Source organism: Cnephaeus nilssonii (assembly GCF_951640355.1).
Source record: "Cnephaeus nilssonii genome assembly, chromosome: 11".
In the NCBI taxonomy this organism is placed as follows: Eukaryota; Metazoa; Chordata; class Mammalia; order Chiroptera; family Vespertilionidae; genus Cnephaeus; species Cnephaeus nilssonii.
Window position 1 is genome coordinate 43,058,317 of NC_137082.1, and position 72,089 is coordinate 43,130,405.

Consider the following 72,089-nt stretch of genomic DNA (forward strand, 5'->3'; position numbering starts at 1 on the left):
TAAACATCTGATGGGGTTGCAGCTTAAAAATGTCCGTTACAAATCTATCTAAAATGAAGAAATAGTTGCTGGGTATTGGTGCAGTACCCCACTCTTAGTTCTTGATAATGCTTTATAAAAGTGAGTAAGTTTACCTCCATCCTAATTTTATTTCTTTAAGGTATTGAAATATGGAAGAATGGTAGGTCATATAGTTTCCCCCTTTTACCTATTTAAGAATTTTATTTTTTGTCATTGAAAAAATGTTATTTACTGACATGGAAAAATATCCATGATCAAGTGTGAAGAAAGCAGGTTATAAACAGCACTCATATTTTCATCTATTTGTGTGTGTGTGTGTGTGTGTGTGTGTGTGTGTGTGTGTGTGAGCTAGAGTTGATGGTCTAAAATCCCTTAACCCCATTTTTAAAAATTGAGTTTATTGGGGTAACATTAGTTAATAAAATTATATAGGTTTCAGATGTACAATTCTATAATACATCATCTGTATATTGTGTGTTCACTACCCCAAATCAAGTTTCTTTCCATCACTATTTATCCCCCCTATATCCTCTTCTACCCCCTACCCCCTTTCCCTCCAGTAATCACCATAATGTTGTTGTTTTTTTCTTTTGCTTAATCCCCTCACCTTTTTTCACCCAACCCCCATCTCTCTCCCCTCTGGCAACTATCAGTCTGTTCTCTGTATCTATGAGTCTGTTTATATTTTGTTTGTTAGCTTATTTTGTTCATTAGATTCCACATAAAAGTAAAATCATATGGTACTCGTCTTTCTCTGGCTTGGTTATTTCACTTAGCATAATGCTCTCCAGGCCCATCCATGCTATTGCAAAATGGTAAGACTTCCTTCTTTTTTATGGCTCTGTAGTATTTCATTGTGTAAATGTAGCACAGCTTTTTCATCCACTCATCTACTGATGGGCACTTGGGCTGCTTCCAAATCTTGGCTGTTGTAAATAACACTGCAATGAACAAAGTTGTGCATATATTCTTTCAAATCAGTGTTTGGGGTTCCTTTGATATATTCCCAGAAGTGGAATCTCCGGGTCATAAGGCAGTTCCATTTTTAATTTTTTAAATTGTCTTACTCTCATGATATTTTATTTCAACGCTTATGTTCACAGCACTCTTCCACATAAAACAGTGCTTTCTGGATCCTCCCCACTTCATCATGCTTATTTCTCTCACGTATATAGACATTGTTTTTCATTTTGAACCCAACTGCTTCTTTGATTCCATAGCAAATTTCTCTTCTGAGCATGTGGCATAATTACCTCCATGGCAATGGGCTGAAATTAAAACAGGCCATTATGTGAGAGAGACTACAGCCTAAGTGGAGAGACCAGAAATGAGTTCCTTTTAAAACTGCTATCCTTAACAATTGCAGGATGGAGGTTGAAAATTACTGGCATTATAAATTACTTTTTTAATAAAGGTTTTGTCCCTATCTTTTATTTTTTTTCCTTTTTGTTGAATTTATTGGGGTGACACTGGTTAACAAAATTATACAGGTTTCAGGTGCACAATTCCATAACACATCATCTGTACACTGTATTGTGTGTTCACCACCCCAAGTCAGTCTCCTTCTGTCACCACTTATCCCCACTGTACCCTCACCCACTTTTCCCTCCCTTCTCCTTCCCCCCAGTAATCACTGTACTGTTGTCCATGTCCATGAGTTATCTCTCTCTCTCTCTCTCTCTCTCTCTCTCTCTCTCTCTCTCTGCTCAATCACACCTCACAAGGCAGTTCCATTTTTAATTTTTGGAGGTAAATCCATAATGCTTTTCACAGTGGCTGCACCCATCTGCATTCCCACGCTCTTCCTTTCTTGACAATGTATTCATTGATTATACCCTGTGAAGACTATTTTGTGTTTTAAATCATTTTAAGTTATCAGAAGAATTACTCTGTCAAATTTTCCTAGCATTAAGTACCAAGCTGCAGTAGATACTTACCATAAATGAAAATAGCCTGAATTATATTCAAATAACATTTTGTGTAAGCAATCAAGTGGTAAATATGGACTTAAAGAATATTATAAGTCCACTGCATTTAAATGATTATGTGAAAATGTGCATATTGAACATGACAAATGAAATATCAGTAGATGGGCATTTACAAGTGAAAAGGTAGATGTAGAGGCTTTTTAAAAACACAGAAAATTGAGCTATTTCTTTTAACTTTTTTTTGTATAAGTAATAGCTATAAATCTTTAGACTCTTACTGTGCATGTTGATTTAAGCTAATAGGTAGGTACATTTCTTTTGTACATGGAAGTATATGGGTTTCTTTTGTATATAAAAATGCCACGCAAATGGATAATGTGAAAGTATACAGAGTACACACTCTGGAGCTTGATTGCCAGGGCCCAAATTCCAATTTTGCAATTTACCAGCTGTGTGAGTCTGGGCAAATCTTCTGTGCCCTGCTCAATCTTTCTGTGCCCCACTTTGCTCTTATGTAATTGGGGATAATAATAGTACTTACTTGAGAGAAGTAACATGAGAATTCAAGGAGTCAAATTTGTAGATATAGGAAGAGGGGAGGTAGTCATCATTATCAAGTCACCTAATGCTCATCGAACACATTCAAGGTGCCAACACTGTGCACCATTGTTGTATGTAACATACCATTTAATCCTGAAATACCTCTTTAAAGTAGACTTTTTTTTAAAACCTTCATTTGACAGACGAGGAAACAAAGACTTTGCAGTTAAATTACTTGTCCCACTTCTAAAAATGGCCTGCTGGCCCTGGTTGGGTGGCTCAGTTGGTTGGAGTGTTGTCCCATACACTGGAAGGTGGAGGGTCCCATTCCATGTCCAGGTACATACTCAGGTTGTGGGTTTGATCTCTGGTTGGGGCATATATGGGAGGCAGTCGGTCAAGGTTTCTCTCTCATATCAAGGTTTCTCTCACTCTTTTTTCTCTCTCTCTCCCCCTCTCTCTAAAATCAATAAAACATATCCTTGGGTGAGTATATATATACTGCTGGAATCTGATCCACTGTCCTCCTCTAATAGGTCTCTGAGGAATCTAAGAAAATAATTCACTTCAACAGCTGAAATGTAAAGTTTTTTTTTTGTTTATTTTTTTAAATAATCCATGTTATCATAAAAATGACTTCTGGCAAAAGACATTATTTTTTATTTTAAAAAATCTTTATTGTTGAAAGTATTACATATGTCCCCCATTTTTCCCCATTGGCTCCCTCTAGCTGGTGAAAGACATTTTTAGAAATCCTGTTAAGATGGTAAGAGAAGATATTTATTTGTGCTCAAGTGTTTTCTTCCTTTGTCACCTCCCTTGATTTATGAAACCCTTTATGTGACAAAAATATACATGTAAAAAGATTTAATTACAAAGTGCCCTTTCAGTTGTAGTGAGCACAAACACAGTTTTCTGAGTCCAATAAAATGGGATAAAAGGGCTTATTGTGAAGCAATTACCACCAAAGTGACCTTTAATGATGCCACTGTACAATGAAATATGAATAATTACTCCTGAATTGAAGATAACAGAGAAACAGGGAAAGATAAATATAAAATTTAATCTCTTAGATAAGTATTGTACTAAATATATCTTTAACATTGGTTTCACATTTTTTATATTTTCATGAAAGAATACATCTCTAATTGGAACTAAATTTCACATGACAAGCACTTTGTAAGTTATGTGCATAGCATCAAGGATTTATGCTTTATTCATTATGTACACATCTCACCATACGTGAGGGCCTACTATGTGCAGGGCCCTGTGCTGTATGGGCAAAGGAGAGCATGGTGAAGGGGACAGACCACTTTGGTTCTTGTCAATACAGAACATAGAGTACAGTGAGGAAAAACATTAAATGAGTAAATAATACCTGCTCAGTGTAAATCATCAGCTTTTCAGTTCATAACATCTTCACGTTTCTCCCTAGGATGTGTAAATATTTAACTTCATTAACCTAGGAAGTCTACTTGAATTAGTTTTTCAAAATTCAGGAATACCTATCTTAAAGGTAAATATAAGTCTTTCTCTGAAAACAAAAAAAAAACAACCTGTTACACCACCAAGATGTAAGTTTACACCATCAAGATCTGAGGCTGTGCCAGGGCACCCAGTTCCATAGCGACACTGGCTTATTTTGTTCTCTAGTACCATTCTCTGATAGACATTGTATGCATTTGCAATTCCTCAGCAGCATTCCATTTCTTTTGAAGGACTTGGATTTTTTTATATTTTATATTCAGACGGTATCGCCCTTCTCATCAGTTTTGTCCTCCCTGAAGGCACTATTATGCTGTGCTGGGTGTTTTCCACCCGGCCAGCGCACTCTCTTCCCTGGTGTTTGCGCCCAGAGCATCCATCTCCAGCATGCTTTCTACTTAATCAGGAGGGGGAGCAGCATTAGAATTAGTTGAGTGGTGAGAGCAGGTGGAGAAGGAGAATGGAGGCAGCAGTGCAAAGTTTTGGGGAGAGTAGATCGAGTGTTTGCCAGCCGTTTCCCCAGTGACGACAGCGGAGGCCATGGAGCTGTGAGGATAGCTGAGTCCCATTTCCTGGACGTGAAGCAGATGCGGAAATGTCATGAAGCTTTTGCTTTCTTTACATTATTTATCAGATTACTTATGGTGCCTGCACGTGCTAGTTGTAACAAGCTCCCTGCATTCCTCTTCCTCCAAGCTGGAAGTATCACGGAGGGCCACATTTCTCCAAGATATTTGACCAGGGAGCACTCTGGAAGTAATAACGAATCAAGAGAACATCAATAGCAGCTGCTGAGCTATAATGCACTCTTGCAGAGAGGTTGAGTGCCAAGAAATATCAACTCTATATTGAAATGTGAAATGAAAAGCACATTTACCAATTGTAATTATATGAATGCCTTGCAAAATGAAGGATTCTTGTTTTAAAAATATTTTAAATTTAAATTTACTTACTTTTCAATTTTAGTTGACATTCAATATTGTTTTATATAAGTTTCAGGTGTATAGCATAGTGGTTAGACATTTATAGAATTTACAAAGTGACCCCCCCATAAGCTTAATGTCCATCTGACACCATGCTTAGTTATTACAATATTATTGACTATATTCCCTATACTGTACTTTATATCCCTGTGAGTATTTTGCTTGGTAGGTGTTGATGAGTCAATACTTAGTTCAAACATCTTGAGCTCAAGTAATTTTCAGGCACTTGGTTACATGCCATGCCACTTCCTGAAGGCAGACTGGCACATAACAAAAAGAACCATTGAATACACGTGTCTAGTAATTGGCCTACCCATGCATACATGTCCAGTATTTTCACATCACATATACTTATAAATATAAAATATATGTATCTAAATAATATTTATAAATATATTCTCAGCACTAATTTTTTCAAGAAATTTTGATTAGTCTCTCACAAAACACCCACGTTTAATGCAACACACCTTGAACTATGTTAATATAAAGAAATAGGCAATTATGTTTATGCTGTTTTCTTTAAGACATCAGCTTACCTTATAGTTGAATGGAAATTACATTTTTGGATGTAATTTTGGAAAATGACTTGGTTGAAGGTGGTTTGAATTCTAAGCACGGCTCTGTCAGAGGTCAGCAGTGATATGCTAAGGCTCATGTCAATAAACTTACCTGCCTTCCCCACTGTCCTTCCTGGTGTGAATTTCCCTAAAGTGTTCCCTGCTCAGAGAGGCAGTCCCAGGCTGTGCTTTACCACAAGACGGCTTCATGAGTGGACTTGACATAGTCCCCTGACCTGACAGTGGACCTTAATGGTCTGGTCTACCCTTTTTGTAGGGTCTCACATAGAAGAGAAGAGATGTTCATCAACCCATCAGCTCCCAATTTTGATAAAGCAAATTGGAATTACAGAAAGGTTTTTAGAAAACAGCCATCACACACAATGCAGCCAAATTTGTTATGCAATTTACTTGGGGTGAATTTTTACTGGCTTCCTTTTAGGAATATCATTTTTAATTCAATTTTTAAAACATAAGTTATATAGCTCCTATTTTTCTATTGCCTTTTGAATTATTTTTGTACTTTTTCTCAGCACCCACATGCTTGTCCGAGATTTTTTGTACATTGAGATTATTTTAAGGAAGGCAACTTGCACATTCAATATAATTATTGCATCAAAAAGCAACTGTAAAACTGGAAAGCCTTTCAGTTGTCTACCTCTTCTGTTAAAAAATGAGATCCGGTATTCTGTAACTGTGTACTGTTTTTGTTGTTGTTGTTGTTGTTGTTGTTTGTAGTTTTCTGATGTATTAGCTCAGACTGCCTGAAATAATACGACAGACTAGGTGGCTTAAGCAACACAAACTTATTTTCTCATAGTCTTGGTGTCTAGAAGTCTCAGATTAAGGAGTCATCAGAGTCAATTTCTGGTGAGGGCTTTCTTCATGGCTTGAAGATGTCTGCCTTCTCACTTTGTCTTCATATGGTGGAGAGAAGAAAAGGGTGGGGAGAGAAAAGGAGGGAGGAAGAGAGAGAGAGGGAGAAGGAGAGAGAGAGAGAGAGAGAGAGAGAGAGAGAGAGAGAGAGAGAGAGAGAGATCTTTCTCTTCTGATAAGGCTACAGTCTCAAAGGTCCAGGGGCCCCACCCTTATGACCTCATTTAACCTTGATTACATTCTAAAGACCCTACCTCCAGATACAGTCACATTGGGTGGAGGATTAGGGCTTCCACATACACATGTGTGGGAGGAGGACACAATTCAGTCCATGGCATCTACTAAATCCTTTGGATGCAAAAAACATTTCAAGAAGTTCTTTCTTAGGCCGATTTGTTTTTTTAAAGCAGTAATTGCCATTTAAAAGAAATGGAAAATAAACCACCCACCTCCTAGTGACCCTTAAAAGACTTCTGCCATTATGTAATTCCCTTGCGGCCGGTGGGGGGTGGGGTGGGGGAGGAAAAATGATAAAAGAAATCAGGCATGGATTTAAAAGAAAAGCTTCTTATTAGCTTCTTTTCCTTCTTCTTCTTATTCTTTTTTTTAAAGAAAAACCAGAATGATTGACTCACAGTTAGCCTGCTCTAATGCCATATTATTGAGTTTTCAACTGCCAAGTCATGTTTCAGCTGCCAATCTAAGTTTCAAACTTTTAGAGAAAGAAACTGTTCCATTTTGAGCCATTTTTTGCTTACTTAATAAACATGTAAAGAATGGACCTTACAGAATTCTGGGGAAGAGGGTATCTGAGTTTGAGGGCCCAGGCCCCTTTGGCTCAACTTCCTACCATGTTGTCCATTCAAATACCTGAATGGGAGGAAATAACCTCATAACAGCACCAAAAACTTGTATTTAAAATGGAGCAGATGTGGGGTTCAGATAGATTTTATGGACAACAATGTGAAAAACAGAGGATTAAGGGGCAGCATCAGCCCATTTCCTGAAGTTCCAGATCCAAATACAATAAAAATAATTTAGTTTTTTTTCTAATAACAAGAAGGATACATTTCTCCACAATAAAAAAAGGAAGCAGATGATGTGTTGTAGAATTGTGTTACAGAATTGAAACCTGTATAATTTTGTTAACCAGTGTCACCCCAATAAATTCAATAAAAAGGAAAAAATAGGAAGGAGAGTTTTGTGTAACACAATGATACAGCAGTTTGATGTTGTGGCAGATGGCCTGAGGAGGACTGATTTTGAACTATATGAATACTGTGCTTGTTGTATCCTCCACTGTCACGTCTCAGAGTGCCTCGCTTGGGCATTGGGGCCACATGGGAAATGCTGTGGTCGGTGAACACTTTCTTCCTCTTTTTTTTGTATGTTTTAATCCTCACCCGAGGATATTTTTTCATTGCTGTTTCAGAGAGAGTGGAAGGAAGGGAGGGAAGGGGACAAGGGAGAGACATCGATGTGAAAGAGAGACATCGATTGGTTGCCTCCTGCATGCACCTCAACTGAGCCAGGAGCAAACCTGCAAGCCAGGTAGGTGCCCTTGACCAGGACTCTTTGGTATGTGGGCTGATGCTCTCACCACTGAGAACACAACCAGGGCTGAACACTTTCTTCTGAAGCAGGTGTATGTTCCAGTCTCTGCTTGCATCTCTGACTTATTGGCAGGATACGAGGGAAACATCCATTTCCCTTGACCTCACTCCTGGGAAATCTAGACCTCGAGCCAGCCCCAAGCTGCCACCTTTCAGTTTTAAGCCCAAACCTCTGACTTGGTCCCTCTTAGCTTTTGTGAGATCCCAGAAGCACCAAGAGAAACAAGGATTTCCAAAATGGTGCAGTCACATAAATTATTCCAAGTAATCCCAAAGGAGAGAAAACAGGTTTACTTGCGTATGGCTACACCCTTCCACTCTGTCTCATTAAAGGGGGTGCATCCTTGCTACCCTGGTGGGGGAGGGAAGCCTTCAAAGAAAAGAGCCTGAGAGTCTTAGTGCTGGTGAATTCACTCATGCAGACCTGTAGTCTCATCTACTAGTGATGGTGGGGCAGGGCCGGGGCCCCAGCAGTCCTATCTCAACTGGATGAGCTGCTAGGTGATCAAGAAGTGAGTGTTGATCTTCCCAAGAACCATCTAGCATTGCCCCGACTGAACCCATGGTGACTGTGGATGATGGTTTAAACATTTGAAGGGTCAATAAGAGTGAAGACATGTGGCACATGGTATAGGCCTTCTGAGGTGCTCTGTGGGATGCACCTTCACTCCCTAACATTAGAGCCTCAATTTTCTCTTTCTCTACTCTGCCTCAGGAGTACCAATTCATTCCCATTTCTTGGAATACTCATCTACATGAGAAAAGTATTCTGGTTATCATCTTTCTTATTCCTTGAAAACTCTGTCATCTTTGGCTAGGAAAGGAGGCTATGGAAGGCTTTTTTTTTTTCCCCACCAGGACTCAGCTGGCTCTCAAAGCAGGGGGCTTGTGCATCGAGACTGGGGAGAAGATCCCAAAGGCACTGATTCCATTTAGATCCCTTTCCCAGTGATAGTGTTAGAAACATTCCCCTGGAGTAGGGCAAATATGACTTACCAATTATACTTCATCAAAATTAAAACTTCTGTGCATAAAAGGACATTATTACAAAAATTAAAAAAACCCCACAGAAATGGAGAAAATATTTTCAAATAATATATCTGATAAGGCTCTGCTATTCAGACTATATGAAGAACTACAAGTCAACAACAAAAAGAAAACCTAATTCAAAAATGGCCAAGCTCTTGAATAAACATTTCTCTAGAGAACATGTACGAATGACCAACAGCACGTGAAAAGACACTCAACATCATTAGTTATTAGGGAAATGCACATTAAAACCCAATAAGACACCTTTTCACACCACTAGGATAGTTATAACCGAAAAAGGGAAAATAAGGGTTAGGGAGGATGTGAAGAAATTGGAACTCTTGTATCTTAGTGGTGGGAATGTAAATGGTTCAGGCAGTGTGGAAAACAGTTTGGTGGTTCTTCAAAATGCTAAATAGAATTACCATAAAACCCAGCAATTCCACTTCTAGGTATATACCTCAAAGAATTCAAAACAGATGTTCAACCAAAAATTTGTACATGAATGTTTATTGCAGCACTAATTTACAAAAGCTACAAGGTGGAAACAACCCAACTGTACACCAAACAGTGAGTGGATGAACAAAATGTGGTATATACCTGCAATGGAATATTTTTTTAGCCATAAAAGGAATGAAATACTGATACATGTTACGGCATGGATGAACTTTGAAAATATTATGCTAAATGAAAGAACCCAGACACTAAAGGCCACATACCGTATAAATATGTTTATATGAGATATCCATAAAAGGTAAATCCATGATACAAAAAGCAGATTAGTAGTTGACCAGGGGTTGGGAGGAGGGGGGTATGTGTGCTGACTGCTAATGGATGTAGTAAGAATTTCTTTTCTTTTCTTTTCTTTTCTTTTCTTTTCTTTTCTTTTCTTTTCTTTTCTTTTCTTTTTCTTTCCTTTTTTCTTTTCTTTTCTTTTCTTTTCTTTTCTTTTCTTTTCTTTTCTTTTCTTTTCTTTTCTTTTCTTTTCTTCTTAAAATATGTTCTTATTGATTTTTAGAGACAGAGGAAGGAAGAAGGAGAGAGAGAGAAACATTCATGAGAGGAACATCATCAAGTGGCTGCCTCATGCATGGCCCCTACTGGGGATCAAGCTTGCAATCGAGGTACATGCCCTTGATCAGAATCAAACCTGGGACCCTTCAGTCCGCAGGCTGACTATCTACTGAGCTAAACTGGCTAGGGCTATAAGAGTTTCTTTCAAAGGTGAAGAAAAATGTTCTGGAATTAGTGGTGATGGTACAACATTGTGAATATACTACAAAGCTGAATTGTGTACTTTAAAATGGTATATGAAATATTGCGAGTAGGCAAATACATAGAGATGGAAAGCAGATTTGTGGTTGTCAGGAGCTGAGGGGGAAGAAGAAATGGGGAACAATTGTTTCATGAATTTCCTTTTTGGGGGAAAAATATCCTGGAAATAGATAGTGGTGATAGTTGCACAAGATTCTGACTGTACTGAATGGCACACAATTTGACCCTTTATGATGGTTAAAATAGTGAGTTTTTTTTTGTTATGTGAATAAAAAGAAAAGAAAAAAAAAGAAAAAAAAAAGGAAGAACTGTCCTAAAAATAAAGTGTATTAAAATTTTTTAATGGCCATGTTAAAAGTCTAAAATTTGAGTTTCAGCTTTAAAAATATCTCTGATTTCATTTTTGTGCAAAATCTGTGCATAAATCTCATTCATTCAAGTTCTGCTTATTTGATTTATTGGTAGTTCAGATGCTAAGCAAATAAAAACAGATTTGGGACCCATTGACCTGTATATGAAGAATTTATTAAATCTTCATTAATTGAACACAGGAGATTCAGATCTGATGTTCCACTTTGTAAAAATTGCCCCTTGCTGAACTACAATCAGGACTTGCACTGCATTTTCTTGTGAATTTCATGAGGAAAAAATATTTCAGAAGCTATGTGGTAGGAGGGAAATTTGTGTTTGTTTTAGGAGAATTTTCCTAGGTCTATGGAAGGAACCTGAAAGTTTGCCAAACCATTCGCAGGTTCAGGGCTGGGAAGAATGAGGCTATTTCCCATGTTTGAGTTATCATGATTACCATGTTGCCTTGAAAATAATTTTTAAAGTATTTTACTTCATTTAACCTTTGATTAATCAAAGGTTAAAAGGGCACATTGTAAAAATACAAATGTTACCGGAAGGTGTCTTACAAAAGGTATTCTCTGGCCTCACACTAGCTCTTGGTCATTCAATTCTTGTCATCACATCTTGGGTAACCCTCTGTAGATATCAGCGTACAGTTGAGCAAATACGTACGTGTCTCTTCCACAAATGGCATCTATTATATAACACTCTTCTGATATTTTCATAGGTTGGTGCACATCTGATTTTATAGGTCTGCTTCACAAGAAAAGTGGGGGGGGGGGGGAGGAGGAGCAGCATAGTACAAAAAAAGAAGGGTCAAAGGTAACTTTTGACCCTGATTTGTCAAGGATTATCATTGTGCTATGCCTGTAGTATTATCTGACATTTGGGGGACATTTTGTTCTTGAATTAAACATTTGAGTTTTGAATAATTTAGTATAAAATTATGACAGCTGTTTCTTCCAACTCATATTGAGATATTCTTTGCATAATGATTCTGTGATTCTGGTTTGAGATTCTGGCTCTATCTTTACAAAGTTGCTAGTAAAATAACCACTCAGTTCACAGATTCTTTTGTTTCTATGGTGTCAGCAAACCAATTCTCTCTCTTATTTGAAATGATGAGCTTTTTGGCATTGTGTAGCCCTAGTTTTGTTATATACATTTGAAGAAACTGAAATGAGATAGCAACAGAGAAAGAGAGAGAGAGAAAGAAGGAAATAAGGAAAATAAAATAAAAAGAAAGACAGAAAGAAAAGAAAAAAGCTTTTATAGCCAAACCATCTAAGTCTTCTTCACTGGCTAGAGTACTTCTATAAAGAAGTTCTTATGGATAAGTACTAAAATACTGTGAGTACTATAAGCATTTATATATAGAAAGAAGTATCTTCTATCAATCCTCTAGTATAACTTTCAAGTCTACAGAGTGGAGTTTTCTAGGATTTAAGATTTGATTTCAAATGTGTAATGACCTGTTTTGAAATACATTCTGATGGTAGTAATTGTTTTCTGATTAATAAAATTTAGATTCATGGCTGTTTCAGATTTGTCACTTAAAGTTTTGAGCTTTAAATATCTTCTTTGTTTTTGCAGGAGAAAGGAAAGGGGGGATTTAATGTAACAATATGTACCTAGGAAAATAGATTTACTCCTTTTACTCATATTTATTGTATGAGAAAGATTTCCCATGAAAAATAAAAGAAATTTTGATTTAACCTCCCTATTTCAAACAACCTTTTAACTTTTGGATTTAGGGAAAATTTTCTCAGAGTTCAAATGCTGAGGATGAAAAGCACTACCGAGCACATAGAAATTTGATTTTAAAGAAATATAAAAAGTAATTTGTGCTACTGAATTCATAGTTTTTCCCTTCCCAGTAAATAGCTGTCTTTAGAGATTTGTTTGTTGCTTACAAAGCCAAAACAGCCATATGTTTTTAACCTCATTACTGGACACAAGGAAACCTGATTACCAGAACCTTCATGGGCGAGGGCAGGTCAGCAACGCCACCCACAGCTGGCTGGATATAATTGGAACTCTCTGATCTGTGCTGGAAGGATCCTGCCACACAGGATTAGGTTTGGCTGCTACAGAAAAAGATGAATAAATAGAAAAGATCCTAATGAACTTCAATGCAATGGCAATTTTTTTCAAGCCTTTTTTGTTTGGAACTTTAAGAAAGAATAAGAAAAACTGTTTTTTAACATTGTTCTGAGGGTGCTGTTTGTAATTAATCAGGTGTAATATAAGAAAAACAGGAAGCATTTTGGCATAAAGCAATAGGTTGCCCATGACTCATAAGAAAAAATAAAAATTGAAACTAAAAAAAAAAAAAGATATGCTTTTTATCTTGACTTTGTTTTTTCTTTGACTTGGGAAGATAGTCATTAAATGGTATCTGAAAATAATATATTCACTTGCCTAACAGCATACAAGGCACACTCACACTCTGGTTAAACAGAATGTGTGTGTGTGTGTGTGTGTGTGCGCGCACACACACACACACACACACACACACACTTGAACCTTGAGCTTGCTGAGGAAAAGTGCAGAGGAATCATGATTCACAGCACTGGTCACTCACTGCAGTGGATGGGACATGATCACGCCTATGTGTTTCTCCATATTGCCAAAAATCAATAAGGTTTTAAAGAAAATTCACTAAATTCACTGAGCCTAATTGAGGTATTAGTGTGACAATTCCATTTATTTTGAAATTCTGCCTTTAAAAAAATGGTTGCTACTGCTGACATTCTTCCCCAGTTTCATAAATTACTCAAGGTTTAAAAATTGCTCATGAGCATTGTCTTGGGATTAGGAAATAATGAAAATCTATAGCTAGTGCTGCTTTTGCTTTGAGTCCACAAACCCCACTTGTATCAGGGCATCTCCTTTTTTTTCTTTTCTATGCGATGTTGGGTAATCAAACCTTCAATCGTTGGAACCTAACATCAACTATTTAGCAGAGCCAGCTCTACTGAACATCCTGGTAAAACTCGTGGCCCAAATTCCAGGCCCATGTCATTCTCCAACTGTGTTTTCTTCCTAATTTACTACATTTTCTTTTTCCTGCTAAATACAAATAATCCTGACAGTTGAGGAAGGGCTTGCTGCTGGGGAGGTTTCACTGGAGATGCCAGGCTTGTGGGATTGGCCAGGTCTTTACCATGAGGCCTGAGGGAGGGAGGAGCTGGGCCTGGCTTTAATGAGTGCTGTCATATTATCTCTCCAGACCAGCAGTTTACCACCTGAGACTGAATAGATGCCAACAGGTGTGTGGTTGAAGACAGAGATCATTTTTGACATGGCATCTGCCAGTTACAAAGCTGCCAGTTACAAATCTGGCCACTAGATACACTGAGACCTCATACAAACTTGTGGGAACTTGAGGAGAGGAAATCTAATTTAGAACAACATATATCTATATATATAAAAGGCTAATATGCAAAGTGTCCCCTCAGGAGTTTGACTGGGAGACCAGGAGTTCGATTGCTTGCTATGACATGTGCTGACTACCAGGGGGTGGCGCAGAACATGGTGGGTGACCAGCGGCAGTGGTGAGGGGCTGAGGGAGTTAGGGAAGGAGGAGGCGAGGAGGCGGGGAGATGAGGAACCTGATTGGCTCTGATCATGGGCCAGGCCTAGGGACCCTACCTGTGCACGAATTTCATGCACCAGGCCTCTAGTTTTTAAAGAATGGTGTCTGGCTATATTTTTCTCTTCCTTCCTTCCTTCCTTCCTTCCTTCCTTCCTTCCTTCCTTCCTTCCTTCCTTCTTTCCTTCCTTCTTTTTTCTTTTTTATTCTTCACCCAAGGGCATGCGTTTATTGATTTCAGAGAGAGAGGAAGGGAGAGGGAGATAGAAAGATAGAGACACTGATTTGAGAGTGAAATGTTGATTTGGTTGCCTCCAATGCACGCACCCCATCCAGGTATGAAACCAGCAACCTGGGTATGTACCTAGGCCAGGAATTAAACCTGTGACCTGTTGGTATATGGGGACAAAAAAATCCAACCGAGCCACATTGGCCAGGGCTGACCATTTATTAAAAAATATTTCAGTAACAAGATATTTTCTCCTATTTAGTACAAGTTACAAAACACTAAAAACTTGACTTTAATAATTGAAGGAAAAAATTTCAAAGTAATGACTGTCACTGGCAATATTAATCGATTTCTGTTTTGGAACAGAAAAGAATGGCTCTGGGATTATTTAATTATAGATAACAAGTGATCATTTTCTATATTATTTTTGTCTGTTCTCAAGGTTTCGCCTTTAATATGAGGAAGTTTAGATTTTATGAGTGTTGTTGATGAAACAGACTAAGTTAAAGTAGAAATTTTACCTTTGACTTGAAGCTATTTTGTGATTTTCTAAAAGTTTGGTTTTAATTGAGATGTTCAGCAAGAAAAGGCAAACTTGCCCTGGCAGGTGTGGCTCAGTTGGTTGGGCAATCTGAAAGGTTGCAGGTTCAATCCCTAGTAAGAGAGGCAACTGATCCATTTTCTCTCACATTGATGTTTCTCTCTAAAATAAATAAAAACATATCCTTGGGTAAGGATTTAGAAAAAGAAAAGAAAAGGAAAGGAAAACTTATTTATCTGATGCATGACATTCATCACTAAACATTTATTTTTGTAATAAAATGATCAAATTAGGTTCAATTTATCAATTTTATTTTATTTACCAAAAGCTCAGTGTTAATGATAAATCTGATGTTTGAATCATAATCTCAAAACCATCAAAACATTCATGCTTTCTTTTAAAGCTCATTGTTTTATTTTGGTATACTTTGTTTTTTTTTTTTAAATTTCTTTATTGATTAAGGTATCACATATTTGTCCTCATCCCCCCATTCCCATCCCACACCCCTCCCCACACATGCCCCCACCCCCCTGTTGTCCTTTACCGCTGGTCAGGCTCATATGCCTGCACGCAAGTCCTTTGGTTGATTTCCCCCTTTCCCCCCACCCTTCCCTACCCTCCCCCTGAGGCCCGACAGTCTGATCCATGCCTCCTTGTCTCTGGGTCTGTTCTTGTTCATCAGTCTATGTTGTTCATTATTTCCCCTAGATGAGTGAGATCATGTGCTATTAGAAACACACTTATAAGAACCGAAAATGAGACAAGCAATAATGGTTATGGTGACAGGCAAATGAATCAGTGTGTAGTGAGTTTCTTTCTGGGCCAACAGTTCTTTTGAGACCCAATTTCAATGTCCAACAGTTCCTTATGTGTACATGTCAGCACTGACATTTCAGTTCTGGATGGTGGACAAATGGTGGTAATGCAGGTCCGACTCTGTCTGGTTTGGTCCTGGGCAATCTGCAGTGATGCACAGCTGCTAACTGCTAGTATGGGAAGGCCACATCTGCGTCTTCCGTCTCTGGACTGCTTCTCTTCTGTCTTCATGGCTGGAGTAGTCCTGTCAATTCCTCCCTTGCTGGAATCCACATGGTCTCGGAGTTGTTTTCTGAAAATATACAAACATATTCTCGACCAAAGGTTAATAAAGGAATATTTTCTATAAATTTGACTGGGGATCCTTTTTCAATTTTGCCCAAATGATTTTCCTCTGGCTTGTTTTGTCACCTTGTGTGTTTTTCATGGGTGTCTTGCTTTTAGCCTTACAATTAATTTTCTAAAGTATTAATTTTCTAGATGTAATTTACTTATAGGATATTTTTCCTTACATGATATTCCTCTACTATCCCCTCCTTTTTTCATTTAAATGTTAGGAGGCTTTTGAAAATTTTATAATGTATTCTTGATGGCTTTTAAATTTTAATTTTTTGCACTATAATATTACTGTTTTAGGTTCATTATATGGTGCACACTTTTATCATGAGATGAAGTACCAATAAAAATTTTAGTTGACTCTTTAGGAACACCTTTTTGTCTGGTACAATTAATTTTTCTAGAATATTCACTTGTTTCAACTAGCCAATTTAAATTTGCCTGAAAACTTGACTACTATTTTACTGTCAAATTTATTACTCTAACAATAATCTTGTTTTACCCTGTAAATATTGGTGGAAGGGATTATTTGCCTTCTTGAGTAGGTCCTGAGCATTCCTGGTGGTAGGCTGGATTTAGATATCGTAAACCCCCTTCCCCACACCATGGGTACAAGGCAACTCAAACAATTCTTGTTGGAGTGAGAGGGCAGCTGCTGTCGGCCAAGTCTCTGTCGGTCACCTGGGTCCTGATCTGAGCTGGGCCTGGGAAGCACAAAGCAGCCATGGGGGCAGGAGACCTCCCTCAGAAGGGGCTAGGATTCAGGCCCCTGCAATGTTGGGGGGGTGAGGGTCTGTGCCCCACCTCTGTTGATCCCCAAATTCTCTCCTGATGGCCCCTCTGCGACTGTGCCTGTCTTAGGTTGTTCCTTCCTTGAGGAATCTTACCCGTCTCTGGCTAACCAGCCATCCTCCGGGGCCAAGCAGGGTGACGTGAGGTTCAGTTTTGTCTCCTTGGTAGCCTATGCCCCCGTGGCCTCCATGCCCAGCACCTGCCTTGGGATCCCCTCGCCTGCTGGCGGGGCCCCAGCACTGATCACATATCTTTGGAACCCGGGTTTCTTCTCCAGGGAGGGCTCAGTTCGCCCTACTGGGTGAGAGACAGATCCATGGCACCAGTCATCACGAGACTTCAACCTCAACATGAACAGAGAGCTCATGTAACAGCTGTGAGCAATTGAATTGTGAGAAGAGGGTCTCTCTTGGCTTAAAGGGTAAGAGGGCCCCATATAGAATGCTCAGGTGCCCTCCCAGGAGGCCCTCTACCCAATGAAAAGGGTTAAATCCTTACATGTCCTTTTTAAATTGCTGCCAGACATTCAAAGAATTAGTTTGTATGTTTGCTTGGGATAATTGTATATTATGCTGTAGTAATTCTAAAGTATCAAGAGATGTGTTAAGTTTGTCTCCAAGCACCAAACAGATGACTTTTTTTATTTTATTTATTTTTTATCCCCAAGGGTGCGAGGAACTATTATAAGTACTGGGGGTGATCCAAATCTGGGAATAATTTTTAATGACAGTGTAGGATAATATCATGTAAGGATATTCTTTGTTCTAGTCATGGGAATTCCCTTTCAGACTGGCTGTCCATTTCTTTTTATATAGACAAGGTCTTAGTTACATTTTCTGCACCTCCACCGGGGGCACGTAGTGATAGTAGTGACACCCTTTCTTTGGTATCCACACAAGCCAGAAACCTCTCTTTAATTGTACACACAAAGGGGCATTGTTTTGATTTCATATCATACAAAAGGGAAGCTGGGTGGAGACCCCTATGTATTTATACTTTCTTGCCCCACCCATGGACCTCCTAGATGTCCAGGGTGTTTGGTATTATTGGTAACTACATTAGTCAGAGGATCAGCCCACGTAATGGGTCTTACCCATGAAGGGTCAGGAGCATAAGATCAAAATACTTACCCTCTTGTCCCTGGTAAAATTACCATACATCTGATGATTGCTAGTGTGGCTAGAAAGGCGTTCTCAGGCATTCTTGGGTTTCTGGTTACCTCACAATTTCTTCCCTGCGGTTTGACGTTCTGATTGATGTTTCTCTGTTTCTGGATCTATTTTTCCCCCCATCAGTTTATGTTGTTCATTATATTCCACAAATGAGTGAGATCATGTGATATTTATCTTTCTCTGCCTGGCTTATTTCACTAAGCATAATGTTCTCCATCTCCATCCATATTGTTGCAAATGGTAAGAGCTCCTTCTTTTTTACCACAGCGTAGTATTCCATTGTGTAGATGTACCACAGTTTTTTAATCCGCTCATCTGCTGATGGGCACTTAGGCTGTTTCCAAATCTTAGCTATGGTGAATTGTGCTGCTATGAACATACGGGTGCATATATCCTTTCTGATTGATGTTTCCAGTTTCTTGGGATATATTCCTAGAAGTGGGATCACTGGGTCAAATGGGAGTTCTATTTTCAGTTTTTTAAGGAAACTCCATACTGTTCTCCACAGTGGCAGCACCAGTCTGCATTCCCACCAGCAGTGCACGAGGGTTCCTTTTTCTCCACATCCTCTCCAGCACTTGTCATTTGTTGACTTGTTGATAATGGCCATTCTGACAGGTGTGAGATGGTACCGCATTGTTGTTTTGATTTGCATCTCTCTAATGATTAGTGATTTAGAGCAGGTTTTCATATGTCTCTTGGCCTTCCTTCTGTCTTCTTTCGAAAAGTGTCTATTTAGATCAGTTGCCCATTTTTTGATTGGGTTGTTTATCTTCTTTTTGTTAAGCTGCATGAGTTCCCTGTAAATGTTGGAGATTAAACCCTTATCGTTGATATCATTGGCAAATATGTTCTCCCATGTAGTGGGCTTTCTTGTTGTTTTATTGATGGTTTCCTTTGCTGTGCAAAAGCTTTTTATTGTGATGTAGTCCCATTTGTTTATTTTCTCTTTAGCTTCCATTGCCCTAGGAGCAGTATCAGCGAAGAAGTTCTTTTGGCATATGTCAGAGATTTTTTTGCCTGTAGATTCCTCTAGTATTTTTATGGTTTCCTGTCTTATGTTTAAGTCCTTGATCCATTTTGAGTTTATTTTTGTGTATGGTGTAAGATGGTGGTCTAGTTTCATTTTTTTGCATGTATCTGTCCAATTTTCCCAACACCATTTGTTGAAGAGACTGTCTTGACTCCATTGTATGTTCATGCCTCCTTTGTCAAATATTAATTGAGCATAGTGATTTGGATCAATTTCTGGGTTCTCTATTCTATTCCATTGATCTATAGGTCTGTTCTTGTGCCAATACCAGGCAGTTTTGAGAACAGTGGCTTTGTAATACAGCTTGAAATCTGGTATGGAGATCCCACCTACTTTGTTCTTCTTTCTCAGGATTGCTGTGGCTATTCGGGGTCTTTTTTTATTCCAGATGAATTTTGGGAAAGTTCGTTCTAGGTCTGTGAAGTATGCCGTTGGTATTTTAATGGGAAGTGCATTGAAATTATAGATTGCTTTGGGTAATATGGACATTTTGATGATGTTGATTCTACCAATCCATGAACATGGTATGTTCTTCCATCTGTTTATGTCTTCCTCTATCTCTTTTTTCAGTGTTGTGTAGTTTTCCGCATATAGGTCTTTTACCTCCTTAGTTAAGTTTATTCCTAGGTATCTTAATTATTTTGGTATACTTTGGAGGCTCTTACAGATTCCTCCGTTAGTGAGCATTTATTACATTTATTAAGATTTACTTTCAAATGGCTTTTCCTTGAGTGCTTGTATGCATGCTAGGACAGTGGTAACTTCAGCAGCTATTTTTAAATAAAGATCATGGAGGTTCATAGTTATAGAGCATTAGTTAGAAAGACTCAAGAAACTTAGGAAAACACTTTATGTGGAGTTTTAACTCATCATAATTTTATTGTCAGAGTAACAATAGACAACTATAAGTGATAGCTATAATAAATAATGTCTTTACTAAGTATTTATCCATTCACTAACTTTTACCCATATGATGTGCTCACCACAATGGGAAATAATAAGCCATATATGAAATAATTCTACTGCCCTCAGAGTACTTACAGGCTTGAGTATAAGAAATGTTTTGCCAATAAGTTTAGTTATGATATAGAAAGTGATAAGTTTCATTTGAGAGTTTCACAGGAATGAGTATTTGTCAGGAAATGCTAGGTATGCTGGGATAACAAACAGGCCCCACAGCTTAATGGCCTATAATTAATGACATTTTTTATTTTTCATGCACATTAATGTGCTCAACATGGGTCCACTGGACACTCTGCTCTATGTGCCCTCACTCTTGGACCCAGTCTGAGGGAGGTTCCACCATCAGGAATGTTACCAGTATGTGGCAAGATAAATGGTGAGCATGGAAAACAAGAAAATCATGCACTGACTTTTATAGTCTTCTGCCTATAATTTATTGGGTCAAAACAAATTATAAGGCCAGCTTGACTTCAAGGGGATGAGCAAGTGTGATTGTACCATGTGCCTATAAGCAGAAGAACTGGGATATCTGTGATTATCTCTGATGACTACAACAAAGAAAGGAGACTTGTATCTTAATCGGAAGATGGGGGAGAGGGCTTCATGGAGGAAGTGATAGTTGAGTTAGGTCATTACTGATGAGTAGAATTTTAGTATCTGAGATTGAAGTAACTTTGTGAAAATCACACATCATGGGAAACAACCCAAAATTTGAAAACAAAGGTACCTAACACAGCCCTTTTTGTGGTCTATTTCAGCATGGCATTACAATAAAAAGAATAATTAGTCCTATGTAGAAAAAATATTGAAGTCTTCGTGTGGCATAAGAATGGGATATTCATTTAAAAATACATATAGAAAAATTTAAAATTCTTTCTTATTATCTTTCTTTCTCTCAGTAGCTCAAAAAACATGGAAGCTGCTTTCAGAATGTCTCCTGCCTCCCCCTCACCAAACTTAGCCCAATTTTCCCCTGACTGATTCCACACTGAATCAAATTGATTCCAAATAGGCTTGATCATTCCCACTTTCAGAATTGCATTCTCTTTACCTTATTTCAAATATCATCATCCTGTTCATAATTCCCAGGTGTCCTTAGCCCTGATGTCTAACTCTGGAACATTCAAAGCCTACAGCAACCTCCATACCGATGACACCAAAATCAACACGCCCCAAGCTAGTTGGATTAAGGAGGTTCTGGAAAACTTGACTACAGGAATTCTTATTAAGATACTGATTCTTATTATCTTCCATGTTTTTTGAGCTACTGAGAGAAAGAAAGATAATAAGAAAGAATCAGTATCTTAATAAGAATTCCTGTGACAATGGTCTTTTGGGAGTTGACATTTTCAAACAAACACCACTTTATGAGTTGGTTTCTCTTTGGTCTTCCATAAGACTGTTCCATAAAGTAGTAGAAGTGTGAATGCCTTAAATATAAAGCCGACTGTTGCAACTTGATTATAAATACTGCAGTGGCTTGAGTCAAGGTGTCAAGGCTGTGTTTGGAAATTAAAATTAGCCATATTATCACTTTAAATGATTTTGGGGTTACTTATGCCTGAGCTATCTATGCCAATATATGTATTAACAGCACTTTCCATGTAAGAATTTATTTTTATTAACATTTTCCTCTTGATTAAGACAGTCCATATTACCAAGGAGCTACATACTGAAGGGCAGGCAGAAATTCAATGTTATGTTATTTTATTACAGTAGCAATATTTAGAAAAAGAAAAGCAATGAAGTTGACCACCTCTGTAAAATACTTTTGCAGCAAAACCTAGATTCCTGTTTGATTGAATCAATGGGTACTGTTGCCTAACCAGGTTGACACATAAAACTGACCATCAAAGATACCAACAAATTTTCTCCTGGAACCAACTCTACTTCCCAATTTTTACATTTCAAAAATTTGAGAATCCTTGATTTAAGACTCTATGTTAAATAATTCATTGAATGCTCATGTTCCCTACCCCCCACGTGTCTCTGGATTCATGCACTGTAACAGACATGTATTAAGTGACTAAGGTGTATTAGGACTGGCAAGATATAAGGAGGCACACATAAGTGTGACACCACATCTGTCCTGGGGGCTCATTGCCACCCCCCCTGGTTGGAATTATTGCAATGAAATCATCCAGCCTGGTGTTACCTCTCCCTGCTCTTCTCCTTTTGCTGTTTCAGGGATTGATTGCGGGATTTAATAGGCTGTCAAGGATCAGCATTAGTTTGTACGTGATTGATCTGAACCATCGTTCCGTTTCAGCCTGAGAGAGAATCTTCTGTGTGCATGAGTAAACTTGCATGTGCATAGGTGCACATATACACACATTTACTCAACTGTTTGAATAGTACACATTCATATTCAGAGCATTTATTCATGCTGGATTTGTTTTCAACCTGTATTCATATATATGATGGTGCTACTGAAACAAAGTAAATGTGCTTGAACCAATTTAACAGCAGGCATAAATTTCATTTGCATGTTGCGATCCTAGCTTTCCTTCAGCCCTTGTAACCAGTGGTTTCACAAACCCATAGCCCCTACATGTAAATGAATTAATTTTTAAATGAATTAATGCATATGATTTTGCCTCTAGAAATCTTGTTTGAGTTACCTCTAAGAGTCTGAGTAGTTTCCCAGTGCCATTTCTAAGTCCAAATGCCAGTGTCTCCCCTAAGGGGTTAATTTGCAAGGGGAAGAATGAGGACCAGCAGGGCTATTAGGAGCTGCAAAGGCAACTGAATTATTTAACTACTGTTAAGGGCAGGAGGAAAAGCCAAGCCAAAATGGCCTGTACTTTTGCATAAGTAACATGGCAATTGGAATACGGGCTGGCACTCCCAATTTAAAAACTGGGGAAGAAATAAAACAGGGTAAAAAGACAAATAAAGGAAAAATTGAAATCGAATATCATCTTCAAAACAGTGATCAGGATAGAGTAGCTATTGACTTGGCAAGATGCTATTTAATTCATTGCTTTTTCTTTAAAAAAATTTGCTACAGCCGAAGCCGGTTTGGCTCAGTGGATAGAGCGTCGGCCTGCAAACTCAAAGGTCCCGGGTTCGATTCCGGTCAAAGGGCATGTACCTTGGTTGCGGGCACATCCCCGGTGGGGGTGTGCAGGAGGCAGCTGATCGATGTTTCTCTCTCATCGATGTTTCTGACTCTCTCTCCCTCTCTCTTCCTCTCTGTAAAAAACTCAATAAAATATATTTTAAAAAAAATAAAATAAAAAAATTTGCTACTGTGATAAAATAATGTAAAATTAATTTATGTTCACCATTTAGTATCTAGCTTCTTGAGAATAGGGATTGTCTTAATAAAGAGAAAATGTTAATAAGAATAAATTCTACATGGCAAATGTTCTTATTTTGTTCATTTGTTTTTTTTCTACTGAAGAATATTGACGCCATTAATCTGATACCTGGGAAGGGCATAATCATGAATGTTTGCAAGGGTTTGCAGAGGTCTGATATTAATTGATGTAAAACTGTTTTCCAGTCATACGATTAGCAAACAGTTATAATTTTCCATATGCTCAGGGATGATCAAACATTAACTTCTTTGAGTAGTTACAATTAATTTTTTAGAATGAATAGTTCTGGGCAATAAATCATTTTTCTAGGCACTGACCATGCAGCTGCTACAGATTGTTTATTATTATTTTAGTTCATAGTGCCTTTAATAGGAATGAAACATCCCACAGTTTATGTCTTGTACCAAGTGACAGTGTTTATATTTCTTAACCCTTTATTATTTTAAAGAACTCAACCACACATCTAACCAGCTGTTATTAAAATAAAAATGAAAGGTGTAAGGGAAAAAGGGGTAGGCATCATATAAAAGAGAGCTTTTGGCTTTCTCCTGACAAATATACATACTTTATTATTATTATTTTTTTGAAACTTCGAGTTTTGCTTCAGCTTCTAGGATTTTTTAGCTAAGAGTTTATTTTAAAAATATTTTTATTACTGTAAAATAAAGCTATAGAAAAGCTACTTGGAATCCATACTAATAGAGTTACAGTGGATACAAATCGCCATTCACTGGCTCAGTTGGAAAAGCACATGGTAAGATGTCCTTGATAACCTAATTCTGGCTCTGGGCCCCTCTGGCAAAGGCTCCTTTTGACAATGCCGCCCTAAGGTCCTGGGGCTTGGGACGGGCCACCGCTCCAGGGAGAGGTCTTGGGGTCCTACTGATCATTGAGGATTCACCCGCATTTTCCTGCTTAAGTTTTTTTCTTTGAGTTTTGTGGCCCGTCCTGTTTTGGGGCACGCTGTCTGGGAACTTAGGTGCCCAGGGAGGTGGCTGCTTCAGAGACCCACCACTGAGGCTCGTCAGTCCCCCCAGGGGAGGTGCTGTGGGGGGGCCGGGGAAGCAGGGGGATGGGGCGGCACAGGGGGGTGGCGGGGGAAGGGGAGACAGCACAGGCCTGCAATGCTCTCCAGGCTCCCTTGCAGCCTCGGGTGTGGATTCCTTTGGGGCTCCCAGGAGCATCAATTTGTTTCCCACAGAGCTTCACAGGCGACGCCCCTCTGCTCTCACTTAGACTTAAAAAAAAAAAAATCTGAGCATTCCAAGAGACTAGGCACAAGAAATGAAAATCCTTGAAATGAATGGGAATGCAAGGGAAAAATAATTACTTATTTTAAGTGAAGGACCATTTCAATATTAATATTTCAATGAACCAATATAACAAAGTGTCCTGCCAAAAGATATATATTTTTTTTACCTGTATGTAAAGATATGCGGAGTAAATTTTGTGATTAAAAAAACCCCCACACACTTCTAATGTCTCTCTTTTGGTTTCAAGTTTTTCTTTTCCTTAACATGGCAGGACATATGAACCTGAACCGATGCTAAAACAAGAGGAAGGATTTGATACATTAAACAGATGCTTCTACTGAAATTAAGACGAGAAGGAAAGCAAGCACATCTATATATCCCCTTGTGATATAGATCCCATCAGGTTTACCTGATTAGGAGTGTGAAACCCCTGAACCATAGACGCAGAAGAGGAGAGAAGATGTGATGGTCAGGATATTGAGTGAGAGGAGGAGCTGTGATCAAACAACAAATGCGATGGCTAAGCTTCGAGCAGGTTTGCAATTCCAGACTGTGCTTGAATGTTTGGTTCCATGGCTTGGAATAGTCATGTGTTTGTATCTTACCTATTCCTTTCCATTCTTCTTATTAATTCCTAACATGTGTTAGTAAGTATGTCCTTATGCATTTTCCAATGATGTGAGGTGCTCTCCGTGTATTTTTCTCTCACATACACATGCAGTGTCATGTTACCACCTCTGCTGCTGTCCTGGTCTTGGCCATGGGGCCTGGTGACCCCAGAGCCCTGAGCAGTTATATTCCTTAAGAAATGACCCCAAAGTATATGGGAGTCACTTAATCGTACATCAGAGAAGTGACACAGTGTCCTTACTGCATATTTTACCTCAAATCCGTTTTCACCTCCATGGCCTTTGCTACTCTGTTGGTCTGCCTTGGTTTTACCTCTCTCATCGCCCATTTGCCTCTGAATTCTAATCTTACGTTTGACTGATTAGCTTCTGCAGTTCTCAACCCCTGCTTCCCTTTTCTCTCTTATTTTAATAACCACCTTATTCATTTCATAATTCCCAGTCTTATTTCTTCAAATCTATATTTCATACTATGATTAATTTTCTTCAAGTTTAAATTTCAAAGTACAATCTCTTGTTCATGATATTTCTATGACTCCTTGTGCCTACGAGAAGCCAAAGCTCTTTTATGTGCTTCTCAAAGTCCTTGGGCTCTGGCCCTGGTCTAGAGCCTCACTTTCTCTTCCATATCAATGTTGGGACCCTCACAAACTCTCCGAAATTCTCACCACACACCATGCAATTGCATGTGTTCTTACCTCTTCCTAGATGGCAGAGTTCCCTCTTGTCTCTATGGAAACCCCCTGCTGATCATTAAAACCCTTTCAACATTGCTTTTTACATGAAGTGCTCCCTGCTCTCACTAGACTGTGTTAATTGCTTTCTTCAATGTGTGTATCCTATACAGATTTTGCTTTTTTGTGCATTACACAGGATAATTTTGTTTGTTTATAAATCTGTCCTTCTTATCAGAGTTTTTCTATGAAAGTGGGGACTATGTCCTCCTCAGCATGGTGTTGGACAGACACTGAATTAAACTTCAGTACCAGTTCTGGGCTGATCTGGACCCCAAACAGATAGCCTGCCCTGTAGCCATGGTGGTTTTCAAGTTACTATTTTCATGGAGATTCTAGCCTCATCGGTCTTATACACATGCCCCCCTTCACAGTGAATGATTCTACTGGCCCTTTAAGGGCAGAGCATTGCTCTCTCTGGGCTTCACAAGGAGGCCTGTGCTATTAATCCATTACTTTCATAAAAGTGGCTGAGAGATGTTGCACCAGGCTGTTCACTAGGCATGTTGCACTAAAGAATTTAGGCAGGGCTCATGGCCAGGTTGTGGGCTCGATCCCAAGCAGGGGACATGCAGGAGGCAGCTGATCAATGTTTCTCTCATCGATGTTTTATCTCTATCTCCTTCTCTCTCTAACAATCAATATATATATATATATACACACACATATATATATTTAAAAATGAGTCAAGCAAAAATAATGAGCTTTGTTAATTATATCTTGGTCAGAGGGAATGATGAGAGGAAAACATTTTTATTAGAAATTATATTTGTACAATTTTTCAGACATCATGTTATTGGAGAAATGCATGGATGGTTTGTCTCCATTGCTAATGAGTGTGGGGTTCTTGGGGTGCCGCTGGAATAAGTATTTCAGGAGACACCCCCCCCCCTCCCCACTCCTGGGAGGTTGAGATGTGGTAGAAAGCTTTATTTTCATGGAATTACACCTCTGTTTCTAAAGTCCCATTTCCCTTAATCCAGTCCTAGAAGATGGGGATTCAGCAGAGCTAAAATCAGAGCCAGTATCTACATTTCCATTCCATGGTGGCGCGGGGTCCAGTTTGCTAGTAGCATTAGGCTAGTTGCAGTCCATTAGTCCATTGTGTGTGGGCAGATGCAGGAGCAGCCAGGAGCACAAACCAAGAGGCAAAGAGAGCCAAGAACACGAACTGGCATGAGAGCTAACTCCGTGGCTTAGGAGATTATGTATCTCAAATGTTCCCAAGCTTGCGGTAGCCATGCCTACTTGATTGACAGACAAGTACCTTCCCTATGTCACCCAGATTTTACTGGGCATGCGTCTATTCTCCACCATGCCCAGTCCCTTCCTTCAGGTGAGAAGGAAAATAGGGGGGCAACTTTGGGGGCTTATTCAGTATCTAGTTAAACAGTAATCTTACTTCCCCATTCTAACTGAGTTGGGCGGAGCCTCAAAGCCCACCCCGAGGAGTCCGCCACAAGAAGATATATATATATCAAAACCTCCCACGTTGGCAGTTCAGGCTTTGGATCAGAGTCCTCTGGACTAGCAGCGCTGCATAATAAAGGTTTACTTTCCTGAGTCCTCTGGGTGCCGGCTGTCCTTCTCCTGGGCCATTTGCCACAGCACAGGGATCTGTGGAGAACAGACCTGGGGAGTGTTGAACCGCAGCTTCCTGGCAAAGCTGCACAAATAACATGCCTATACTTTGGGCCTTCCCTTGGCTCCATTCCAATTATTAATAAGCGGTATTAGTCAGAAGTCATCTTCAGCAGTTTTGCTACTACTGGGTCAGTAAATATGATTTATTGAACATAAACGATTGTTCAAATATCCTGGAGGAGCAACAAAAATCTCAGAATTCAGGGCAAAAGGTGAGCTGCACTGACTGATGGTGAATAATAAGCATGTAGAAAGAGAATTTTTCAGAATACAGGCTTCTTGAAGTAGGGACTTTGTCTTTTCCATTCACTTCCGAATCCCTGAAGCATAGCACAAGGATTGAGAGGATTTTCGACAAATGTTTGTTAAATAGATGCACAGATGTTGTGCCAATGGGCACAGGATAACTAAAAGGGTCCCCAATGATCTTTCCGTGATTTCCACAATTTGTGCAGCTTCTCTTTGTTGGCCTTAAACAAATACACAGCCAGATATTTCTCCAGCAAGGCCACACGCTAAATAAGAAAGACATCCTCAGGGCCTACTTTGCCTTTCTGAAGTCTATTTCAGCCACTCCTCTTCTTGAAGCCAGTTGTACCTCCAAAATAATCTGGGACCACTTTTCCAGAGAAAATGCACTTCAGTAACTTAATATGCTTTCCTCATAGAAAGTTCTATGCCTGTATCTTTTATAATTGCTGCTCTATTGGTTCAAAATCATAAAAAGTAGCTTCTAAGGGCATCCTGTTAAATAATAATAAATCAGGTATGTAAAATAGCAGGCTCAGTCTGATTCTAAACTAGACCTTCCTACCCACTCATATGCACATTCTTGTGCATTTTTACTTAGATGGAAACTGGAGAGACATGCCTCAAACTTTAGCAGTGGTTATCTTGTATGCTTTTAATGTTCATCATAAATTTTCCCCTGCATATTGCACATTTTTATGTTTTTGTAATCAGAAACACAATACTGTTTTCAAAAGTGGCTTCAGGTCAACAATAAAACAAAAGTGGCTACAGTCAGTGAAAAAATCGGGCTAGAGATAAATTAAAACTGCAATTTCTCTTGCCCTTTAGATGCAGAAACTGGAGATGGAGCCAGAATCCTCATTAAAATACAACAGAGAACAGGGTGTGGCTAACTCTAGGGTCCCCCAAGGCACTACTGAAATCAGCATAAAACAATGCTTCAGGTTTAATAAAGAAAGCAGCAACTGAGGGGCACAGGGCAGGAGCTACATCTAGGAAATAAGTTCAACTTGGTTTGGAATCAGGGAACCAGGGAGGTAGAAAATCCTTGCTCAATAGGTGCCCGTTTTCTATCTTCCAGAGAACCTGCACACTTGGTGTGAGATGGTGAAAGCTTGAATGCCATCGAGGCCTTTTCAGGACCTGCCATTCAGCTTGAAGGGGCCAAAGGTATGAGAAGTCACAGCTCTTGGAACGGGGTGTGTGAGGAGGTGGGATGGCACGGATGCCCAGAAATTGTTGGCACAAACAAGTACACCCGCAAAGATGAAGGAAAAGTGCGAATGATGAGAAGGGCTGGGTAGACTGTGATCCGGGGAGCTGCTATTGTCTGCTTCCTTCTAGCTCAATCTCCTTTTCAATCCTCGAGTCCCTTGTGTGTTATCTCTATAGGAGGTCACTCATCTTTCATTGGATTATTTCTAAGATTGCATTCACTGATGACAATCTAGCCTGTTCTTTTGTTAGCTAGCTGGATGGTATTGCTCTTGTGAAAATCTGCTCATTGGTTTTGATTCGCAGTAACTTCTCTTTCATGTGACAAGCCTTTGTGCACTTGTACTTTTAAAGCCCAACTGACCCTTAGTCTCACTCTTCCTTCCAGGTTCAGAATCTACTCATTCTTTACATCTTTTCTGATGCAGATCTCCAGTCAGAAATACCTTCTTATTTCTGATATTGGACTAACTTCCTTTGGCTTTCTGAAGTGCTTCCCGCATGCTTCTCTTCTAATTCTGCCATGAAGCCTAGTTCTTAGTATATTTCTTTTATCCCTATTCACTTTCCTGATGATATGGAAGCTTTTAAGGCAGATTTCTTCATCTTTCTCTGTACTCTCAGATCTCACAATATATACTCTTGCTAATAGAAAGCACTATTCATTTTATTTCAATTCAACAAATATACACTGAGTGGCCATATTATTATGATCTTTGAACACATAATAATCTGGCCACTCAGTATATATATATATATATATATATATATATATATATATATATATATATATTAGAAGCCCGGTACATGAATTCATGCAAGGGTGGGTTCCAGCCAGCCTGGCCAGGGGGAGAGGACATGGGTGGTTGGCCGGCCTGCCTGCTGGTCGAACTCCTGGTCGAGGGGACAATTTGCATATTAGCCTTTTATTATATAGAATATACACTGGCCAGATTATTATGCGTTCAGAGATCATAATAATCTGGCCACTCAGTGTATATCTTTTCAATTGCTTAAATTTTGGTTAGAAAAATAGACATTAGTACCCAGAGTTCTAACAAAGCTTTGGAAGAAGTGCTTTGTTGATGAGGTCCTATTCATCAATGCTCCAGGACTATTTGCATGTTGGGACATAAAGCAGGAGGGCGATACACACCAGGATGGTGGGATTTTAGGTTTTGTGTTCTCTTCCCGGGAAGGGCACTTCGCCTGTCCTAGACCAATACCCTCTCTGCTTACATGGGAGCTTATGGAACAGGGACTGGTGGCTTTGATATTTTTCTGAGGATGGAATTAAAGGGCTTTGAGAGACTTGATGTTGGATTGTTACATTTATTTTTTAAGGAAAATGCATTTTATTTATTATGGAGCTATAGTGAGTTCTCAGAATGCCCTTGAGACTGCATAGATTTATTTATTTATTTGTTAATTTATGCTATTGTGGTAAGAACCCTTAAAATGAGAGCTACCTTCTTTAATTTTTTTTCAGAATTTTAAGTCAATGAGACTGAATTGCTGACTATAGATACAATGCTGTGAGTAGATCTCTAGAATTTATCTTGCTTAACTGAAACTTTATGCCCTTTGGTTAGCAATTCTCCACTTCCCTCTCCCCCAGCCCCTGCTGACCACCATTCCACTTGTGATTTTATGAATTTGACTATTTTGGATATGATGTGTAAGTGGAATAATGCCCTGTTTGTCCTTGTGTGATTTCACCTAGTGTGAAGTTTAGTTTTGAAATTACATTTTACAGAAAATGGAAATTTTTATGTTTAAAGTAGAATTTAAGAGCCATTCACTGCAATGGTGTTTTGCTTTGTTCTGTTTTGTCTTTCTTTGTTCCTTTGTTCTTTCTTCCCATGTCCTTTGTGATAAATTAGGGAATGAGTAGAACCTCTCATTTATGAAGTTCCTACTGTGTGACACTCACTGCTGATTCCTTCCAGACATCAGATTACTGAATTCTCACAGTGACAATATGAGTATGTAGTGTTATCTCCAAGTATAAATGAAGAAACCAAAATTAGATAACTCACTACATCTAGTGAATGGGAAAGTCAGAATCTGAAAACAGTTTTCTCTTTCTCTATCCTTAAAAAAAAAAACTATAATATTTTCTTTTCCAGGAGAAAAATGGCAAGTACATATTTGTTTACTAGGGTGGGAAATTTGGCACATGTTTTTAAAATGTGAGTTTTTGAAATATCTCTTTTTACTTGACATTTTACTCTGAACAGCATTTTAGTGAATATCTAAATTTAGACTAAATACTTGATTATACAAGGGATTTTACATTCCTACTTTAAAAGTGTTAATTAATTTGATTCTCTTCTTCTGGGAACTAAATAGACAATTTTAAGGGCAAGTCTTCCATATCATCAGAATTGAATTGGAATGAGTACTCTTTAATTCAAGCTATTTTTATCGAGCCATTTTAATTAACATTGAGATAAAAGAAAGTATACTTAAGGAGAAGCAGGGAAAGATGGGAAAATAAGCAAACTGATACTGATAGGAAGGGAGAGGTTACTCTTTCTGAGTTTGGATAAGTGTTCATAAAAATTTGAATATTAAGGCTGAACTGATTAGAAAACCTGCAAATAAATTTTATAGTAAGATTTCCTGTGCAGCTTAGAGGCAGAAAGCTCCCTGATGCATACATACTACCTAGCGTTGTTTCTCTGTGGATCTCAAAAAACTTCATTTTAACATCCTTAAGCCAAACTTCATAAGATTTTCAAGAGTGCTCTTTAAAAAATAAAAGCCTCTCCAAAGAAGATATACAGATGGCAAATAACATATGAAATGATACTCCACATCATATTTCATCAGGGATATGCAAATTAAAACAAATGAGATACCACTATACAACTATAGAATGGCCCAAATCTGGAACACTGGCAATATCAAATGCTGGAGAGGATGTGGAGCAACAGAAACTTGCTCCTTCACTGCTGGTAGAAGTGCAAAAGGGTACAGTCACTTTGGAAAACAATTTGGCAGTTTCTTATAAAACTAAACATGCTTTTTACCAAATGATCTAACAATCATGATCCTTGGTATTTATGCAAAGAAGTTGAAAACTTATGTCCACACAAAAACCTGTACATGAATGCTTACAGCAGCTTTATTCATTATTGCCAAAACATGGAAGCAACTAAGATGTCCTTCAATAGGCGAGGGATAAATAAACTGTGGTACATCTGGAAAGTGGGGTATTATTCACTGCTAAAAAGAAATGAGCTATCAAGCCATGGAAAGATATGGTAGAAACTTAAATGCATGTTACTACATGAAAGAAGCCAGTCTCAAAAGGCTACATACTGTGTGATTTCAACCATGTGACCTTCTGGAAAAGGCAAAATTATAAAGACAGTAAAAAGGTCAGAAATTAAAGGGGAGGGAGGAACGAATAGGCAGAGCACAGTTAGGACAGCGAAACTATTCGGTATGATACTATAATGGTGGGTACATGTCATTACACATTTGTCCAAACCCATAAAAATACAACCCCAAAGGTAAACTATGGACTTGGATAATTATGATTTGTCAATACAGGTTTATCATTGTAACAAATGTACCACTCTGCTGGGGAGGTAGATAATGGAGGAGATTATGCCATGTGTGAAGTAAGGCGAGGTAAGAAACAGGAAATCTCTATACCACCTGCTCAATTTTGTTGTGAACCTGAAACTTCTTTAAAAAATAGAGTAGTATAGGTACAGAATGTGATATACTCAAAAATCAAACAAACATAATACTCAGAACAAAAACATAAAAGCCAACTAAATGTTGTCTAATTGTTTTGAAAATGCTTTAAATTCAGTGTGCAAGAATTAATGGAAGTGGTTTCATTGATTATTTTACCACTGCCAAAAACACTGACAGCTTCTATTTTCAACTTTGACCTAATCTATACCTTTCTAAACATGAAAAACGAGTAATTAATGATACATAAACATACAATTGGATCATCTCTTTATTGGTATCCGGTGCTAGTTTATTTTTTCAATTCTCTAATCAGATGTGTAAACACAACCTATTTGAGTCAGTTGGGAAGTGCCACATAGAAATATCACCATGTGGCTTCATGGTTTATGTATCTTTGATATCTGTAATTTAGGACAGTAATGAATCCAGACGATTGTTGCTTTGGCCTAGATGTATTTATATGGTAGGAATTGCCATTGGGACTGTATCAGCATAAAATTAAAGTCTCAGACTTGATTGATATAAACATAATCATTGGGAGTTGAGAATACAAATTGTCTGGTTTACTTCTCAAGTATTTGTACATATAAACTATTGTATAAAAAGGCATTATTTAAAAAGTAAGTTGGTAGAAAAAAAATTTTTAACCATTTTATAAAACCTAGGCAGTATTGCCATGAAATTTGAGGAGATGATACACTGAAAAACTAGGTAACTAATGCCAGGGCTTACCTGACTCTTGCATAAATACTATAAATAAGAAAAAATCTAAATGCCCCAAGGCTAACTAGTCTTTCAGAGTCCCATAATGATCAAGCATTTGTAGGTAAACCACAAATTTCTAAGTAAAATATTTATTACACACACAAATATATATATATATATATATATATATATATATATATATATATATATATTACATGTATGTATGTGATACATATTATCACCTGGTGTATCGAACTCCTAACATAACTCTATCTATCTTTAGTATGTATATATATGTTATATTACCTATAATATTTATGTGTTTTTATATACTATAAATGTAGATATTTAACAGTATAAGATAAAAATAAAAAAACTAATATTTAACTTTTTCCCCCCTTCATTTGTGTTATAACATTATTTGTTTCCCACTGAACTCTTATTAACGCTCTTTTGGTGGCTTATTTTTTGAATGTCTTGCTCATAGTGATGACCACACACTACCATAGGCTATTATTTGAGGCAGACTATGCACTTGTGTGAGGTGTATTGTACCATTGGTTATAATGGATACAAATCCACACTTTAAGTAATCTTAATAATTTTATTTTGTGATCTTGTCTGACCTCATTATACCATTGCTATTTTCACCTCAAGTGGAGGTAACAAAGAGTTGATTTTAGCAGCAGGAAAAGTGTCAGTTCTGACATTTTCTGGTTGTTCTCATGTACTTTAATTAAAATATTATAGATCACCTGTGGTTTCTTAGGCATATTTTTAAAGTTATGTTCCATATATTGTGGTGGTTATTTGAGTTAAAAATAGTTGAAATAATATATTTTATAAACTTTTTTTTTTATTGTCTAAAGTTTTTACATTTGTCTTCTTTTTCCCCAATTGACCATCCCCCCCCAACCATCCCATCCCAGGCAAGCCCCCACCACCTCAGTGCCTGTGTCCTTTGGATATGCTAATATGCCTGCATACCAGTCCTTTGGTTGCTCTCTAATGCCCGCGCCCCCCCACGGCCCTCCCCTACCATTTGTCACTGGATCTATTCTTGTTCATCAAATTGTATTGGTCATCATATCCCACATATGAGTGAGATCATGTGATATTTATTTTTCTCTGACTGGCTTATTTTGCTTAGCATAATGCTCTCCAGTTCCATCCATGCTGTTGAAAATGGTAAAAGTTCCTTCTTTTTTATAGCGGCGTAGTATTCCATTATGTAGATGTACCATGGTTTTTTAATCCACTCATCTGCTGATGGGCATTTAGGTTGTTTCCAAATCTTAGCTATGGTGAATTGTGCTGCTATGAACATAGGGGGTTCATATATCCTTTCTGATTGGTGTTTCTGGTTTCTTGGGATATATTCCTAAAAGTGGGATTACTGGGTCAAATGGGAGTTCCATTTTTAACTTTTTGAGGAAACTCCGTACTGTTTTCCATAGTGGCTGCGCCAGTCTGCATTCCCACCAGCAGTGCAGGAGGGTTCCTTTTTCGTCGTTTGTTGATGATAGCCATTCTGACAGATGTGAGATGGCATCTCATTGTTGTTTTGATTTGCAACTCTTGGATGATTAGTGACTTTAACCAGAAGCCCACCTTATACTGTTGACAAAAAGGGAGCCCCCTTTTGGTAGAACTTCCGCTCTGTCCTTAGATTTCTGTCTTTGAAGCTTGACTATATGACATATACCTATCCATAATTTTTCTTATATTTAGAAAAGTACACTAATAAAGCACTAGTTTTTTTCAGTACCCCAATAGATCATGACAAATCCTGCTGTGACTACATGCATGCCACTTTGGAGGCCTCTGAGGCATACACATAGCAAGTGAATTAGCTCTCCAGAAAAAGATAGCTATTTGGGCTGCCCTTGTACAAGTGGCATATTTAATTTATAAACATATTTTTCTAAACAGAAGCACACTTAAACATTTTTGACCCAGAGAGTTTCATCACAGTACATTGAACACATAGATTGAGCAGTGCTCAGATGAATTGCTTCATCATAATATAGAGGATGGAAAGAAAAGAGGGTACCACTTGTTTTGGCTGGTTTCATACTTGGATACTCTGTGCTTGTCCACTTGTGGCTTTCTACCACTCTATTTAGTTCAATTCTCCTTGCTATTGGGATTTTTCAAATATTTATCTCCAGCACTGTACTTATTAAATTCTAAAGGCACATGAAATATTAAAGTTTAAAGGCACCTATTGAAGGCATCAATCATTTCCACAAATGTCTTACAGAAGGAAGTTGTAACAAACATGGCAATGAATCGTCAATACACTGTTGAATTCCTTCCAGCATCCTATGGTTTACTTTGCTGTTTTTTTCCCTAAAATATAAAAAATATATGAAATGAACATGAAACAACAAACAAAATAGTCTGAGTGTTTTGGGGCAGCATAAAGTGATTTTGTTAGGTCCCTTGATTTGGCCCTTGTATGAAGACTAGCTTTTAGCTGCAGAGAGAATTTGATGATTGCTCATATGCTTTAGTCCACCAATCATGACCACTGTCTCTATTTTAAGAATTTTTGTAAGCATTTGTGCTAACTGGCATCCCACATTATTACTTTGAGCATCTAACCTTTGGAAAGAATGGAATTCTAAGCTGTTGCTTTTTTTTTTTTTTACTTTTTGTTTGTGTTTCTAACCATCAACTCTATTAGTATGTTTTTAAATTTTCATTCTGGTCACCTGATGAATTTGCTCTAGGTTTTATATCATATTTATAGCCTTGTCCTCCAACCCCCAATTTTTACTCTAAATTTTCTTACAGTTAGAAACCCTAAATTATGCATTTTTTTTGTCAAGGCAAGTGATGTAAATTTTGTAATATCAGATGTGTAATTTATTTTGATTTGCCTGCCAAAATAACACAAAATTAGGTTGCAGCAGGAATATCCTTTAATAACTTGAAATGAGGTAAGGCTGGGCATGTATCACTAATGAAAGATGGAGGAAGTGTTGAAGGACTCGCAACACAGGAGGAAACTGGCTTAGGAACAGCACAGAAAGGTGAAGAATTATATACTAAGCTGTAGGGCAAAGTTTAACCATGAGCAGCTAGCTTTAATGGCATGGCATGGTTTAATAGCTGGTTGGGAAGGACTTGTCTACATGGTCCTTAGACTAAGGTTATTTGAATATTAGGATTAATATTGGCATCTTTCACTCTAAGATTAGCCTGTGTATGTATCACTTATAATAGTTTTATATTATGTATAATATATAATATCATATGTAATATCTTATATAATAATATACTAGAGACCCAGTGCATGAATTCGTGCATGGGTGGGGTCCAGCCGGTCCGCTCAATGGGGGATGATTGGGCCAGGCTGGCGGGGGGGAGGGGCCATGGGAGGTTGACTGGCCGGCCCCACCCCCGATCCAGCCAGGGTCAGCTGGAGGGAGGGGCTGGTCCCCCCACCCCCTGATCAGGCTGGTTGACCAGCTGCAGTGCATGTCATAGTGACCAGTCATTTCAGTGGTCATTCCAGTCATTCTGGTCATTCTGGCATTCCAGTTGCTTGGCTTTTATATATATAGATATATTATTTATATATGACATATTTAAGCATATCCTAATATGTAAAAACTCAGGTTCTGTAATGACAGACTGAAGGCTTGACCGAACACCGGAAGTCAGTCCTGCAGTCAGTGCTGGGTTGCCATGGTGATCTAGCACTGACTGCCACTGGTGTGGGTGCAGCAACCCATTACTGACTGCCAAGGGGGCTGCGGATCAGGCCCAGAGAGAGGCCCGGAGAGAGAGGCAGGGTCTGATCTGCAGCCTCCATGGCAGCTGTTGATCAGCCGATGTCTCTCTCTCTCTGGGCTTCGCCAGCAGCCACACCTCTGTTTCTCTCAGGGCCTCCACAGTGGTTGCTGATCAGGCCCGTCTCTCTGATCAGGCCTGGAGATAGGCCCAGAGATGCTGACTGGCATAGAAACTGACCAATCAGAACCAAATCTGGGTGAACTGTGAGGAGCCAAGGACTTCCTAGGAGGCGGAGCTTTTGACACTGACTGACATAGAAACCAACCAATCAGAACCAAATCTGGGTAAACTGTGAGGAGCCAATAGCTGCCTAGGAGGCGGGGCTTTTGACTCTGACTGGCATAGAAACTGACCAATCAGAACCAAATTGGCCGGCAGGGGAGGGCAGTTGGGCAAATAGTCAGGCAGTCAGGTGAGTGGTTAGGAGCCAGTGGTCCCAGATTGCGAGAGGGATGTCTGGAGAGGGTGCAGGCTGGGCTGAGGGAACTTCTCCCCTCCGTGCATGAATTTCATGCACCGGGCCACTAGTATATTTATAATTACTATAAGAAGGACTATTTCCTCACTCCCCAGCCCTGCACATACATACAATTCATATACTTCCCTTCCTTGATATCTGTCAAGCCTGTAACCCCTCCTGGGCCCAATGATAAAGTGAGCTTTGTCAGTTGTTTGTTCCTTTGAGTGAATGAACTTATTTGATCCTTACCTGAAGCAGGTTTCAATCTGAAAATCTCTAATTATCCACAGGAGGATATGGGAATTTGTGGTTTGTAGAAAGCAGACCTTGCCACATAGTCTGTCTTGGGGGCCATCCTACCTGTGAGAAACTTCAGAGTTGTCAGGGACCCTGGACAATTTCTTCTGGCCACCATTTCAGAAAGAGGTTGATGCTTTAAAACAATAGAAATGGGCGAACTCCATCAGAAACAGTGACATAAACCTTTCCTAAATGCTTCAGATAAATGAAAAAATTTGATGAACAGAGAAAGTAACATTGCTTTACTTCAAGGAATGGCTTTCAGGAAGATAAGTGTAGCTGTGCATCTGCCTATCTGTGTTGCCAGGGCAGCTGGGTAGCAGCAGAATTGTGGAGGTAGAGGCCAAATAGATTGCTTTGGGGATTTGCTGTAGAGAGATCAGAATCATAATGTAGAGGGGAAGAATTCAGGGTTTCAATCTATCAGGTCACAACAGAGGGCAATCTGGACTTTCTTGATAATTCACCTTTTTGTCAGTGCCAGGTGAATGGACATTGGTCTGTGCTGCTGGGGAATCTGCTCACTGGCCTAGGATCTCCATAATCTGCTCATCTTCTGTGTTAAGGCAATTTTAATACACCAGGTTTGGTCAATACTCAATTCCCTCATTCCCTTGTCATTAATTCCACTTTTGGTGAATGTTTATTGTGCACAAGGTGCAATGGGCACAGTCTAAATAGAGGCTGAGATCACATGGTGGGACCCATCCATCTCCTTCAAGGCTAAGCGTCAGCCCCCATGCCAGCTGATGACCATAGTTTCACCCTCTGAATTATATTATGGTTGTTATTGTTTGTATCCCCATCGTCAAAAGAGTGTCACATTTGTTGAGTTCTTACAATAGGCTAGACATTTCCCCAAAATTAGTATGGATCATTTAATCTAATCCCTTAAAAAAACCCATGAGGTAGGTATCAGTATTGGCACTATTACCATTTATCACCATTATTATCACTATCAGAAGCTATTTAGGCCTAGAGATATCACCTCACTTGTCCATGCTCATGCAGCTATTATGTTGCTATGAAGTGTTCATAGGGATTTGTTGGAGAACAATTCCTAACCATAGATACAGTCTCCTAAAATGTATTTTAAAAATCAATTTTTCTTGATTATTCTTGTAGCACCATGATTATCCATTTTCCTTTAAGAAATGGGATGGGTTTCTCCCTGACGCCCAAACCCCAGTAAGTGGTTCATGAAATTAACATGTTAAGTATGAATGAATGATGCTAAGTTTGAAGTTGGGAATCAATACAGAGATTGTGTTGACTGTATAACCTTTGAGATGCTATATTCCTATATTTGATAATGTTTATTAATGTTAGCTATATTGTTATAAATTAAATTAATATTTTTTAAAATTAAGCCCCCCCCCCTCAACCCTCCCCCCAATCTACTCTCATTAACTGAAATTTTTACCAGGTACTGCCATCAGATTACTTCAGGAAACTCTGTTCTATAACATATATTCTCAAACATGATTATTTATCAATCAACCTTCATTTATTGAGAACTTAATTTATATTTATAGCTACTCAAGATGCTCAGGAGGGTAAAAGATATCCAGTTTTTATGGAAGCTGCAAAAATTGTTCTCCACTTGTTTTTTACCCATACAGCTTCCTTCCCTCTGGGTGCAGTAGTATTATCTTCTGTTGATTTCTATTCCCTAGAAATGGAGAGCACAGTTTCAGGGATACAGTGAATATAGAGTAATAGATTGATTCTAACCAAGAGCTAAAATAACAGAAATCAAATTATTAGCTTTCTAAAATTTCCAGCCATTTGTGACCATGAAAATGAGTTTTCAGCCACATTGAAGCATTTTAATTAAGGCTGTGTCCTCACTCCAGCCCAGGTGGATAATTCTGCCTAAATCAACTGTTTTCAGTTAATAATGTGTAGCTACAGTTGATGGCATTTTAATTTAGAATTATTTGAATGATGCCTTGCCAAGACATATTCCAACTACTTACTGCTTTTTACTGCTATCATGTCTCCTCCCCCAACAGATCACGGGGATCTTAAAAGGAAACTACCTGCAGTTTGCTTTTTGCATTGCTCATTATGTCTTATGAATTTCGTAGAACATTTTTCGCTCTTTCTTACCAAATGACGTGTTACAGCTTAATGATCCCTCCTTAAAGTCTCGGAGTGTCACACTCTAATGATGAAAGAAAATAATAGTAAGAGTGAACATTTGAACAGAATTGGTTTCTAAAATGCTCTGCACTAGTCATTAAAATAAGCGTCCTCTTCTTTAACTGTAAATCCTAATGTGGAGACCAGCGAAACAGGGTTTTTACAATAAAAGAACTAATTTAAATGAGGCTATTTAATAGGTTGATTTGTTTTAGGCATGTCTGCTGGATCTAAGAAGGAAGAGAGGTCATCACCAAAGCAAAGTGAAGTTGATAAACTGGTTCTCTGAATTGTCTTGGTGTTAGTCAAGATTATTATGGTTCTGGGCCACAAGCACTGACTCTGACTTAAAGAAAAAAAAAAGCATACACACATAAACGAAAAGGTTTTCAGGAGGATGTTGGTTAGTGTGTATATTCAAAGTGAGAACTAGTCAAGTTTCAAAAGGGCAGAGCAACCAGGACCATGTCTCCAGCACCTTCATGATTTGCCGTGTCTTCTGTCTTATCTCTTCCTATGAGGGTTTGGTTCTTTTAAGCAAGCTTTTCCAGGTGTAGTGGAAACGACCAAGAGCAGGCTTATTAAAATATGACTCCGGGTTCTGAAAGGGAAGGACTGTCTTTCTTCTCTCAGAACCAAAACACTCCTGGGAAGAAACCCTGATTGGCTTAGCTGGTGTCATGGGATTCCTCCTTTATAGAGAGATCTTAGAGGGTTGTGCTTAAAGCACAGGCTCTAGAGAGCGGCCTGCCTGCCTACTCCCTCTGTGATCTGGGAAATGTTACTTAACCACTCCACACTTCAATTCTCTTATCTGTAAAATGGGGGTAATCATAAGCTTTTAAAATGAGATGAGTATCACCTGTAGATCTGGGTAAGAGATATCCTTGATTGGGTCCCATACTGAAAATGTCTGTTATAAGCTGAATTATCTCCCCTTCAAATTCATATGTTGAAGCTCTAACCCCATTTTCCAGAATGTGACTATTTGGAGATAGGGTGGTAAGGAGCTGATTGGGTTAAATGAGGCCATTAGGGTGGGCCCTAATCCAATTTAGAGATACCTGGGGTACAAACACACAGAGGAAAGACCATGTGAGGACAGAGAAGCAAGGGGTCCATATAGACCAAGGAGAGAGGCCTCAGAAAAAGAAACAACCTGTTGATACCTTGATCTCAGATTCTGACCTCCAGAGCTGTGAGAAAATAAATTTCTGTTGTCTAAGCCCTGTGGTATTTTGTGATGGTCGTCCTAGCAAACTAATAGGAGGGTCTTTGCACATACAAACTTGGGAACACTTCAAGATTTTTTTTTCCTTCTTTTGTCTCATACGAAATGTTTTGAAACATCAATAACCAACTGGGCGATTGAAAATTCTGGGAGAAGACCCTCAGCGCCAGGGATGTGGGCAAAGCGTACAATCTATGCCCTAAACAGCCAGAGTGGCTGCTTTTGCTCAGCATGAGATGGTCCAAAGCAGTGGCTGGGCTGATGGGGCTCCTCAGATGACAGTGCTGCCCTTTCCTCTCCTTCTGCTAAGGTGATAGGGTTATGAGAGGCTCATAGAATGTTCTGGACATGTGAACCACAGGAGAGGAGGACCTGTGAACCCTGTTGCCTGGGGACCTGCTCAGTCCCTAACCTGGGTTTGGGTGAGTCCTTCCACCTTGGACATTGGCTTTATTTATAACCTTAAAATTAGATATAAAAAATGTAGCCTCCATTTTTACTCTTGCCTGAGACCCCCAAAGTGTTAGGGTTAATATCAGTTAATACATGTTAACGGTGCTGAACCCATAATAGCATTTGAGAATTTTTATTACTATTATATTACTGTGGTATCTGGACCAATCTCTCTGACAGGGTGGGAGGTCTGTGATTGGTTCACCTTTAGTCATGTATTTTTCCCTGTGGTTCAGGAATTGGGTATTATGATTAGAAATCTTCATCTGAATTATGTGGATTACTCAATAATGTTCTATAGAAATGTGAAAAATCTTACTAGAAAAATAATAGAATACCAATTTCAGAACGTTCCCTTATCCCTCAAACATTGTTTCCTAAAGTAAATAATTTATATATTTCCTCACTTCAATGTATAAAAATAATTTTATATTTATTTTAGTTCCATTTTATGGAATTATTAACAATACGCACCTTAAGGTAATGGGCAGACTCAAAATTTAAATTACATTATAAATGTTTTACTTGAGACCAAGACTTAAGATAGGAGGGAAGATAAGGTAAAATAAATTACCTATTGCACTGTAATTTCACTCCCTTATTTTCACACAACAACGTTGTTTTTTTAAATGAAGAAAATGTTTCAAAATCTAGACTAAGGTCTCTGAAATATCTTTACCATCTTCAACTTCTGGGAAGAAAATAAAAAAGGAAACAACTTATCTTTTCTGTTTCTTGTTAAATTATACACTTTATTTTTTTTCACATTATGAAAACTTTCAATCTCAAAATAATTTGAGATTGACAGGAGTGTAAAAATAGTCCAAAGAGTTACTGTTTACCTCTCACCCGCTTCCTCTAATATTAACATCTTACTTAAATATAGTACATTGGTCAAAACTAAGAAAGTAAACACTAGTATATACTATAAATGACTGCTTTGAGTTGGATTCCATGAATGTCCTTTTTCTATTCCAGGATCTGATCTGAGATCCCACGACATTCGATTGTATTTCATTTTCCTGTCTCCTTAGTCAAATCTTCCTGGCATTTTCTCAGTCTTTAAAAGGGAAGCAACTTTCTAGAAAGGAGAACAAAGCTATTCTTTCTAATAAAAAGAACAGGGACATAGAAAATGTTTGCGTCGTTGACATCACATTCACCTCTGTCCTACATCACTGGCCACCACTGGCCACCGCTGGCTGAAATTGGGCATGCACTGTGCACTCCGGCCAGATCACTGACATGAGCATCGAGTGTGGTGAGACAAGGCTGGGTAACATTTGAGATTTAGTCTGTGGTGGTAAGAAACATTGCAAATAGATAAGAAATTATAGATTGGATTGGTAATTTATTAGAATCATGTTTTCTTCTTATTATTGCTTCTGTCAAAATTGCCCTACAAAAGATATTTATCAACTTGACATTTTATTTTTCAAGGGTATTTTTGAAACTGACTCAACTTCTAGTAATACCATTTTCAATTGATTACATGTGTACACTGGTGAGGTTTAGTGTATTTGCTCTTTCATCTTCACTATAGGAGTGAAGGCCAAGAACAACCCCTCAGAGGTTATGAATTTTAGTCTATAATTGAAACTTTAGTATAGTGGTAAAAATTTTAGCCTTAGCAATTCATGGATTTATATAGTTCCTAAAAGTAAATTTTAAGGCTTTGTTTTAGTCTATTACTAAGCTTTGGGAAGAGCTTGTGGGGAGAGAAAAAAACAACAATAAGATTATAATACAAAATTTGTTATTGTGCTATTATAATAGTAATATTAAAGATAACAATTCTGGGAAGAGAAACCAAGGTGACAGCATAGGTAAGCACCTAAACTGCTGCCTCGCACAACAATTTCAAAACTACAACTAAAAGACAGAACAGACATCATTCAGAACCACAGGAAAGCTGGCTAAGTGGAAATTCTACAACTAGAAGGAAAGAGAAAAGCTCACGAAGAATCAGAGGAGCTGCAAAGGGCTGAGGTACAGAGACACACACGCAGAGAGGAAGGGTGGCTGAGTGCCTGGCTGGCTTTCTCTGGCGGGAGGGAGAAGGAAGCTGTCGACTGCACTGAACCCCAGTTCCAACTGCACTGAACCCCAGTTCCGGGCGAGACCCTGTGGACCCAGGCTCATATGGGGGGAGTCTGGACTGTCAGGTAGAGAGGAAGGCACACAGAGACTCAGGGGAGCCACAGAGGGCAGGGGTCTGGAGGCGCGCACGCGAGTGTGCGCAGAGAGGACTGACTGCTGAAGTTGCCGCTGGCTTTCCCTAGCGGGAGGGAGTCGGAAGCTCCCGACTTCACTGAACCCCAGTTCTGACTGCACTGAACCCCAGTTCCAGGTGAGCCCCACACCAAGACACATCATAATTAAAATGCCAAGAGCAAAAGACAAAGAGAGAATATTAAAAGCAGCAAGAGAAAAACAGTTAATTACCTACAAGGGAGCACCCATACGACTGTCAGCTGATTTCTCAACAGAAACTATGCAGGCCAGATGGGAGTGGCAAGAAATATTCAAAGTAATGAATAGCAAGAACCTACAATCAAGATTACTCTACCCAGCAAAGTTATCATTCAGAATTGAAGGTCAGATAAAGAGCTTCACAGATAAGAAAAAGCTAAAGGAGTTCATCACCACCAAACCAGAATTATATGAAATGCTGAAAGGTATTCTTTAAGAAGAGGAAGAAGAAGAAAAAAGTAAAGATAAAAATTATGAACAACAAATACATGTCTATCAACAAGTGAATCTAAAAATCAAGTGAATTAAAAATCTGAGGAACAGAATAAATTGGTGAATATAATAGAATCAGGGGCATAGAAAGGGAGTGGACTGATAATTCTCAGGGGGAAAAGGGTGTGGGGTGTGCGGGAAGAGACTGGACACAAATCATACACCTATGGATGAGGACAGTGGTGGGGAGGTAAGGGCAGAGGATGGGGTGGGAACCGGGTGGAGGGAAGCTATGGGGGGAAAAAAGGAGAAACAATTGTAATAATCTGAACAATAAAGATTTATTAAATTAAAAAAAATAAAAATAAAGATAACAATTCTGCCATTCAAAAAAGAGTCATTGAAAAAACATACAACAAAACAAAAAATAGTTATTGAGGGGCCACTCTTTGGACCCTGTACAAGATGATGATCATCTCTGCTTTGATGGTGCTGATGGCCTCGTGAGAGAAGCAGCAGTAATTTAACATGGTGTTTCTGACACCTGTTACCAGGAAGAGACACTCATGTTCACGTGCACCTGTAGACTGGGTTCTGGACATAGATAGGTGGTCCCAGTAGTTTCTCTGAGAAAGTGATGCCGGAGCTGAGTTCTGAAGGAAGAGATGGAGGTAACTAGGCAGAGAGAAAAGCAAACAGCTTTGAAGGCATCAGGAACAGCATAGAGCAAACAACACTGAAAGTAGGTCAGGAGGCTGAGATAATAAAGGGAATGATGGTGTGTGTCATCAGAAGCTGGGTAATTCCTTTCAAAAGATATTTGAGTGCTGGAGTTTGGGGGTGAAGAGTCTATAAGAAGGGAGGAAATTTGTAGCACATTCTGCTGCTGAGTAAATGCCTAAAGGGGTGCTAGATTAGATGGCTGGTTTTCAAGTTGGCTCTCTCTCTGCCAAACAATTCCATTAAGTGTTTGCACTGTTGTCTGCAAGATCTAGATGATTCATTGAGCCGGAGGATTGATGCTTTTGGAACAGAAGTACAGGGATTGTTCTTTCCATGCCGTGATATAGGATGTCCATCCCCCAGATCACTCTTCTCCTCCTCAGTTAGAGAAACCCAGGCTAAGAGAAAGGGGGCATTTGCCATTGCTCATAGTAACTTAGTTACACAGCTGATATTAAAATATCAATTTCTTTAATTTCCATTCTTCATGTACAAGTTGCAATTACAATGTTACCTATTTTAGATTACTCACAGAAATAATATTTTCCTCACTTCTGCACAGCCTCCAAAAGAACACCACATGCTGACAACAGTTTAACACATTTTGATTCTGTTAATGGTATTGATTACCAGCTATCATAATATTAACAATTCTGCATATTATGGCAGAGACCCAAATGGAAAGAAAGAGATTCCACGTATCTTCCCGAAACAAAAAATAAACACTTAATACAAATAGAAATCCTTTAAAACTAGTCTATCACGAATTGCTTTTGTTGCTGCCAATTGCTGTGGATGCAGAAAATGAATCATCTCTATGAAAATGCAACTTAAAGACACTTTTAACTTTGAATCGTTGTAAAGATCCCATACTTGTCTGGCACTCACGCATGCATCCACTCACCAACACACACATTTTTTCATCATGCTTCTTTCAAATTGGTGACAAGATGTGGCTTTTGGGAAGGTGAACATGAACTGAAAACTACTCAATTAATCATGCATCACAAGTTGACCTTGTTTAAAAAGAAGATACCCAGTGTTCTGCTTAATAAGATGATACAGAAATTTCAAGTGCTTCATTATTTACTTTTAGAAAGGTTAGAAATTACTTTGATTATTTCAATTCTGGTGGGTTTTTTTTTTTTTTTTGAGAAGGGGAACATCTTTAAATATTGAAATTAGATATGATGGTAGAAGCCACTGGAGGATTTAACTGGCATAAAAATCTTTTCCATGAATGAAGCACTGTGTGTTTTTCTGCTTATCTAATTATGAGGATTGTGTTTTTTTTTAATGCTTTTCATTGCAAATGCAGTGCTTTGGAGAGATATCTGCTTAATGCACTGCTGCTCTGAGCTGGGTTTGAGAGGCCCTGATGTGTGAATTCCTCTCTTGTTTTCTGTCTCTCTGAGGACTCTGTGATATTGATTGCAGCACTGCAATGGGCTTTAACTTGACCCATTGAACTATAAGAGCAGTAACCAGTTTGAAAGAATTCTGTGTTGTTCCATGCCAGCTGCACATTAAGACGCTTCCTTCCTTTCCCTCTCTGAATTCCTCCAAATAATATTTATATACATTTATTTTTTTCTACTATATGATAAGGAGAGAAATTCTGCCTCATCTATTTCCACCCCTACAGGACTAACATATCAATTTAATTAAAAAGAAATGTATGATCCAAATTCTAAAGCTGGCCTGAAAACAAACGCATGGAACAAAGCATTTTAAAATTGAGGGCCTCTTAGCATATGTGTATACACACATGCGCACACACACGTGCACACACATACACATATACACACATGCTCATGCACACACACACATGCATGGCATGACACAATGTGGCCAACATGCATTCTATAAAAATACATAATTACAAGTATATATGTATTATGAAATATTTATTATTTCAGCCAGCATTTACTGAGCATCAACTTTATTCCAAACACTGTCTCAAACTCTGAGAACACAAGGATGAATCAGCTATAGTTCCTCTTGTCAATAAAGCCTCTGCTGAAAAACCTGTTCTTACAGATCAAACTATAGCTGATTTTGAGTGTATGGGATGCGATCTTTAAATCTCAACCTCTTGGGGATAATAAAAACTGCCTCCCTGTGATGTACCAATGATTTGTGATAGCTTAGGTAAAGTGTCTGGGATGGGGTAGGCACTTAATAGTTGCCTAGATTCATTTGAATATGATTGTAAATCAATACTATCAATATTTTGGTGTGGGAGAGCCAGCCTACCATATGGTCAAGAGCCATATTCTGGAGCCGGCCTGCCTCGATTCTAATTCTGGTCCTGCCGTATTCTAGTTTATTTGATCATGAGGAATATCTCTGGGCCACTGTTTTCCCATTGGCATTATAAATGCAGAGTAAATGAGTAAAAAATGAGTAAATGAGTTAGTGTTTAAGAATAGAATGTTAAGAATATAGTAGCTCCTGGCACATGCTAAGTACTATCTGAATATTTATTAAAATCAAATATGTTTGCCCAGCAGGAGTGACTCAGTTGTTGAGCATTGACCTGTGAACCAGGAGGTCATGGTTTGATGCCTGGTCAGGGCACATGCCCGGGTTATGGGCTCGGTCCCCACTAAGGGATGTGCAAGAGGCAGCCGATCAATGATTCTCTCTCATTGATGTTTCTATCTCTTTCTCTTCCTCTCTGTAATCAATAAAACATATTAAAAATAAAATATATTTGCTGTATTTACTTCTATAGAATCTAATTTATATGGATTAGATACAAACTTTCAAGATTTTTGAGGAATTTTAAATTTTTCAGTAATGAGATGACAGAAGTAATATCAAAACAAACTATTGACTAGATTACGTGTAATCATGTGTTTGGTATGTCTCAGTAAATAAAACTTACCAAGTGGACTAGGAAGATTTTATGGAAATAATGTTACTTTCATTATTATTTTGGGTACTGTCCTTTATTTTTTTACTTTATTTACTATTTTTGTTGCTAAGTGATATTGAGCTTACGTTTTTAAAACAGATTCAGAAAAGTACAGATTTTCAGTTTAGAGATGATTTATTTCAAAAATTACATTTTATTGTTAGAGTAATTGTTCCAAGATTATTAAATTGACTTGTTGGCCACTCTGGAAATATCTGAAGGTGAGAGCTGCTAAAATTAATAGTCAAAATGTGACTTTAAACATTACCATGTGGATGTCAGAATGTCTGTAGCCTCCATTGCTCATTTACCACCAATATTGTTGGGCTGTAAGTAGTTTTACAAGCAGATTCACTGATGACTCACAGGAATTGGCAATGACATTTTCTAGTTAAGAAGTCACAGCAGTCACCCTGATGCTGGAGAACCAGCTGTTGTAATTGTTAGGTTGCTGAGTCTAAGAGCAGTATTGCTGGGAAGTGTTATTAAGGTCAAGGAGATTCTTATCTGTGAGTGTCAGTAATACGAATGTTAAAAGCCCAATTTATGTTTGTGCTTTTTCCTTCAAAGACTTTAGAGATATTTTGGAAAGCATGAATAAGTGATCATATATCCTGTTATAAGAAACTTTTGGAAAAGAATATTTATATGTGCTGTCTGTTCTTTTAAAATTCTTTTTAATTGCCTAACAATAACTGCTTCATTGGCTGCTTTGTCTCTCTCCACACTACTTTTTGGGTGATACTGCTGACTAATTAGGGTTGTTAGAAAAAATATACTAGTACATGTCCATTCAATTTAATTTCTTATTAACAATAAATAATCATACTTATACTATATAAAATTATTCATTATTTATCTGAAATTAAAATCAAACTGGGAATCCGGTATTTTTATTTGCCAAATCTGGCAAGCCTATAAATAATGTTACAAGTCCAAGAAGAAACCTTTAAAATCTGTGGTTTGAAAGTTATAACACTCATTTCAAGACAGATGCGCTGTTTGTGAAATACCCTTGATGTGTTCAGGACGATTTAGGCTTCTCTTAGCTCCCACATGCCTTTGTGGATGAAAAGGGACATCATGCTAACTTGACTAGCTCAGGGAAGGCCTGCGTGGCAGCCTTGCAAACTCGGAGACAAAAAGTAACCACAAAGGATGGTCTGAAATGAAAACATTTTTTTAAAAAACTAAAACCAGTTTATGATGGGTAGTCAGGTTCTAGGCCGGCATCTTCTCTGGCAAAAGGTCAGTCTTGACATTAACTGAGCCTGTCTATTGCCTTTTTGCATCTATGATAATATATCAGTGGAATGTCAAAGTAATTTTCCTTTCTCCGGACCCCTCAAGCGCAGGCACTGCCCTGTAGAGACCACAAATCCCCTCATTGTCATTGAGTTAATTGTTGACTGTTAACTATCCTATATCTACCTAAGTAAAAGAAGTATGTGTCTATCATTTTACTTTTTATCCAATCCCAGAGGTTCCTTCCCCCTGCCCCCACTTTGCTTTCTCCTGCCTCCCTAATCTATCACCAGTGGGTTTCATGTAACCCACTTACATCTCCTCTTTTGATTGTAATGTACTAAACTAAGGTGCAAAACTGCCATTCTCTGGAGCATTATCTCAATCTGCTGAGATTTTGCTTCCCGGCATTTGTTGACAGTTTGGCTCAAATAAACTCACAAAAAATTCTTCACAGGTTTGAATGTTTCTTCTGTTGACACCTTGAACATGTCACATTATATTATTGGTCTTTGCAACTTCTCTCATACCCTAGCCTATGCAGGTAGGGGTTCTGTTTATTCACTGTGGAGTCACAAGAATCTAACTCTGACAGATAAAGTAGCTATTGTTTCATGAATAATGGAGGCTCTTTGGTACCCAGCCTCCAACCGCCTACCGAGGTCTAGAGAAATGAACATCCAAGGGACTTCAATTTGTCCATAGGTGCTTCCAATTCAACATATCCAAAACTGAATTTGTCTTTTTCCTTCATAAAATCTGATTCTATCGCTCTACTCCCTATCCTGGTTAATGGCAGCAGCATTATTTAGTCAGACAAACTTCAACCCTGGAGATCATGCTGGTATATTCTTTTCCATTTCTGCTTCCTTCATCACTATATAAGGTCCTGAAGGTTTTAATTAAACATTTAATGTCCCTTGTACTCAACTCTAATTTCCAACCTCATTGTGAAATAATAGGGAAGCATAGCAGTACCAAAGATACAGTAGGACTGAAATTCAGAAATACTAAATTGCTTATAAATACAAGCATTTCTGAGTTCAGCATCTATATGTAATCCTAAAACAAACAAACAAAACCCCAAATACCTGATGTCTGAGTTCCAAAAGGAACTAATTTACCAAATCTACAATAGTTGAATTTTTTGTAAAATCTAAAATACTATATAAAGAAACATAATTTTTTTAATTTAAAATTTTAATTGTTTGAGTATTACATAAGTCTCCTTTATCCCCCCCATTGACCTCTTCCTGGCCATTCCCACCCCCCAGCACATACATGCCCTCACCCCCCTACTGTCTGTGTCCATTGGTTTTGCTCATATGCATGCATACAAGTCCTTTGGTTGACCTCCTACCTTTTCACCCCCCATAATTTTATTTATAAGTAGTGATTGTACCTCCAGAGTAATTCAATATACATTATCTAACCTTTTTCATGTTTCATAAATATTCCTCTCCCCCCTTCTTCTCCTTCTCCTTTTTTTCCCCCTACTCCCTTCCCCCAAGAAATTTGTAGTAATCTGAGACTCAGACAGGATTATGTGACTCCTCAGCCACCCAAGTGGTGGCAGAGTTCAGAATGGATGGGTCTTCTGAAACCCAAGCCCATGCTTTTTTAAATGTGTGCTTGGAAGTGCTCACCTTTAAAAGTCCTGCATATATTTGCTGGTCCACCAATAATCTTTCAAGAAGGATATTATCGTCTTTGTTGCAAACAATCAGTTTTATAACTGTATTAGAGGCCCGGTGCAAGAATTCGTGCATGGGTGGGATCCCTTAGCCTGGACAGCGATCGAGGCCTATTGGGGGACTGGCCAGCCGGGGAGGGGTGGAGGAGTGACCGCAGGAGATTGGGGCCAATGGGGGGACCAGCCAGGAGGGGGTAGGAGGGTGGAGGCGGAAGGGACCACAGGAGGTTGGCCAGCTGGGGTGGAGGGGCCACAGGAGGTTCGCCAGCCAGGGGGAGGGGCTGCAGGAGGTTGGCTGTGGGAATGCACTGACCACCAGGGGGAAGCTCCTGCTTTGAGCTTCTGCCCCCTGGTGGTCAGTGCGCAGCATAGCGACTGGTTGACCGGTTGTTCGGTCGTAATGGTCGCTTAGGCTTTTATATATATAGATAGTCTTAAGTACACACACACAAACACAAGTCTTCTCTACTATCTAGTCTGAAAAAATGGCATAAATGTGGGCAAAAGAAAGTATTATTTACATCATTCTCTGCTTATTAGCTAGCTATTTTCCAGGCAGGATAGTATGTGATTTAGAATAAAGAATGCAATTCATACCCTAGTTTTTCTACTTTCTGGCTGTTTGGCATTATATAAATTACCTGACCTTTCTAATCCTTCCACCTTATTTGTAAAGTGAGAAAAGTAAGACCTATTTCTTATGCCTACTCTGTACCCAGAAATGTTGGTTTCCCTTCCCTTTGCTATCCTTTAGGTGTTGGAAAACAAATGATTTACTCGTAAGAATAAATTTACTTTGTTCTCTTGGTTTACCTAAGTGCTTTTTTTTTTTTTTTATAGTCCATTAGAAACATCTTTAAAAAAATACATGATCAATGATGTCTGGTCAGGTTGAACTCAAATACCTAGGATACAATGTAAGCACTGAAGTATTGATCTGTGAAAAATTTACTACATTTTAGCATATCCAAAACTACAGTTTAGTGACTCAATTGAATGTATCATTATCATATTCAAATTATACTTGCAAATTTTCTGAAAAAAATCCATGGTGTGTGCTCATTGCAGGCTAACAAAGCCCATTGTATTTGAATAATTACCTTCATGAACAGAATTAATTGTGTTTTTTTTCATTTATGCTAAATTATTTTTTGCAAATTAGGATACTGTGTGTCAGAGCTTTGTGAAATGCAAACATAGATTTACTTCATCAAGCTGGAGAAAAAAATGCCTCAGAAAATGAGAACTTCATAAATACTTTTCTTTAATATTTGCATTTCTGTGATTATGAGTGAGGGTAAGAATCTTTTTAAAAAGTACCCTGACAAGTTCAATACATATAAAAAGGTTTAAACTACAATACAGTGAATAGCCTATTTGCATTATACAGCTCAAGAGATAAAACATTACCAATTAATTGAAGCTCCATGAATTCTTTTTCTCCATCATGTTCCCCTCCATTTCCACTATCAGAAATTGGGAGTTTATCATGCCATGTATTCTTTCTTAAGTATACTTTTACTACATATGTTTGCATTCCTAAGTGATACATGCAGCCCAGATTTTCATGTTTTTAAACTTTCTATAAGTAATATGTTTCATTTACTCTTATGCTGCTTTATTTCCTACTCAATATTAGTTTAGTTAGATATGTCTATGTTGATACATGTAGCTCTAGTTCACGTATTTTCCCTGCTCCTAGGAGCATGCCAATATTATATTTCAAAATAATGGTTTCCAGGACCCTGAGAAAGATATCCATTGGCAAGAGGTTTTAAAATTTATTCACTTAAAAGGGAGCAGAGAAGGAATTGATGACTACAAGTTTCTTAAATAAATGGTCTAAGAAAAGAGAAGGCAGGGGCCTATGTCAAGAAGAGACTTGTCTAAAATGTAGTCAAATGAGGGGAATGTTAAAACCACCTTTGTCAGCTGATATCAAATGGACATCTTGAAAAATACATATTATCCAAGGTGTGTGCATTTATTTTAAACATGATGTTTGTTACAATTGCTTCCATGAGCCTTTAAAAAAAAATCCAATTCTATATCTATAATTGTTGATTTTCCTTTTTTTCTTTTATGCACAGAAGGTTGAATTTTTATATGGTAAAATTTATCAATGTTTTCTTTCTATAAATTGTGTTTTTTGTATCTTATTTATGAACAATTTTACTTCCTGATTATAAAATACTAGAGGCCTGGTGCATGAAATTCTTGCACGGGGGGGGGGGGGGGGTGCGGGGAAGGGGGTGTCCCTCAGCCCAGCCTGCACCCTCTCCAATCTGGGACCCCTTGAGCGATGTCTGACTGCCCGTTTAGGCCCGATCCCACCGGGCAGTTGGTTATCCCTCTCACAATCCAGGACTGCTGGTTCCCAACTGCTCGCCTGCCTGCCTTCCTAATTGCCCCTAACCGCTTCTGCCTGCCAGCCTGATCACCCCCTAACCACTCTGCTGCCAGCCTGATTGATGCCTAACTGCTCCCCTGCCAGCCTGTTTGCCCCTAACTGCCCTCCCCTGCAGGCCTGGTCACCCCTAACTGCCCTCCCCTGCAGGCCTGGTCACCCTCAACTGCTCTCCCCTGCAGTCCTGGGTCCCTCCCAACTGCCCTTCCCTGCAGGCCTGGTCGCCCCGAACTTCCCTCCTCTGCCGGCTTGATCACTCCTAACTGACCTCCCCTGCAGGCTTGATTGCCTCCAACTGCCCTCCCTTGTAGGCCTGGTTCCTCCCAACTGCCCTCCCCTGCTGGCCATATTGTGCTGGCCATCTTGAGTCCACATGGGGGCAGCTATCTTGTGTGTTGAAGTGATAGTCAATCTGCATATTACTCTTTTATTAGATAGGATAGAGGCCTGGTGCACGGGTGGGGGCTGGCTGATTTGCCCTGAAGGATGTCCTGGATCAGGGTGGGGATTCCCTTGGGGCGTGGGGTGGCCTGGGCGAGGGGCCTGTGGTGGTTTGCAGGCTGGCCACGCCCCCTAGTGACCCAAGCAGAGGCCCTGGTATCTGGGGTTTATTTATCTTCTTCTTTTTTTTTTAATTGATTTTTTACAGAGAGGAAGAGAGAGGGATAGAGAGTCAGAAACATCGATGAGAGAGAGACATTGATCAGCTGCCTCCTGCACGCCCCCTACTGGGGATGTGCCCGCAACCAACGTACGTGCCCTTGACCGCAATCCAACCTGGGACCTTTCAGTCTGCAGGCTGACGCTCTATCCACTGAGCCAAACTGGCCTCCTGGGGTTTATTTATCTTCTACAATTGAAACCTTGTAGCCTGGAGCGGAGCCAAGCCTTCTGCTTGCTCTGTGGCGGCAGCCATTTCTGTTGGGATTTATGTATCTTCTATAATTGAAACTTTGTAGCCTTAAGTGGAGGCCTGGGCCGGCAAGGGCAGGTGGAAAGCTTGGCTTCCTCCATTGCCGGGGAAACCCAAGCCCCAAGCCTCTCTCCTGTTCTCTGTGGCCGTAGTCATCTTGGTTGGGTTTATTTGCATATTTGCTCCTGATTGGCTTGTGGGCGTGGCTTGTGGGCATGGCTTGTGGGTGTAGCGGAGTGATGGTTAATTTGCATATTACTCTTTTATTAGATAGGATACTTTTGTGTGTGTGTGTGTGTGTTTTTTAAAGAATAAGACAATTACCTTTTGTATTTATATCTTTAATTCAATGGTAATGGATTTTTGTGTATAGTGTGAGGGAGGGATCCAGTTTTATATTTTTTCCATATGGCTACTCTGTTATCCTAGTATCATTTACTGAATAATTCACCTTCTATTTCTACCACACATAGACATGTGGGCTTGTTTCCAAGCTCTCTCTTCTGTGCCATTGGTCTACTTGTTCATGTGTAATGCAACATTATAATAGCTCTATAATATTCTTTTTCATGGTAAGAGCAAGTCTCTGATCTTATTTATCCTTTTCAAATGCCTTGGAGCTAGGGTAAGATTAAGTTTTATGTCATTAGTTTTAATTTTATATAAAATTCCAAAGAAAGCAGAGGATTTATCTAATGATAGAGATACTTGTTACAATCTATGGTTAGCCAAGAGACCCCATTTCCAGGAATTTGAAAGCTTTCTTAGAGTTTCACTGAAAACACACACACAAGCAGTTGGAAATGGCGTGCTTGATATGGAAGCTTGAGAGAGAGGGCTTATTGTGTTCTCCTAGAGCCCTGAGCATCTCTGATTTCTGTCCTTGCCAAGGGTTAGTTGTTAAGCTACTCTCTGAGCTCTATCAGTCTCTTTCTAATACTTTGAGCCTTTTACTCGTTGGCAAGCCAGAATCAGTTTCTTCCAACTTGAGAAATATGCTGAATATGCCTCACCAAAATTTGAGATTATCTAAATGGGAAAATGTTTGTTGTATAACCCTTCTTGAGGTAGAATTAAATAAGAAACATTTGAAGTGGCAATAATTAATAACAAGTTAGTCATCACAATCCTTCCTCTGTAAATGGACATCTTGAAAAATACATCTTAGCCAAGGTGAGTATATTTACTTCAAACGTAAGACTTTGGTGTTTGTTACACTTTCTTCCATGAGCCAGGAATAATTTCTGGCTATTGCTTTTCATTTGAATGTTCTTTGGCAGGGCTTTCTTTGCATGGGGTGATAGCCACTAGTGATTTACTAGTTGGTTTCTTTTTTGGGAAGGGTAGGGAAAGATGTGAGTCCATGGTAAAGATGATGGGTTTCATTATGACCTGTAGTCTCTGTTGGTCCTTTACTTTTCCTTCCTTCCTCCTTTCTCCCTTTTCCTCTTTGCAACATTGCTAAGTACTTGAACTAGGCCTAGGAATCATGAGCTTGCAGGCTGCTACAGTGACCCAGAAATCTGAGTGAGGAGACTAATGACTGCAATATTGTTTTAACCATCTTGAAATGGAACCCTTTGTTGGCCTGTATATTTGTTGTAACTTTCATATATTCGACAATAACTGAGTTTTAGAAATGTATTACATATAAAAGTCCGTGCTTTCTCAAAAATCATAATTCTTTGTGTTGATTTATGCAGACCTTTAGGTAGATATTTCTAGGCTGAGTCATTTTTACTTATCATACTAGGCATCATTTATAAAACTTGGGGAAAAAAACTATTACTTTTTTTTAGTGGTTCTTACATTTTCTTCCTTTACAAGATCTGTAGTTAGCTATCAAATTGCTTTAAAGGTGATCTATATAAATAGATTTTAGAATTAGATATTTTTTCAATAAAGCTCATGGAAGAAAGTATAACAAACATCAAAGTTTTATGTTTAAAGTAAATACACACATCTTGGCTAAGATGTATTTTTCAAGATGTCCATTGATATCAGCTGACCAAGATGGCTTTGACATTCCCCTATTTGACTAAATTTTAAACAGGTTTTTTCTTGATATAGGACCTTGCCCTCTCTTTTTTTTTTAGAATATTTATTTAAGAAACTTGTAGCCATAAATTCTCTCTCTGCTCCCCTTTAAATGAATAAGTCTTAAAAGCTTCTTGCCAAGGATGTCTTTCTCAGGGACCTGGGAACCATGAAGACAGAAAAAAGTTTACTTTTCCTCCGTTGCCTGGATGCTCACTGTTTCCAGGCATAGTTGCTCAAAGAACCTCAGTCCACACAGGCTGCAAAATTCCCCTCTGTTGAGAATGAACAAAATAAGAAATTAAAGAAGCTATTTATTTCTTTAGACTTTTAGCTCACAAAGGCAAGATAATTTAATTTCAGGCATCACATCCTTTGGATGTACATATCTGTGGATTTTTATTTGCAAATATTTAATCTTCAGATTTTATTTTTTTCCACAGGAATTTGATAGAATGGGATTCATATCCAAATGTGAGGGACCCTTCTTTTGTTGTCCTGTACAATATGGGGTACCTTTATGTTACCATTTTATCTCATTGCAGAAATTCTGATGAGTATTGGACAATGCGGTTGGAAATATAATTTTCAATAATATATAGAACAGAGACAGTCTGAACATGAGGAAGAACCTTCGGAATTGATTTAACGGTGGGGATAAAATCTACTCTGCTCACCAGTGGTCTCAGGGGGATGCACAGTGGAGCAAGGGTTGGTACCAGGAGAATATCCTCATGAAGGTGGGAACATAACTCCTCTGATAGGCTGGTGACCAGATTGCCCATCAGGATGACTCATAGTCTTGCTTAATCATAGGGTAATGGTTAAACCCAGTGCATTCAGTGAACCAAAAACAAGGTGGGTGGAGAGGGAAATAGTTTTCCCTTCTCCTGATTCCATGTGGAAGGATCACTATTGCAGCACCTTTCTGTCTGGCTTTTTTCTCCCCCCTCTCTCACTCCTCATCAGAGGAAAAGGAGCAAATCATATCCTTGGGACAATGAATCTGGCTCAGCCCTTTTCTGCCTTCCCCTTACAATCTGTCTGCTGGCGGAGAATGTGTTTTGGTCATCCCTTGCCTACACTGTAAGCTTAACTTAGGCCTGTAGTTAACCACTGTTCCCTGGGCCTAGATGGACAAACATGGGATTCAGTGAGTACTCTTGTCCTCACTGTCCCCTACTGAGTTTTGACCAACAATTACACTAATATTTTGATTTCCATACTTCTGACTCCCTGGTCTCACAGTTGGTTTGTCATCTCTTGCCTGGATTACTGCTGCTTCCTTTCTCCTCTCCACTGTGTATTCTCAACACAGTAGCATGAGCAGTTCTTTTAACATAAGTCAGATCAAGTAGCTTCTCTGTTCTGAGGGCTACATTGCTTGCCAAGAGTAAAAGCCAAAGTCCGTACAACTGCCCATCTGGACCACAGAGATCGCACCACCATCACCTCTGTGACTTCAACTCCTAGACCTATTTCCACGGCCACTTTCCTTCTCACCTTCTCTGTCCAGCCTTACTACCTCCTGGCTGTTTCTTAAACACACAGCAGACATGCTCATGCCTCAGGGCTTCTGAATCATGACTCATTTCCCTGTAACATTATTCCCTCAGCTGTTACATGGTCACCTGCCTCACCTCCTAGGGGTCAGAGCCCAGATAGTACCAGAGAAGCCTTCTCTGAGTGTCTTATTTAGAATTACACTTCCCCCCTCCATACACCCTATCCCTCCTGACTTCACTTTATTGTTTTACAGCCTTTATCATTCCCTGGGAAAACTACATATTTTCATAATTGATTTATTTATGTACTTATTTATTTATATATTTTTAAAAGTAGAAAGTAAACTCAGTAAAGGCAGGGGTATTGTCTATGTGGTTCATTGCCATACCTCTAGTGCATAAAATAGGCTCAACAAAATCATATCCATTAAGGGAACAAACAACTCTGGGTAAGTTCTTCTTATGTAAGAAAATGACATCAACTAACCTAAAAGAGAGTAAATTGAGTGAACTCAGATATCAAATATAAATCACTCCTCGTTCAGAAATGATGCTCCAGCCAACAATTTATCCAAATATAAGTTGGCTTATAGATAACCTGTAACTTTGAGATAACTTAATAATCTAGCCCAAGAACTTAATGAATTGTAGATGGTCCAGACATTCAAAAATATTTCAGTGCTGTACAAAAATGCTGTCCCTAAAAGTCTCCCTGAGGCACCGAGTGACTGAGAATTTTTATGAATATTTCAAGTGATAAAAAAAAAAGAAGAAGATCAGAAATGCTTTGGGGCTAAATGCAATTTTGTGTACCCTATTTCTTTAAAATTTGGCATAATCCACATAGTATTTGTAATATAAATTTTAGTGAGTCAGGTAATTCATTTAAACCAGAGCACTTTATTATGCATCCAAAATTATTTACCAGGTGTGGAATAGATATCCAACTCAGGCATTGGTGGTGCAGAGGTGGATGGGTGTGGACCCTGCCTGTGAGAGCTGGGCAGTCTGTAAATAAGAAAGTTTACAGTGTTTCATTTGTTATCTTATTCTCTATGTTGGAGCCTAGTTCTCTTGTGTGCCTCCAAAGAGACGGTTGACTTTTAAGAAACAAATGTAATACAGTTTATTCTCTTTCTGAAGTTTACCACTTCCGTCTCAAGACTATTCTCAATTTAAAAATGACTATTTCTAAATAGACATCATCCTCTGCATACTTACCTGTGTTCTCTACAACTGTGGCTTTTCATCTTTTGTATTTATTTACGCCCTGTATTCGACATAATTTCCTCATTTAAGAAATGTAGCCGTATTTCCTTGCTGGGGAACAGTGGCCCCAATTAGTATTGGTCGTGTTACCTCAAGCATGAAACTGCATGCTGGTGAGAAAATTTATCTGACAATTTTCTTCCCAATGGTGGGGTGCTCGTATCTTCATAATTACATTCATTTCCTTTGTTAAATCAGTTTAAGTCCACATTTTTTCTTCTTTATGATTTAGTGAGTCAGGTAATTCATTTAAAGGAGATATTGCTTTTATCTGTGAGACAATATAATGGGGAAAAAATCATGGCTGACATTCTTCCTTGGCTAAAGGCAGTGTTTTAAAATGGATGGTTTCTCCTCCTACGTGTAACTAACAAAGCATGTCAAACAATACTGAATTCGGAATTTAAGTAAATATTTGCTATATATCAACAGATTAATTTTTCCAGCTTATTAATGTGTCTGTCCCCAATCTTTGCTTGCCTCCTGAAATAGTTACAATGCTTGAATTGATAGGTGAACATTGCCACAGACAAGTTTGATTTTTAAAAAATATAGTTAATTCAATTTCATAATTCAAGTGATCTGGTTATTTATTAGAGGTTTTTTAAAAGTAGGGGTTTCTCGGGTTATCATAAACACAAAAGAAGCATTTTTAGACGTGAGCAAAAGCTGTGGATTAGGAGCTGGGAGATGAAACCAGTAGGTGGTTTTGGAGTCATGAGCCAATCTTTTAACTTGTGTGCCTTACTCTCCTCTTTTGAAAAATTGAGTTGTCTCTTGTCCAGCCTATTTTATAAGGATTTTTGAGAGGATATAACAAGAAAGATCTTTGAATAAGAACCATATCTTTGCAAATGCTTTAAAAATTGTTAAAAGTGATACTTTTGTAAATACAAGATATTTGTTATCATACTTATGATCTGATTGCTTTTAGGCAAATGTTAGCATTAGAAGAGTCTGAAAACATGCAGATTAATGAAAAGACAAGATTAGCTGTAATCATATGAATCAGTTAAACAAGATATTTGTAGTTAAACATTTTAAAATATACTTCTAGATTAAGACTATAAATGGTGCTTGATAAGGATGGGCATTTGTGGAATTAAAATATGCTACCTCATTCTTGATTGCATATTAGGAATTGGAAATAATTGTTCATGTTTTCATTTCTGAAGTATTTGGCCATGCATCTGTGACGACTTAGTACATTTTGTTTTTTCTAATTGATATAGCAAGTCCCCAGCTTATAAATGGATTTGGTTCCAAAGTACATTTTAAATAAGGTTTTTGGAGCAGAGAAAATCCTTTTCTTCTCCCAATTAAAACAAAACAAAGCAAAACAAAACCCTGCGCGTCCTCTGGGATTTTCTGCTTTCTCACCTTTGCTCATACTTTCCCACCTGCCTAGAATGAATTAGAACTCTGCTCACTTACCAAGGCCTATGACAGTGAGTCCTTCGAGAGCAGAGAGCACATCGTGTTCATTTCTGAGAACTGCAGTGTTTCAAGGTTTTCCAGCCCAATGGGCCATCCTTTTCTTTAATTTGCAAATGTAATAGCCAGAGCAACCCTGCAGGAATAAGAGGTCCAACTCATCTCCATTACTCAGTGGGCCCTGCGGGAGCGTCTTTGGTCCTGGCTGTTGCTTGTCCTGCTTCTCCACCTTGCTCTGTAGCAGTCCTCTCAACACTGGCCCAGGGCCACTTGCTACCCAACTAGAGGCTGTGGAGAATGAGCAAGTGTTAATGACCGGAACACTTTGCAGAAGAAGGATATTTAAATTAGATGTCAGATAACATGCTCCTGGAGCCCATCAGCTATGCCCGTCACAGGGTGTTCACCACAATCTCTTCGTGTTCATCGTCCACTGACTTAGTGTCTCTGAGACCCACTCTTTTTTACCCTATGGAAATTCCTGTCACTCTTGCTCTTGGTTCTCAAAACCCAAGCCTAATAACCCTTCTTCCTTGATAAACCAATATACAAACAAAAAAAACAACCACCAATCAATTGTCATAATTTCTCAGAAATCTGCTGCTGTCTCCATTCCCACTAATTTACACAATGAAGAGAAACATTACTATTCAGAGTAATTAGCATATCTATCTGAAGCTTTGGATTATTTTACCTGTGTTTAGGGCTGCCTTAAAATTGCAGAGAAGGAGGACATATAGCTACAAAGTTGAAAGTACTCACTAAAGTGATCCCTTGGGAACAAATGGGAAATTGGCTTTTCCGACCTTAGAAATAACAGGAAATAAATTGTGTTCGGGCCATTTAAAAATAGTGATTTTGTCTTGTTTTTAATATCAAGAGTTTGGAATAACTTCTCACGTTTTATCTTCAGCATATACCCAATTGATACTATGCACTGAGTTCATGTCCTTGTTGAAAGCAGCTTCACTCTAACATAGTAACTCTCTAATGCACTTTATCACTTTCTAACTTGAATTACAGTTGTTGTTGTTTTTTAAACATTTATTTTTTATTTTTTATTGATTTTTTACAGAGAGGAAGGGAGAGAGAGAGTTAGAAACATTGATAAGAGAGAAACATTGATCAGCTGCCTCTTGCACAGCTCCTACTGGGGATGTGCCCACAAACAAGGTACATGCCTTTGACCGGAATCGAACCTGAGACCTTTCAGTCCGCAGGCCAATTCTCTATCCACTGAGTCAAACTGGTGAGGGCTTAAATTATAGTTTTTATATCTATTTCATGTTTCCTACTATAAGGTAAATGCATCGAGAAGAGTACACGTTTTTATTGTTGTATATCTCATCCATATAACATAACTTTCACATGTATTATTACTATTCTGTAATACATATTTATTTATTTGTCCATCCATCCATCCATCCATCCATCCATCCATCCATCCATCCATCCATTTCTTAATCAGAGAGGCATCACAACAGAGAATTCTGGCATACTACTTAAGAATGCAAGCTCTAGAGCCTCAGTTTCCCAATATATAAAGTCTGAAATATAAAATGAAAATAATAAATGTACCTATATCATAAGGTTGTTGTTAGAATTGAAGGAGTAGATGCATGCAAAGCACTTAGCACAGTGTTGTGTCCATAGTAAGCACTCAGTAAATATTAGCTATGATTGGTGTTGTTATTGACTCAAGAAAAAAATGGAAAGTGCCAATTTGTCAGGAACTGTTAGGTGCCGAGGACAGAAAAGAATTTATCTTTGTTCTAAAGGGGTGCACAGTCTAGTGGGAGAGACAGAAAAGTAAAGAGAACTACATTGAGAGTGAAGAGCACTAAGAACTATGGGAGCATGGAGGTGGCACATGGAACTGAGCTGGGGAGACAAGGTTGGCGCCAGAAAGGTTTCTTGGAATAATGGTTCCTGAGCCATATAATCAAATGAAAATGTAAGTGTAGTTACCTATAATAACCAGTGGGAAAATACTTATCCAGTATGGACAATTGAGCAAAACATGGAAAAAGTAGTGACATTAAATAAAAAGGCATCTGTCAATGAGGATTTCAAGTTGCAATAGGAGGCTGTGTTATTTAGAGCATTCTTGGTGTTTTATGTCAACTGGCAGAAGAATTGGGGTTCCAGGGAAATGCAGGGCCTCAGGTGTGACACAACTCAGAAGCAGGGCCTTGTGTGAAGAGAAGACATCCTGCAGCTTCATAGTGTGGGCACGAAAAACCAGTCACTTGAAGCCAGACTATAGCAGAAGGACCTCAGGACAGAGCTGTGGCTTTCTGTGCACACTGGCACCTCAATTTAGGGGGAGGCAGACTCCAGGTAGGAAAGGAACCCTTTTTGCAGTATTTTTAGAACCACATAGGTCCCTTGGTTGAGGCACTGTACAGGCCTGGCAGAGCCCAGTCTGCAGGTGACAAATTTTATAATTGAGGGATTAGCATGCAGGGATAGACAGGTATGGTAGACAATTCCTGATTTACTAGATAGGCAAAGAAAAAAAGCAAGGAAAGATGCCTCTACTGAAACTCTATACTTAACATGTATAAAATTAATTTATATTCTTTTTCTTGTCCTTCTTCCTGCTATCTTTACTTGGGATAGTGCCGCTGCCATCTCCACATTTGTTTTCTGTACAATCTCTATCTGTACATCTTGTTGTTATCCTTGATTCATCTCTTTTCCTCATTTCTTTTGACCAATTTGTCAAGAAATCTTGGTGATCATGCTACTTAGAAGTCTCTCACATATGTATTTCCTCCTCTTGTCACGTGCCCTGGTGCAGGCTCTCATTACCTGGGCCATTGCAGTAGCTCTCTTACAGATGTCCTCATGATTTCAGTCTCTTTGTCTCACATCTTTTATCCAGGCCAGATGGTAACTGACTTAGACTTTGTGGCCATACAGCCTCTGTCTAAGCTGCTCCACTCTGCCCTTGTAACATGAAAGCAGACATGGACAATATGCAAACAAATGGGAGTGCCTGTGTTCCAATAAACATTTAATTATGGATACTAAAATGTGAATTTCATGTGACATGAATATTATAATATTCTTCTTCTCATTTTTAAGACCCCTCTAAAAGCATATAAACTAGTGTTAGCTCTCTTCTTGCAGAGAAACAGGTGGTTTATACTGTCATGAATGACCGACCTTTTCAACAACTGGAGAAAGAACCCTTGGAATTGCTCCTCATAGCCCCTTCAGTGCATAAGTGTCTACAACCCATATTTTTATTCTCATCTCCAACCTTTCCCCTGACTCTGATGCTCCCTATGTTTTCATCACACTACCTTGTCATTTGTGGCTCTAAAAATACTGCAATGACTTTATCACCTTCGTGCCCTGCCACATGTTATTCTGTCAAAGAAAGCTCCTATAATTTGTCTAATTAGCAGAATTCCATAAAACACACATCATGTTGTATCTTCATTCTTTTGTTTTTTCACTTGCAATTGGTCTTTGAAGCACTTTTATAGTAGTTGCTTTGCATTTTTTATCAGATAATTCTAACATATTCATCTTGGTGTTGGCATTTTTTTTTATTGTCTCTTGCTCATTTAAGTTGTGATTTTCCTGGTTCTCCATATGACAAGTGATACTTGAAATAAAAATTAAACATTTGGGATATTATGTTCTGGAACTTTGGGTCTTATTTACATCTTCTGTTTCACCTGGCTTCCTTTGACACCACTCCAGCAGGGAGTGAGTGAGTCGCGGGGGCGGGGGGGCGGGGGGCGGTCACAGCCTCATTATTGCTAGGTGGGAGTAGACATCCAGATTCTTCACTTGGCTTCTATTGTCATGACCAGTTTGGGGTGAGATGGGAGTCAGTTCTTCGTTGTTGCTGGACAGGCCTGGGAGTTCTAGCTCTTCCCTGGGCCTCAGCTGATATCACTCTGGCTGGGAGCTGACAAGGATGCCTTGTTATGGTGCTGCAGTGGAGGGGGTGTGGAGAGGGACGGCCCTCATTAGCGCTGGGTGGTGGTGAAAGTCTTGTCTCTCCACTAGGCTTCCCTGACACCATCCCATGGTGAGGAAGAGGATGGTTTCTCATTACTCATTATTGCTGGTTGGAAGTGGGCGTGGGGTGATTGTCTAAATGTTTTCTTGTCTGCTAGACTGCCCCTTTCTTGGTGCTTTGGCTTGAGAGAGCAGGCTTTTGGTGGGTTTTTAAAATATCTAAGTTCAGTAATGCTTCTGGATTGCTGTCTTTTCTAGCTCCAAATCTGGAATAGATGAGATGCCGGGGTTCTTGTTGCAGCATTAAGAAGGGTTCAGCAATCTGGAAAAAGGCTGTGTGTAGATTAAGTAGAAGTCCAAAGACAAAAGATAATTTTGAAAGGCATTGGGGGTCAGAGAATCCTGGCTGAAGAAGCCAAGTTCTTTTTTTAAAATTTTATTTTATTATTTAAAGTATTACACATAGTAGTACATATATCTCCTTTTTTCCCCCCATTGACCTTCCCCCAGTCTTCCCTACCCGCTGTCGCATGCCCTCATTTCCCACCCCCGTGACTTGTGTCCATTGGATGTGCTTATATGCATGCATACAAGTCCTTCTGTTGATCTCTTCCCCCCCTCCCCCCCCCCCCCCCCCCGCTTCCCAACACTCCCCAGCCTTCCCGCTGTAATTTGACAGTCTATTCGATGCTTTACTGCCTCTGTATCTATCTTTTTGTTCATCAGGTTATAATTTTCTTTATTTTCCATAAATGAGTGAGATCATGTGATATTTATCTTTCTCTGACTGGCTTATTTCACTTAGCACAATGCTCTCCAGTTCCATCCATGCTGCTGCAAATGGTAAGAATTCCTTCTTTTTTTATAGCAGCGTAGTATTCCATTGTGTAGATGTACCATAGTTTTCTAATCCACTCATCTGCTGATGGGCATTTAGGCTGTTTCTAAATCTTAGCTGTGGTGAATTGTGCTGCTATGAACATAGGGGTGCATATATCCTTTCTGATTGGTGTTTCTAGTTTCTTGGGATATATTCCTAGAAGTGGGATTACTGGGTCAAATGGGAGTTCCATTTTTAGTTTTCTGAGGAAACTCCATACTGTTCTCCACAGTGGCTGCACCAGTCTGCATTCCCACCAGCAGTGCATGAGGGTTCCTTTTTCTCCACATCCTTGCCAGCACTTGTCATTTGTTGATTTGTTGATGATAGCCATTCTGACAGGTGTGAGATGGTACAGCATTGTCTTTTTGATTTGCATCTCTGGAATAATTAGTGACTTTGAGCATGTTTTCATATGTCTCTTGGCCTTCCTTCTGTCTTCTTTCAAAAGATTCTATTTAGGTCCGTTGCCCACTTTTTTATTGGATCATTTATCTTCCTTTTATTAAGTTATATGAATTCCCTGTAAATGTTGGCAATTAAACCTTTATCAGTGATAACATTTGCAAATATGTTCTCCCATACAGTGGGCTTTCTTGTTGTTTTGTTGATGGTTTCTTTTGCTGTGAAAAAGCTTTTTATTTTGATGTAGTCCCATTTGTTTATTTTCTCTTTAGTTTCCATTACCCTAGGAGCGGTATCAGTGAAGAAATTGCTTTGGCAGATGTCTGAGATTTTGCTGCCTGTGGATTCCTCTAGTATTTTTATGGTCTTATGTTTAAGTCCTTTATCCATTTTGAGCTTATTTTTGTGTACGGTGTAAGTTGGTGGTCTAGTTTCATTTTTTTGCAAGTATCTGTCCAATTTTCCCAACACCATTTAGTAAAGAGACTGTCTTGACTCCACTGTATGTTCATGCCTCCTTTGTCAAATATTAATTGAGCATAGTGGTTTGGGTTGATATCTGGGTTCTCTATTCTATTCCATTGGTTTATATGTCTGTTCTTGTGCTAGTACCAGGCTGTTTTGAGAACAGTGGCTTTGTAATACAGCTTGAAATCTGGTATTGAGATCCCACCTACTTTGTTCTTCTTTCTCAGGATTGCTGCAGCTATTCGGGGTCTTTTTTTTATTCCAGATGAATTTTTTGGAGAGTTCTTTCTAGGTCTGTGAATATGCCATTGGTATTTTAATAGGGAGTACATTAAATCTATAGATTGCTTTGGGTAGTATGGACATTTTAATGAATTTGATTCTACCAATCTATGAACATGATATGTTCTTCCATCTGTTCATGTCTTCCTTTATCTCTTTTTTCAGTGTCCTGTAGTTTTCCGCATATAGGTCTTTTACCTCCTTAGTTAAGTTTATTCCTAGGTATCTTAATTTTTTTGGTGCGATTGCTTTTTTAGTCTCTCTTTCTGTAAGTTCACTGATGGTATATAGAAATGCCATAGATTTCTTGGCATTAATTTTATATCCTGCTACATTGCTGAATTCATTTATTAAGGCTAATAGTTTTTTGATGGAGTCTTTAGGGTTTTTTATGTGCAATATCATGTCATATGTGAATAAGGACAGTTTTACTTCTTCTTTTCCAATTTGGATGCCTTTTATTTCTTCTTCTTGTCTAATCGCAATGGCTAATACTTCCAGTACTATGTCGAACAGGAGTTGTGAGAGTGGGCATCCCTGTCTTTTTCCTGTTCTTAGGGGAAATGGTTTTAGTTTTTGCCCAATGAATATGATGTTGGCTATGGGTTTGTCATATATGGCTTTTATTATGTTGAGGTATGATCCTTCTATTCCCACCTTGCTGAGAGTTTTTATCAAAAATGGGTGTTGGATTTTGTCAAATGCTTTTTCTGCATCAATTGATATGACTGTGTGGTTTTTATCTCTCAATTTGTTTATGTGATGTATCACATGTATTGACTTGCGGATATTGTACCATCCTTGCATAGCTGGGGTAAATCCTACTTGGTCATGGTATATGATCTTTCTGATGTACTGCTGGAGTCGATTTGCTAGAATTTTGTTGAGGATTTTGGCATCTATGTTCATGAGGGAAATTGGCCTGTAATTCTCTTTCATTGTGTTGTCTTTATCTGGTTTTGGTATTAGGGTGATGCTGGCTTCATAGAATGAGCTTGGAAGTGTTCCTTCCTCTTGAATTTTTTGGAATAGTCTGAGGAGGATAGGTTTTAGCTCTTCCTTGAATGTTTGGTAAAACTCCCCTGTGAAGCCATCTGGCCCCGGGCTTTTGTTTGCCGGCAGTTTTTTGATGACTGCTTCAATTTCTTTCATAATTATTGGCCTATTGAGATTTTTAGATTCTTCCTGATTGAGTTTTAGAAGGTTGCATTTTTCTAGGAATATGTCCATTTCTTCCAGGTTGTCCAGTTTGTTGGAATAGAGTTGTTCATAGTATTTTTTAATAATCCTTTGTATTTCTGTGGGGTCTGTTGTTATTTTTCCTCTTTCATTTCTGATTTTGATTATTTGGGTCCTCTCTCTTTGCTTCTTGGTGAGCCTGGCTAGAGGTTCATCAATCTTGTTTATCCTTTCAAAGAAACAGCTCTTGATTTTGTTGATCCTTTTTTTGTTTCTTATACTTCTTTATTTGTGTTACACAAGAGTCAATTTGTGGTTCAACCCCTGGGTGGCAGTGTTTATGGATTGACTTCCGGGTCTATAGGTCCTCTCTAGCTAGTGTTTAGATTTTGTTTTCCCTGTGGCACTTTATGCCGGTTTGGGGGAATGGGCTGCCCCAGAGCTTGTTCCCTGATCGTTATTCCCCGCTCTGATCCCCAGGTTCCACAAAAACAACTTTCCCCTGCAGTCTCTTAGAGTGTCCCCAATTGGGTGATCCTATGCATTGGGCTTAGTAATCAAAAGCAAGGATTTAAAGAGGAAAAAAAAAATAGAAAAAAGAGCCAGAGTAAGTGCATAAATTCTGGTGCTGCGGCACAAGTCTGTACTGTCTTTTTTCCCCTTGGGTCTAAGCAGCTGGCACTCTGTTAAAAATTTTAGGCTGTCCTTTTGCACCCAGTTCAGCTGTGGATTGCTTTTTAGAGTTCCCTTCTGTTAGCAGCCCTGTGGATCCCCTTCCACATTTGCGGATCATGCCAGCCCCAACGGCCATGACTTTTCTGGGCGCAGACTTCCCCAGATCCTCCAGCTCCCACTGTGTGCATTTCTCTCTCCTGCCGGGACCAGAGACCTCACCTTATCCCAGGTGAAATCTGACCTTTTTGTGAGGAGGCGCAGAGCTCCTCTGAATCCGCGTGCTCATGCCACCTGGGGACCAGTGTTCCAGGGTTCACAGCTGTTCACTGGGTACCGTTGTATATTCCTGGGATTTTCAGGCTTCCAACAACATCCACTCTCCCCTTCAAGATGGTGCGGTCTCCGGTTAGAGCCGGTTGCTCCAGGAGGGATTCTAGCAGCAGTGGAGGCTGCCCGGTCAGGGGAATCTTGTCCAGCAATCCCCCACAGTCCCCTGGAGTATAGCTGTCCCTCAACTCACAAACACTCCCAATGGGACCATACACTCTCCCTTCATTCTCTCACTCACACTATCTTGCAGTTTACCTTCCCATCGGCAGCCATCTTCCTTCCTCCTCAGAAGCCAAGTTCTTAGTTCTCCTTGTCTTAGGACCCCTTGCTTTTTATTAACACAAATTATTCTAAGGCAAGGTGGATATATACACTTCAAAGGGTAGGATACAGAAGCATTGTCAAATTGGGGAATAGCCTTCGGCTGTTCAGGTGTTTGGCCAACAGGAGGCAATAACATAAAGATTAAGAAGCCCTGAGCTGTCTGGCAGCAAACAATCATCCTATTCAGGTTTGGGGGAAATGTCTTTTAGCCATTCCAACAGGTGATAACATATGTGACTCAGCCCTTGTTGAGTCCCCAAGTTCCATCAACCTTTTGATGAAACTCTTGCAATTATGACATGCTGGAATTGGCTCCTGGCAATGAGACAAACAAACAACCATCCAGGGATTTCACCACTGTATCATTTCTTGGGACTAACGGTCCCTGGCCGGCCTGACTTCTCTCCACCTTTCAGAGTATTTTTATGTTTACTATATATATAAAATGTCCAGAGTCTTCAGTTGTACTTACTGGGAGGAATAGGGAAAGGTGCTACTACTCTTATCTTTTCAAAAGTAGAGGTCAAGCAATGCAGAATGCTAATTATTGTGAAACTACTACTGAATATTTGAAGTTCAGAAAAAATAAGCCAAATTCCTCAAATAAATTTAGTAAAAATTCTTTGCATTACAACTTGTGATATAGATCTATGATACTACAGAGGTAGAAAAGAAAACAACTTCCAAGTTTCTCATATAGCAAGGTGACACTATCTTGATAAGAATAATATTTTATTATTTTTTATCATCACATCTTATAAAGTACTTCTAGAATATATCTTTGAAATATATCTTTGAGATAGTCTGCATATCTATGGGGTTGACTCAGCTATATTGCAAGTGAATATGAATGTAAGTGCCCACATGTTTTTTACCAAAGCAGAAAATAACAATGTGTAATGAAATAACAAGATAGACTCTTTATCCTTCAACCAGTATCTAAGAATAAGCCAAGACATAAGAATAAATCAGCAAATCTAACACAATATATAAATTACAATGAAGATGCGATGTGACAAGTTTTCAGCATATTTCATTTTATAGTATTTAAAAATATTTTTATTGATTTCAGACAGGAAGGGAGAGGGAGAGAGCGATAGAAACACCAATGATGAGAAAGAATCATTTTTTTTTCCTGAGATAGTAACAACTCCAGGTTTAGCTACTGGCATTTCCTTTTTAATTTCTTTATTAAGGTGTTACATACGTGTCTTTATTCCCCCATTACTTCCCCTATCCCCCCCACTCATGCCCTCCCCACTCCCCTGTTGTCTGTGTCCATTGGTTAGGCTTATATGCATGCATACAAGTCCTTTGGTTGATCTCTCCCCCTTACCCCCACCTTCCCTTACCTTCCCTCTGAGGTTTAATGGTCTGATCGATGTTTCTCTGTCTCTGGATCTATTTTTGTTCATCAGTTTATGTTGTTCATTATATTCCATAAATGAGTGAGATCATGTGATATTTATCTTTCTCTGACTGGCTTATTTCACTTAGCATAATGCTCTCCAGTTTCATCCATGCTGTTGCAAATGGTAAGAACTTCTTTTTTACTGCAGCATAGTATTCCATTGTGTAGATGTACCACAGTTTTTTAATCCATTCATCTGCTGATGGGCACTTAGGCTGTTTCCAAATCTTAGCTATTGTAAATTGTGCTGCTATGAACATAGGGGTGCATATATCCTTTCTAATTGGTGTTTCTAGTTTCTTGGGATATATTCCTAGAAGTGGGATCACTGGGTCAAATGGGAGTTCCATTTTTAGTTTTTTGAGGAAATTCCATACTGTTCTCCACAGTGGCTGCACCAGTCTGCATTCCCACCAACAGTGCACGAGGGTTCCTTTTTCTCCACATCCACGCCAGCACTTGTCGTTTGTTGATTTTTTGATGATAGCCATTCTGATAGGTGTGAGATGGTGAGAGAGAATCATTGATGAGAGAGAATCCTATACTAGGGATTGAGCCCGCAACCCAGGCATATGCCCTGACTTGGAATTGAACCATGACCTCCTGGTTCAAGGTGATATTCAACCACTGAGCAATGCCATCAGGCCATGTCATAGCATTTTTTATCTTAAGTTCAAATATATGCACAAATATTAAATATTTGTCAAGAAACCATAAATTGCCTAATACTCTATTGGATGTTATACAATACTAGGCAAACATTTGTCATACTACTCTACTTGGTCTTTGGGTCTTCCTTTTAATGTGTCTATGGCACAGTGGTGCTTGGGAAGCTATCTGTAATTATGGAACCATTTTTCAAGTTCTGGTGCCAAATGATCTATATTGGAGCCAATCTCCCATTGGCATGAAATGTCAGTGCATCACTGACTAAGGCAGATTGTTTTATATATCGGGTCTTGAGAAATCATGTTAGGGTACCTTTGGGAGGTTTTGATTATATGCATAGTTACACCAATTACTCATGGCCACAGCTGTTTTGGGCATTCCAGTAAAAATGTTAGAAATTAATCTGGTGGCTAAAATTCAGTGGATCAAAATGAATTGCTGTTTATGGGTCTCATAATATAAAATAATAAAATACAAAGGAAGAAGAGAATACCTTCTTGGGTACATTCCCTGACAGCCTTGTCAACAAGGTGTAAAACAAAATTTTTAACTAGTCTCTTATCAGCTCTATAGACATGGTCCACGAGTTTTGGTGGATATGTTTTCATGTCTTCTTTTAAAAGCAAAATAAAGCTAGTCCCTTCTGGCCACTGTTAA